The sequence below is a fragment of the Nicotiana tabacum genome, chromosome 11 (assembly GCF_000715075.1).
Source record: "Nicotiana tabacum cultivar K326 chromosome 11, ASM71507v2, whole genome shotgun sequence".
Classification (NCBI taxonomy): domain Eukaryota; kingdom Viridiplantae; phylum Streptophyta; class Magnoliopsida; order Solanales; family Solanaceae; genus Nicotiana; species Nicotiana tabacum.
This window is the reverse complement of record NC_134090.1, coordinates 150,582,160-150,654,248: the sequence shown is the minus strand read 5'-3', so window position 1 is coordinate 150,654,248 and position 72,089 is coordinate 150,582,160.

The following is a 72,089-nucleotide window of genomic DNA, read 5'->3' as shown; positions in this document are numbered from 1 at the left end:
GCAGGATGGTCATTTCATTTCAGGTTGCTTGTCCTAGACGGACCCAACCCGGTAACCAAAAGATCATCCGGTTTTGCAACTCCTCCGAATCCTCGTTCTATTTTGGGATATGACACTAACAGAAAGAAGTCACGACCAGCGTGCACTCCTCAGGAGAGAGAAGAGAGGGGTTACGTAGCAGTTTATATATACAGTTCAGATGATATCAAAGCGGTAAAAGCAACATTTAGCACATTAGGCCCAAACAAGTAATAAAATCAGATAATAAATAAAGCCAATTATAACAATTACTCTAAGCTTGAATTCTGGAACCCTGAACCAGAGATTATGGGTTCGATCCCCAGCAGAGTCGCCAGAGCTGTCACACCTCCTTTTTACCTGCGCCCGCAGGGCGTAAAGGAGTTTTTCCATTTAAAGGACAATCGAAACAGGATTGGTTTATTTAATTCAGAGTCGCCACTTGGGAGATTTATGGTGTCCCAAGTCACCGGTTGAATCCCGAATCGAGGAAAAGAAATGACTCTATATTAAAGTCCGCGAACCAGAAATCCGGATAAGGAATTCTGTTAACCCGGGAGAAGGTGTTGGGCATTCCTGAGTTCCGTTGTTTTAGCACGGTCGCTCAACTGTCATAGTCGGCCTATTTGTCTGATTTTAAACACTTTAAACCTATGTGCAAATTTTGACTTTAACCGCTTTTATTCATTTTTAAGAAGATTGCAACGTTATTAAAACACGCCTCGAACCACGTCACATAAATGCACCCATGGTCTTCGACATATTTTAAAATTGTAGAGATTTTGGATTTGGGTCACATAAATGCGCACCCGAGTTTAGGAAGGTAATCTTATTAAAAGACGCGCCTAAAGCAACTAATGCGTTGTTAACTTTGCGGGATGCCATGAAAATTCGCTGAAGGGCACGTCCCAATTTCTAAGGATTAAAATTAATTAAGTGAGAACCATGCGTTTTGAGATTTTATTTGTCATGACACTCCTCAAATTATTTCAAAGGATTTTATTCAACTAAAGCAAACTACAGTGTTTATAAGTTAATATTTTTTTTTAGAGAAAAGAACATATATTTATTTATTTATTTAGAGAAAAGAACAAGTAATGCGAAAATCAGCCACAGTTGACTCCTTACACAGCTCAGTACCAATCTTAAACCATTCCTTCACAAATAAGCTAAGCAATAACAATAACTTCATACCAAGAAATATCTGAGATCAATTTCTATACTTACACTCTTACTTAACATTGAAAGCTAGACTAATCAACGAATAAACTATACTAGGCTACTGAATGAACGACAGCCCTATTCAGATCCTTGGCCTCCTAGCAGTCCAAATTAACTTCAAAACAGTCCAAGTTATACAATCCAAAGTCTGTCCAATTTAATTACCAAGCAATTTCGAACTAGTTAATGAAATACAGAGACAAATTCGCGTAGTAATTAGCGATTCCCCCTCATTTTTGATTTCAAAGTTGTTCGCATACATTGAGTGGAACTTCAAATTATGAGAGACAACAGTGTACCTGGAAGTTGAAGTATAAACCAAAAAAAAAGAGGGGGTCAGTCAAACAGCAATAGCAACAACAAATGACCAATCCAGCAGGGTTCAACAACGACAATAGGAGAATTTTCAGAAAACAAATGACACCAGAGAATCCAAGAATCAACCCAGCAATCAATAAACCCAAGCAAATAACCAATCAACTCAGTCGAACAAACCAGATTCAACTTGAAATCATATTCTTGGACCTTTCAAGCTTCAGTTACTGAACAATACCAAGAAAACTTAAGCTATTTTAATCCTAGATGAACTAGAATCAGAAAACTTCTTCAATGGAACAATAATATATATTTTTTAGAATTTCTTGTCTGTTTCTCTTCCTCCATCTTTTACTCTCTCTTTTCAGATTGATTTTTCAATCCCCCTTAACTCTGTCCTAAGTCCCTCCACTTATACCCAAACACTGACCTTGCCAGCTCTCAAGAGCACTCAGGCAGAATTAAGAAACTAATTCTGCCCATGATCTTCTTTAGAACTCCACTAGAGTATGTTTTTTCCCCATTATCCCTTGTCTTTTCCTTATTTAATGTTCAAGCAGGTATGTGCAACATATTTTAATCAATCCCTTTTAAGCCTCCCCATACCATTATGTTTTGTTCCCCATTAGCACTAAACAAATGCATTGGTTTAATGTTACATTAGTACTTACTGGACAGAACACTTAAACCAAACCATTTCTCCAAATTTTGAATCCCAAATTACCCCTGAAATTACTGTGATTTACTGTCCTAGTCCAATCCCCTATACCTCATCAGCTATAACCAATTTCCTTAATCAAAATCAAACAGCAACTCAAACTACACAGATTAGATCAAATAGCAAACTGATATTAAATTGCTAAGATGCACATGTATATGGGAATAACTGACTACATTCACAATTCTAAACCAAACCTAAACAAAAATGAATGAAACATTGTAATATCACGAATTCATATGCAACAAACTGATTGGCAACGGAGAGGAAAGAATCAAACATAACATAATAAGACAATTTGAACCAACAGTAATATCAAACGATCACAGTTTTATACAATCACTCACTGAACTTGCCTAACTCGAAATACTCAACAATGTAAAGAAGAAACTAATCCAGAGTGAAACCAAACAGACATGGGTTCGAGCGATTTCAACTAAATCCAATTAACTATAAAATCCAATTAATACAGTGATGAAAATTTGGACCAGAAAAAGGCCCGAAGGAGGGGGAAGAAGTAATTGCCAAACATAGCAATGAAACCTAATTAGGCAAACAACAAACAACAATCAAAAAAGAAAAAGGAAAAGAGGAGAAATACTTCAAAATCAGAAACCAAATGAACTCCGTTCTCATTGACCTTCGTAATTCCGACTTGAACTTCTGAGGCCAAAAATGGACCTTAATCGAGTGTTCTCGACTGAGAACACTCGACTAAGGTCGATTAACAACCTCAAAACTCTCCTAATTTTGGACAGGTTCCAGTCTTGGTCTTTTTAGGGTTTGTTAGTCGATTTAAGATTCGACTAGTTCTAATGGGATTCGAACAAAAGTAGGGGTGATTTGGGAATAAGGGAGGTCAGGTGGCTTAGTGGTGTAAGTTTGGGGTTAATCGGAGAAGGTGAGGTTTTTTGGACGATCTTCGATTGAAGATTCGAAGAGTTCCGTTGAGATTCGAAGTAAACAGAACATGGATTCGTGGAGAGGGTGGCTAGAAGGTTCAGGGGTGTTATTTGGGTAGCCGGCGGCGTTGTTGCCACCGGGTTTCAGGTGAAGGGGCATGAGGGCGGCTAGGGTTTCAGGGGGTCGTTTGGTCTCTGGTTCTTGGAGACGAAGGGGAGGGGTTTGGCTTGGGGGGCGTTGGGTAAGGGATTAGATTTATATACCAGAGGGGGAAACGAATCCTGGCCGTTTGATCTGATGAGATCAACGGCCTGGGTCGATCATTTAAGTGGAACGACGCCGTTTAGGCACTCCTGAGACCGGATCCATCTCCGGTAAACGGGTCGGGTTGGGGGAATGGGTAAGGAAGAGATGATCTCGGTCGTTGGTTTGATTTAACCCAATGGCACTGATTGAAAATGACATAAACGACGTCGTTTGGGACGTCTGAGTGGGCTGATCAGTTGGACCGGGTTAGACACAAAATTTGGGCTGGATTTGGTCAAAATTAATATGGCCCAGTCCGATTTCTCTTCTATTTTCATTTTTGTTTTCTTTTATTTTTAAACTAATCTTCAAAATTAAAAACCTAAAAATCCTAATTTAAATTGTAAAACCAAAATTAACTTAAAATGCTAATTAACTCTTAAAAACAAATATCACACAAAATTGAATAAAAGAAAATCACACGATTTTGACATTAAATATTAAAATGCGAAGTACATTATTTTTTGTGAATTTTTCATTTTTTAGAACACACTTAACTACTCCTAATTACAGAATTAAATCCTAAATGTCAATGCAACCTATTTTTGTATTTTTCTTTAATTAAAACAAAGATGAACATGCACAGACAACACGAATAATTAACAAAAATGCCACGAAAATTCTCCAAATTGCGTACAAAGAAAAACTATTTTATTTTTTGATTTCTTTTGGAGTAGTTCCTGTGAGGCAAAAATCACGTGCTCACAATAGGGACTACAATTAATCCCATAAAATAAGCCCATATTGGTAGTACCTTTTAGATACTGCAATATATGTTTGATTCTATTTCAATGTCTCCTTGTAAGAGCAAAGCTATATCTTGGTAAGATATTAACCGAAAAAGTTATGTCAGGTCTTGCAGTATTAGCAAGATACATTAGTGCACCAATTGCACTAAGATATGGTACTTCAGGACCAAGAATCTCTTCATTCTTTCTTGAGGTCGGAACGGATCCTTATTCACATCAAGTGATCAAACAACTATCAGAGTACTTAACGAATATGCTCCATCCATGTAAAACCGTCTCAATACCCTTTTTATGTAGGCAGATTAATGAACAAAAAATCTGTTTGCCAAATGTTCAACCGAGACATAATTTTGTCATTCAGAGATCTTTCATCTCGAATACCTTCTTTAAATAATCAATTACCTTTTGGAATTCTATAGGAATTCCAATAAGGTTTATGTCATCAATATATACGACAAGAACAACAAACTCCGATGTTGTTTTCTTTATAAAAATATATGAACAAATGACATTATTTATATAATCTTCCTTTAATAAATACTCACTAAGACGGTTATACTACATTCGTCCTGATTGCTTTAGACCATACCAAGATATTTGCAATTTGATTGAAAATAATTTTCGGGACTTTAAATTATGTGCGTCGGGCATTTTAAATCTTTCTGGAATTTTCATGTATATCTCATTATCAAGTGAGCCATAAAGGTAGACTGTAACCACATCCATTAAATGCATGTCAAGCTTTTCATGGACAACATAACTAATAAAATAACGAAATGTTATTGCATCTAGTGATGTCAAATGGGTGGGTCGGATCAGATATGGGCGGGTCAAAACGGGTAATGTAGAAACCGACAAATTATTCGACCCGACTCATATTTAATACAAACAAAAAAAATAGATTAATCGGCGTATAATATGGATAGCCATATTATCCATGACTTCTTGAATATGATCACTTTTAGGAGAATTCCAGTTTTCCAAAGTTGAGGAACCCCCAATTTGAATCTTTACAAATGTAAAAGTTAAACCCATTAGTTATCCATTTTCTAAGTGGATAATATGGTTCTTATCCATAGTTGAACCATTTTTAAAAAGTTCATTATCCAACCCAATTTTTGTCACGACACAAAATCTATTAAAGGTCATCATAGCGCCGGACACTGTTGCCAGACAAGCCAACAATAAGTAATTAATTTGGTTCTCTTTTAGTATTTTTGAAACCCTGGTTTTCCTTCAATTAAATAGTAGAATATGGAAATTTTAGAGTAAATAATAATGTTTTCACAATCTCAATACTGAATAACCCATAATCATCTCAGAACTCGGCGTCACAACTGCATAAGCATCAACTAGGAAAAATAAAATAAAATACATCATCTGTCCAGAATACAACTTTGGACTGGAGAGAAAAATATAAATACTCTGAAGGAGACTTTGCTGGTTGCGGATCGTAACATAAGGTGCTGCTCACCTAAATCCCCGTATCAACCACGTCGTTGTACGAAAATAACGCGTACCCAGTAAGTATCCCGTCTAACCTCGAAGAAGTAGTGACGAGGGGTCGACTCTAACACTTACTATGGGCTATAATTAAAATGCCAATGATATGATTTAAACATAAGTTATATAATACAGCTGTAGGCTCAATATTTTGAAGTAAGTAAGCAATTATTTATAATTAAGAAATATCCAAATTCATTTCTCATCATTTAACAATTTATCTCAGGCCCAAGAGGCAATATTATTTATTATAAATTTCAAAGCAATTAATTCAATCAAGGGAAAATCATGCCGAGGTCGTATGGCCCGATCCGACATATAAATATAAACTGTCCACTGTCGAGGGTCGAACGACACGAACCATAGATGCATCTATTAACCTGCCGAGGCGAACGACCCGTTCCCATGAAAGTAGTGGAAATTTACCCCGCTCGCAAAATATAATTGCGACACGGTTGCACATAGATTTCTTAAATTATTATAATATTCCTCAATTCTTTTCGAAAATATGAAGTTCAAATGAAAACTTTTAAAATCTCAAATTCCTCAATTTCAACTCTTTTCAAGACAATTAATAAGCAACCTCAATCTCGCTTCTTCTCAAGGAAAACAATAACCATAAATTAAATAACAATATCAACAAGGCATGATGTAACCCTAAAACTACCCGGACCTAGGCATAGCTAGTAGCTACGTATGGACTCTCGTCACCTCGTGCATACGTGACCTCCACATATAGAAACACATTTTAATTTAGTTCACCTATGGGGTTAATTCCCTCTTACAAGGTTAGAAAGGAGACTTACCTCGCTCCGAAGTTCCGTAGCTGGCTCCCAAGCCTTTCAAACAACTCAAATCGATGCCTAACGCTCAAAAACTAATCAATAAATGAGCAACTCCATTAATATATACTCTAATACTCATTATAATCCTATTTAATATAATTTCCAACTCCGTTCGAAAAGTCGATAAAAAATCATTCTTGGGCCCACGTGCCCGGATTACAAAAAATTCAAAGATAAACTTTACCCATAACCCCACGAACTCAAATATATAATTTACTTTCAATTTCATACCCAAATTTGTGGTCAAAATAAAATATTAATTTCTAGGTTTTCTATCAAAACCCCACGATTTCTACAAATTTCTATGTTTAAATCCTTATACAAATCATTATTTAATTTATAATGAAGTGAAAATAATTTACTTTGACATAGATGATGAAAACCTCCACTTGAAGCTCAATATTTTGAAGTATGTAAGCAAATATTTATAATTAAGAAATATACAAATTCATTTCTCATCATTTAATAATTTATCTCAGGCCCAAGAGGCAATATTATTTATTATAAATTTCAAATCAATTAATTCAATCATGCGCAAATCATGCCGAGGTCGTATGACCCGATCTGACATATAAATATAAACTGTGCACTACCGAGGGTCGAACGACACGAACCATAGATGCATCTATTAACCTGCTGAGGTAAACGACCCGCTCCCTTGAGAGTTGTGGAAATTTACCCCGCTCGCAAAATGTAATTGCGACACGGTTACACATAGATTTCTTAAATTATTATAATATTCCTCAATTCTTTTCGAAAATACGAAGTTTAAATGAAAACTTTTAAAATCTCAAATTCCTCAATTTCAACTCTTTTCAAGACAATTAATAAGCAACCTCAATCTCGCTTCTTCTCAAGGAAAACAATAACCATAAATCAAATAACAATATCAACAAGGCATGATGTAATCCTAAAACTACCCGGACATAGGCACAACTAGTAGCTACGTACGGACTCTAGTCACCTTGTGCTTACGTGGCCCCCACATATAGAAACACATATTAATTTAGTTCACCTATGGGGTTAATTCCCTCTTACAAGGTTAGAAAGGAGACTTACCTTGCTCCAAAGTTCCGTAGCCGGCTCCCAAGCCTTTCAAACAACTCAAATTGATGGCCAACGCTCCAAAACTAATCAATAAATGAGCAATTCCATAAATATATACTCTAATACTCATTATAATCTTATTTACAACAATTTCCAGCTCCATCTGAAAAGTCGATAAAAACATCACCCTCGGGCCCACGTGCTCGAATTTCAAACATGTTCGAAGATAAACTTTATCCATAACCCCACGAACTCAAACATACAATTTATTTCCAATTCCATACCCAAATTCGTGGTCAAAATCCAAAAATTCCAATTTCTAGGGTTTCTACCAAAACTCCACAATTTCTACAAATTTCCGTGTTTAAATCTTATACAAACCATGTATTTAACTTATAATGAGGTGGGAATAACTTACCTTGACATAGATGATGAAAACCCACACTTGAAGCTCTCCAAAAATCGTCCAACTAAGAGAGAGTGGAAGAAAATGGGCCAAATCCCCGTTTTAAAGAAACTTCACTGCCCAATCGCACTTCTGCACCTGTGGAACAGTAACCGCACCTGCGGCCTCGCATGTACGAGCCCCCTTCCGCTCCTGCACCTTCCTCCCCTTCTGCGCCTGATCGGCTCCAACCCTGCACCACTATATAATGGCGAGGAGTGGTCGATGCAGCTTTTACCCGAAAGGTCGGAATCGATATCCACATGGAGTTAATATTGGTTGGGAGTTGGGTTTCTATATAATCTAGCTATGCGTGTTGCTTTTAATTGCACTTCTAACTATGCTTGGATTTGTTTCTATTCTACGTTTAATGCTATTGATTGCTAAAAATAATCTAAGTACAATGTTTTTGTAGGAGTTTCTCAATTGATAAAAAAATACTAGGGAAGTGACTTACACCTAGGCGAGTATCTAATGGGGTCTAGAATTTAGGACAAACTTGTTATATTTAGGGTCGTGATATAACCTTTACACATAATTACTCACTATATACCTCTCGGTAGTTTGAGTGACTTTGCCCTAATTGGGTGTTCAAACGATGCAAATAAAATTGGGTCAAGTTGGGTATTACTATCTCTAGGCTTAACCATTTAATTGGGGCTATCAATCTCTTGAATTCATCTCAATTTCTTGTTAACCTATTTTTCCTAGACTTGGGCTCTATTTCTCAGGAAGAGCCTAAGTCAAAAAGGCATGAATCAGTGTTTGCAACCACCAATTCAACAGTTAAAGCATGAAACAAGCTAAATATCACTAACCCATAAACAAATAAGCCCTAAAAATGAAGACCCATTAAATATCACACTACCCAACCCTAGCTAATGGGATTAACTACTCATAATCAAGGTATAAATCAAAGATGGAGATAAAATATAAGCCATAAAAGTTGATTACAAGAACAAAATCTAAGAATATAAACTAAAGCTACTCTAAAATTACTCTAAATGGTAAAGTACGGCTATTCACGAGCTCACTGATACCAAAGATAACCTAAAAATGTGAAAAAGATCTATTTATACACATCTTAAATTACTGGACAAAATACCCCTACGGAGGTTCCGCTGTCAGCGAAATACTGGGTGCCTCAACGCATGGACTTTCGCGGCCACACAAAAACAAACACGGACTACATTTCTTCAATTTTTGGACTTGGACTAAACTAGGTTTCGCGGATAGCATAAACTCCACCACGTTCGCGTTGGCTTATATCGTGACCGCGTAAAATGTTCGCGGACCGCGTTCCTCAATTAGGTTCCACTAGCCAAGTCTCTGAACCTCTTTCGAGCCCTCAGTGGAATTTGCACAGTGGCCGTGCCAATAGTTTTGCGGTGGCGCTTTTGTAACGCGGTCAGCGACAGTGTTAACACTTGGCTACAGCTTCTCTGAACATCACTTTCGCTACAACATATTTTTAATCGCCTCAGCGGAGGATCTTACGCGACCGCGTAATAATAACGCTGGCAGCGCTCCAGTTCCATTCTTTGGGCTTTTGCAAGTTTTACTCCTTTATGAGTTCATTTTGGCTCCTTTGCCTCGTTTTGACCAAAACCTGCAAGTAAGCACCTTAAGTTAGTTTTCGGGAATACTTTTACACATTTTGATCCAAAACCTAAGCAAAAGAGCGCATAAGATAAGCTAAAATCCATAGTTGTCAACTCCCCCAAACTTAAGCTTTTGTTTGTCCTCAAGCAAACAAAGTAATTCCCACCTCCACAAGACAAAAGAAAGGAAAATTTCAGTTGCCCTAAGGTGACTTCATCAAGAATCAATTTGGACTAACAATTACCCTCAACACAAATGCATTATCAACAACACACAACCTTTGTAGTACCATAGTTCTAGTGCGACACAAAAGTGCCAAGAGTTGACTGAATTCACCAAGGAAGCTCGCTCTATTACATAGGTCGTTGTGGAACCCAAACTCTTTATCATCTACTCTCCATAAACAAATATCACTTAAGAATTGAAGAACTCAAAACAAGGATTGTGAAGAAGCACACTCATCTCTCACAAGGGAATGTCACAAGTCCGGCTTCAAGTACCGTAAGCTTTCCCCTTATGTGAATCACCACTAATGTAAGCTCACTCAACTCGAGATCCTATAGGGCTTTTGCGGGAATATAATGAAGGCTTTTAGATCAAGGTATGATAAATTGGTATATGAAGGTTTCATCTTTCCTTAAGCACTTTATTTTCTCATTTCGACTTACACTTTCTTGATTCTTTGAGTCATTTTCTTCTTCCTTAGGGGAACTAGAGAGACACACTATCACTCTTTCTTGTTCATGACAATCATTTTTCTCTTTTTCTAATCATTCCAAGCCTTTCATCATTGTTTTCATTGATTCCCTTCATTTTTCATATTATTCACTTTCTTTTTGATTTTTTGGCTTTTCTTTCTTTTCTTTTGCCTTCCCTTTTCTTCATTTTGTACCTTTTATCACTTTCACATTCCTCATCTCTCCCCCCCCAAACTTATTCTTTTGTCAATTATGCTAAGGAAAGATCGGGTGCCAAGAGAGGGTCATTTTAGAACGGATAAAGGCTTGTATCATGGCTATTGAAAGAACAAGGGCTTAGGCTCAACGTGGTTGACTAGGGATATCATATTTGGTGGGCTATGGATGCTTTCAAGTTTTAGTTTAGATCAAGGAGAGCCTATATTCATTTCTCAAGTCGAGCTACACTTAGAATTTCGCCTAGACAAATATTCAGGGCAAGTTCTAGACTTATTGGCACGAGACTTGGATTTGAAAATCAATACCTCACCTCACAAGCTGTTGGATTGCTAAAGAGAACAGAGTCAATGTCCCACAATAACCCTAGCTAAGATTGAGCGACACAAATGGCTCCAAGAAACCACTCGGTGATTGATTAGTCAACACAAAAGTCTAAAGGTCACAACTAGAACTATTCTTTGTCAATCAACTTGTTTCTAACCATAAGGTCAAAGGTAAATGTGCTAGGCCCAAGTGAAGCTTGCTTGAGACTTTTTTATTTATTACTACTATTTACACAAAAACATAAAGAAAACTGACTCAAACCTTTAAGAAGGTTTTCATGCCATCCATCATCCGGAAGATCCACCCGGTTCACACAAATTCCACCTTTGGAAAGAACCGTGGCATTAAGAAAACCAAAGGCTTATTGATCACGAAAACTTGTAAAAGTAAGAAGCTACAAATTGAAAAAGAAACTACTAAATGAAATAAGAAGCTACGCTATTAAGGAAAATTTCAAAAGAAGTTATAAATAAAATACGGAAAGTAAACTGAATATGTACAATAGGGGATCGAGACGGATATATATAAAAGGGGAATGAATATATACATAGAAATGTAACTTTATATACATACCAAAAGTAAAAAAAATACGAAAATAAAGTACGATAAGTAGAAAATAAAGAAAAAAAATAGTATCAAGGTTATTACAGACCAATTATCCAAATCATCATAAAAAAGGCCACCCCCAAATAAAAATTAGCATTGTCCACAATGCTAACAACAAAAATAGAATAGGGTAAGGGTAGAGAGTAAAGAAAACTCCCTATGATACCTCTGTTTGCATGGGGTCACTGGCTGGGTCATATGGTTGGCCTGAGTCATCTCTCTCGGGGTCCTCCAGCTCAATCTCCAAACCTTCAGTCTGGGGGATCACCACTCTTCTCACTGATTCTCTATCAGCCTCGTGTTCTGGTCCCTGTGCTGGATGAACTGTCTATGCTGCAAGGGCAATCTCTCCCATAAGGAGATCCATAGGAATGTCACCGGCTGAAGCAAGCTTCGCCACCTCCTTCTTCAACTCTCCTTGACCCTTCTTCACTTTCCTCACTTGTTTACCCACCTTGATTGCCTTCCATGAGCATCCAGAGACTCCAGAATCTTTGTTTGGTTGGCGAGAATAATCTTCAATTATTCCTCCACTGATGGAGGCATCTGGAGCTGTTCAGGAGCTGCTTGAGATGCTACTGCACTGGATAAGGCAGATAGCTTTGATGTAGCTACCTGCATCCAATTATTGATGCCGACCAATGTCTAGTTGACCCTCAGAGCAGTTGTAGGGTATGCTGATGAAGAAGGAACTAAAGTAGGAATATAATCAAATGGTCCGGAGGGAGGATGTGACATGGCAGCAGACGAACCCTCGACAGTGGAAGGTTTGGAACCAATGGACACCACCCCTGGCTCTTCAACCTAGCCAGTGGAAGTGGTGGCTTTGCCCTTGGACTTGGGGTTGTCCGGACCCTGAAGGCTGTACCAGGAAAATGGCATCTTTGGCTTCACTGTGGTGTCAAAGTCCCTTCCTTCTACTTCCTGGTCCTCTAGTTACACGGTGAGGAAGTTTAGGAAGGGATATGAGCTCTTATCCTTGCCAATCGATCTGGTAATCACCTTGGCTATAATATTTCCGACGTTGATCGGGTACCCCGCCATGATAGCCCCCACAATAATAGCTTGAGAGACAGACATATCACTGTCATGCGTAATAGGGTCTAACCGGCTGGACACAAAAGTAGACCACCCCTTCGCTTAGAAGCTCAGAGTGTTCCTATAGATCGGGACCCCAGGTATCAGCCAAGCTGGAGTAGTCCCAGGAATAGGAATCATCGATGCAAGCCAAGGGCGGGCTAACTCATCCGTAGCAACCTTCTCCAGATAAAGAGACTCATCCTCGTCATTGAACCCAGCATAGTCATTTAAAGTCTTGCCATCAAACTTAATCTTCCTGTTGCAAACTTTAGTCAAATATGTGCCCTTATTGATGTGGGCGACATTTGCAAAGAATTCTTTGACCAAATGTTCATTGGCCTCCGGTAATTTGCTGGTGAAGAACTTCCACCCCACTCTCTCGTTGAAGTGCCTCTTGACATTAGGGTTATGGGGTAGCAGATCTCGCTCAATGAACACCCTCTCAAGTGTAAGTGACCTTTGAGGCCACCACTCCCAGAACTTGTGGTAGGCTTTCTCACCCACAAACCGGTCTTGCCATACCACAGGGTTCCTTGATCTCACCAACCCTCCTATCTAGGTGTCACCACCCCTCCCTTCGTTAGGGACATCATTATCACTATTAATGTTTACTGGGGCTAGTGTGGAGGCTGGAGCTGCAGCACTTGGACATGAGGTGTAGGGGTGTCACTATCTCCCGAGCCCTTAGAAGATCCGGACAATGAGGTAGATTCATTTATGAGGCAACAAGGCTGGGATTGTGCCTCTTGTTGAGTCTGGCCAGCTTCCCCCTCTAAAATCTCCCGAGAAGGGACATAGTCACTGGTCTCCAAAGTATCAGGAGTGGGCCTCCGGAGGGTTTGTTTTTTCCAATGAGCCTTTTAGGAGCTAGGGGTGCAGCTGGTTATTTTCCCCTCCCCCGGCCCCGGGAGGACTCTCCCCTCCCTTGTTGTTTATCTTGTGCACCTCGAGATATAACCATTTTTGCATACACAGTCAGTGAAAGCTCATTAGTATTGGTATTCAAGCGAGTATTAGATGAAACAAATAAATGATTACAGTATTTACAGCATAGTGGACCGCTGTCAGCGAAAAAAGGTACGCAGCCGTGGTAGACTGGGGTTCAGACTACCCAGTCTCTGAAGCTTGACCACTGCTCACAGCAAAATTTTTTGGTGATCGTGAAAGCTGCATTGCTATCCGCATAAAAACGAACACGGCCGCAGACCCAACTTATCAATTCTCTGAACCTTAGATCTGCGGTCCGTAAAAAAAGAAGTGCGGCCGCGTAAAGCAGGCCACTGACCGCGGAAATGCCACCACTGCCGCATAAAAGCAATCCATTTTTAACCTAGTAATTCATATGAACGCTGACCGCGAAATTAAGGCCGCAGAATTCAAAAAGAAACGGGCATTGACAAAAGAGATATCACCTTGGGTTTTCACTTAGCATACAACTTAGGCAATTAAGTGGTAAAATGAACAACCCCATCCCCATTAGGCATTAAAATCAATTACCCAATCAGTTTTATCTTCCATTAAGCATACTTTTCATTCTTGGCTTGTATTAACCCTAACTAAAATAAAATTGAAACTATCTAGAAAGAAAAAGCAAGAACTAAAATTAAGACAAAGAAATTGAGCATACCAATTATTTAATTTGTTGTAGAAATTACTCTTGCCTAATGAGATGAAATCTAGATGCAACAAGAAGCAGATGAACAGTGCAAATGGGCTTTGAGAAGTGAGGGCATGAAAAGTGTAAAAGGAGGAAGGCCCTCCTATTTATACTAAAACCCTGAGGGTCCACACTGACTTACTTGGCGCGGCCGCGGAATTCTACCGCGGTATGTGCTTTTGGCTGTTTTGAAAAGCAGCAGGTTCAATAACACCACTGAGAGTGGAAAAGTTGGCACGTCCGCGGAACAAGGTCCGCTCACCGTGAAAATTTCAACACAAACGTGGTTGAAACTTTAGAGAGGTTACATTTTGGATTTTTCAAGTTCGCGTCCGCTATAGAATCACACCCCCGCGAAAAAGCTTCCGCTGGCCGCGAAATTTTGAGCGCGGTCAGCGATCTAATTACACATACAGCCAAATTTTCTAGTACTAGTCCTACACTGCATCAATATTTCCTACACAAATCTCACAACCAGTTAGATTAAAAGAGCCTAGTCTAAGAAGGAAAATGAAAAAAAAAAATCACTTGGGTTGCCTCCCAAGAAGCGCCTGATTTAACGTCGTGGTACGATGTATGTTACCATCATCATTTGAAATTGATCAAGGCCACCACGTGGATGTCATCAAATTTTCTAAGATAGTGTTTGACTCGGTTCCTATTAACTCTGAAAACTTTACCATTTTTATTCTTCAAATCAAGAGCACCAAATGGAGTTATATGTACCACTATAAAAGGGCCACTCCATTTTGACTTGAGCTTTCCCGGAAACAGTCGTAACCAAGAGTTGAATAAAAGAACCAAGTCACCTTCCTTGAATTCCTTGCTATGGAAATACTTGTCATGTAAGTACTTCATCTTGTCCTTATACAAGGACGAGCTGGAATAGTCATGAAACCGGAACTCATCTAGTTTATTAAGTTGCTCTACCCGGAGATTTGCTGCAACATCCCACTCAAGATTTAACTTCTTCAGCACCCACATGGCCTTATGCTCTAACTCAACCGGCAAATGGCATGCTTTCCCAAACACTAACCTGTATGGAGTCATACCGATTGAAGTCTTGTACGCAGTTCTATAGGCCCACAAAGTATCGTCAAGTTTCCTTAACCAATCAGTCCTATTTGCATTGACAGCTTTTGACAATATGCTCTTTATCTCCCTGTTGGAGACCTCAACTTGTCCACTAGCCTGGGATGATAAGGGGTTGATACCTTGTGATTGACACCATACTTTGCAAGCAAAGTGTCAAATGCCCTATTGCAGAAATAAGAACCCCCATCACTGATGATTACCCGTGGAGTGCCAAATCGTGTGAAGATATTTTTCTTGAGAAATGCCACCACACTCCGGGCTTCATTGTTGGACAAAGCCACGGCCTCAACCCATTTGGAAACATAATAAACGGCCACCAAAATGTAAGTGTTACCACATGAACTCACAAAAGGCCCCATGAAGTCTATGCCCCCCACGTAAAAAATGTCAACCTTAAGAATAGTGGTGAGAGGCATTTCATCCTTCTTGGAAATTTCACCCATTCTCTGACACTCATCACATCTATTAACAAGCTCTCCAACATTTTTGTAGAGTGTTGGCCAGTAGAATCCACAGCTGAGAACTTTTGAAGCAGTTCTCGCCCCATCATGATGACCACCATAGGGCGAGGAATGGCAAGCATCTAGAATACTCCCTTGCTCCTCTTCAGGAACACATCTCTGGATCACACCATCGGTACAAATCTTGAAAAGATATGGCTCATCCCAATAATAATCCAAGCTGTCCCGTTTAAGCTTTTTTCTTTGGTTAGAAGAGAGCTCCCTTAGGACAATGCCGGTCACAAGAAAGTTAGCCACATCGGTGAACCAAGGCATGCTATTCAAAGACACAGAGAGGAGCTGTTCATCCGAAAATGCATCATTAATTTCGAGACCATCTTTGGGTCTCCCCTCCTCTTCCAAGCGGGACAAGTGGTCCGCCACTTGGTTTTCACTTCCTTTCTAATCAATAATCTCGAGGTCAAATTCTTGAAGAAGCAAAACCTATCTCATCAATCTAGCTTTAGAGTCATTTTTGGTCATCAAGTAACGGAGTGCCGCGTGATCAGTATGAACAATCACTTTGGCACCCATTAGATAAGTCCTAAACTTTTCCATGGCAAACATTATGGCTAACAACTCTTTTTCCATCACCGTATAATTAACCTGGGCATCATTCATAGTTTTGCTTGCATAGTACACCAGATGAAACATCTTGTTCACCCTTTACCCCAAGATCGCTCCTACCACAGCGTCACTTGCATCGCACATAAGCTCAAAGGGTAAGCTCCAATTGGGTGCGATAATGATGGGAGTGGTTGTTAGTTTGTACTTGAGAAGCTCAAAAGCTTGCATGCACTCTTCATTGAACACAAATTTTGCATCTTTTTCCAATAACTTGCACAAGGGGTTCACCACCTTTGAGAAATCCTTGATGAACCGACGGTAGAACCCCGCATGCCCAAGAAAGCTCCTAACCCCCTTGACGGAAGTAGGAGGAGGGAGTTTTGAAATCACTTCAATCTTCGCTTTGTCCACTTCGATAACATTCTTTGAGATCTTATGGCTGAGGACAATGCCCTCCTCGACCATAAAGTGGTACTTTTCCCAATTAAACACTAGATTGGTCTCTTTACATCAGGCCAACACTTTGTCAAGATTATTCAAGCATTCTTCAAAGGAGTCACCCACAACACTAAAGTCATCCATGAACACTTTCAATAAGTCCTCCACCATGTCTGTAAAGATAGCCATCATACACCGCTGAAAGGTAGCCGGTGCATTACTCAAAAATGGCATCCATGAAAATGCAAAGGTCCCATACGGACATGTGAAGGTGATTTTCTCTTGGTCCTCCGGTGCAATCAAAATCTTGTTGTAACCTGAGTACCCATCCAAAAAGTAGTAGTAGGCACACCTAGCAAGTCTATCCAACATTTGGTCAAGAAAGGGCAATGGAAAATGATCTTCGTGGGTCAATTTGTTCAGCTTTCGGTAATCCATGCATACCCTTCATCCAGTGACAGTCCTAGTGGGGATCAACTCATTTTGATCATTTGGGACCACATTCATACCCCCTTCTTTGGAACACATTGTACCGGCGAAGTCCATGAACTATCCGAAATGGGGTACACAACCCTTGCATCTAACCACTTGATAACTTCCTTCTTGACGACCTCTTGCATAGCCTCATTCAATCTCCTTTGATGTTCCACGGAGGGTTTGACATCATCCTCAAGTATAATTTTATGCATGTAAAAGGCGGGGCTTTGTTACACCCCATATTTTCGTACATGAAAATACGCCATAAATAAATTAATGAGAGCCGGAAAGTGAGATGTCACGTCCCGCAGTACTACATTATGACGATGTTGCACCCTGTAGTGTTGTACGTTGAATTTGTCGTAAGGTAATTGACATTAGTCCAAGGAAAAGATTATTTGGAGATTATAAAGATTATAAGTGATGAGTAAATTCGTGAAGGTAAGAGGGTAAGTAATATCGTAGAAAACGAATTTTGTCGAAGTTTGGCATGTTGGGGAACGACCCGAGCTAAAATACCCGGTATTTATGGACTAGTGCCATACAAGGTACTACGTGACCATAATATAAAGGTGTATAAGGTATGTGAAAAATGAGTAATATTTTAAGTAAGTGGGAATAATTCTCAATTTTTCGGGTAATTGATTAATTACCGAGTAACGGAACATTACCTAATTAACTAATAAGGGGATAACCATTAATAATTTCAACGTGGCAGCAAGAAAGCTTACCAAGCATATGACTAATTAAGTCATATAAGGTTAGGGGCCACCTAGCATCTAGGTGTAAAACACTAAATCACTAAAGGTGTATGTAAAGGTTTGGTTTCTTTTAAAAATTTCAATTCATCTTCACTTTAAAAGACTAACCTTGCAACAGAACATTGCTTTTGATATAAACATTAAATCCTATGAACTTTGAAACCAAGGAAACGTGGAAACCAAGCCCAAACAAATGAACCAAGAATAGTAGCTATTTTCAATAGAAATATTTTCATTTCTTGGTTCAAGAACAGCAGCTGTTTCAGTTCCTTTGATTTTAAGCTCAATCCAATGAGCAGCAACACGGTTCCAACGAGAATTTAGTAGAATCGTAGCAACGTAAAATTTGACGGTCCTAAAGGAATACGTGCAATATTCTCCAAGAGTATTATACAGAGTTTTCTCTACTCTAGGTATGTTAAGGCTATCCCTTCTTTCTTTTGGCATGATCCATACGATATGAACGGAACGTGCAAATGCACAAATTCCATAAGTGACTCTAGTCATAGAAGTAATAGAAATATCTATGTTCTTTAATTCCCATGTGTCATAATATTTTATCATCTGTTCATGGGTCTCAGAAAAATACGAAAGTTGAAAAGATGTTACTTTATGATATTGCTCAAGAGGCAAAGTGGTCTTATGACCTTCTGAATGATTTTATTGACGTAATTTTCATGCATTGCATTCATGTGCATTGACCCATGATCAGATGGCGTTATATACACGTGTCTATGTAAATATATGTATATGGGATATGAAAAAGGTTACGGCGTTATATATGCACTACCACCTGATCAGTTGGTATATGATGATGACGTTGCCCACAGTGGCTGAAATATGATTCAAACGACGTTATATACACGTATATGGGTATGTATTCAAACGGCGTTATATACGCATATATATGTATGTATTCAAACGATGTTATATACACGTATAAATGTATATATATATGTATGTATATATATGTATATGGGATACGGGAAAGGTTATGGCGTTATATACGCACCACCACCTGATCAGCTGGTATACGATGATGATTTTGTCCACAGTGCCTGATATGATATGATGGGATGCCCTCAGAGGCTGATGATGTTATGAAATATGTACCTATGCACGACATGACATTAATACGCATATGCATGGCGTTAAAAGTAATTTGTGATTTACAAAATTATTCAGACTTGCAGGAGGAGTCATGTACTCTATATTTCTTCCATGTCTCTTATGTACTTATTTATATGCCTTACATACTCGGTACATTATTTGTACTGACATCGCTTTTACCTGGGGATGCTGCGTTTCATGCCCGCAGGTCCCGATAGACAGGTCTAGAGCCCTCCAAGTAGGCTATCAGCTCAGCGGAAGATGTTGGTGCGCTCCATTTGCTTTGGAGTTGCTTGTTGGGTTAGTATGATTTAGATGTGTTTTTTGGTATGGAGGGACTCTATCCCGACCTTTATGACATTTGTGTATTCTTAGAGGCTTGTAGACATATGTCGTGCATGTGGAAGATTGTACGGCCTTGTCGGCCTATGTTTTGAGTTTATAAATGATTATGTTGGCCTATTAAGCTCGTATGTCACGTGTATATGATGATGTAATAAGAAAGATTGTTACATTGGTGCTCGGTTGAGTAAGGTACCAGGTGCCCGTCGCGGCCCATCGGTTTAAGTCGTGACAAAAGTGGTATCAGAGCAGTTCTATCCTAGGAAGTCTACAAGCCATGTCTAGTATAGTCTTGTTTATAGGTGTGTCGTGCACCACACTTATAAGCAAGAGGCTACAGGGCATTTAGGATTGTCACTCTTTCTTCTTACTCTAGATCGTGTGGTAGAGCTCACTTATATGAATCCAAGTTATGAAATTCTATTTTATTCGTAATAAGACGATGCCTACTTCCCGAAAGAAGGTTGGAAAGAGAGATTGTTGTGGAGAAGTTGAGTCAGAGGAATTGGACTTTGTATAATGCTTATGATAAGTAAATATGAGGTCTTTAACAGATCATGTGCGTATTAAAAGGTGTAAGCCTCTTGATAAGGAGCCTTAAGGCAAGAATGCCTATCCACCTTTATGGTGAAAGACAATGAGAGATTAAAAGGATAAATACAAGTTTCAACAAGCAAAAGAAGCAAGATGAAGAAGGGTACGAGGTGCCCAGTTAATGAAGGTTAACAACGTTTATGATTGAGGTAGAGGAACGTAAGTTTTTTGAGTTATATTCAACAATAACATAGGGTATGTATAATGGGCCACACCCATCTTAGTTATACTATATTGGGGGCTAACAGGTGTAGATTAAGAAAAGGATAGGATATAATGATCCGGATGGGGTTAGTGGCCCAAAATAGTGAATGGATTGTTTGCTTTAGTTGACATTTCTGAAGGATATTGCAAATGCGCTAATAGATCTCCTCGTGAGACACCTAGATGGTGCACCCTAAAATATTAAAGCTAGATATGAGCACTGGAAGCCGTAAAGGAATAAATATTACCTTAGTGTGGCTTCCGCCCCCAGCAAAGAAAGAATGTTAGGCAACTGGAAGAGCCAAGGGATGGAGCAAGTGGAGCCAAAAGCAAACGAATATTTTGTTTGAGTTTTCAGAATAAATAAGTGGACATAGATAAATAGCGAGAGATGAGAAGAAAGTTAATAAAGCATTATAAGTAAGATGTGATACACAGATGACAACGGTAGGTCAAAAAAAATGATGGCAGTATTACAGAGTTTACAATCAAGTGAAGGAAAAGACAAAAGATTACAAGCCTTGAGACAATAAAAGAATATAGGCCATAAAGTCATATCCTCATTTCGAGAAATAAGTTTGTAACTCCAACGCGACTACCAGAGGGGAGAGTTAATCCCTAGAGTAGCAGAAATCAGTATGAACTGGTAAACAAACTAAATATAAATTAAGGACTGAATGATTGGAAAGTACTCGGCATCATGGTAATTTCAGATTTTGTTCCGGCGGTAATAGAATGGACCAAAGAAGGAGATTCATGATGAATTCTGAGAATGGTCATTCAGGGAGACGTTTCCCTAGAGCAAACAATGTGAGCAAAGTTAAGCTTAAGAGACTGTATGTGCCAGTTATGCTAAGTATCACCCTCGCGAGTAAGGGTATTTGTCATCCTTAGTACAGAAGGATTGCCGCAAGGCGAGTAAGGATCATTGATGTTGAGAAACGACATCAAAGATGAAGAGGTAAAACATCTATAGGTAGATCCTCATGGCTTCAGCTTTTAGTACACCCCTAAAGAGGGGAATATGGAGTGATGTGGCATTAAGTCAGAGTTAAGTGATTCTAGTGACTATGGAGTGGTAAAGGAAGAATGCGATAAATGAAAGAGGAATGAGATGGCACTTATCCAAATCTTACAGATACACTAGGATTCAAGAATACTATGCAAGCACGACATCAAAAAAAAGGAAGTAAAAATTCCTGCCTGAGCTGTTATTAATAAATAAAGAGCCAGTGCAAGACATAAGTTAAGACAAAGTGATTAACCCAAGAAAGATTACGAGGAATATTGGTATGAGAATAGGCCCACGAGTAGTTAGTAATTGGTTAGTAAGATCCCAGTTATGGCAAAACAGGAGGTTACAGACGAGTCATCAGATCGTTTATGATAAGCATAGTAGAACCTAACATGGAGAATCCAGCTTCGAAGAATATCATTATAATACTTGAGATATATTCAAACAAAAGTCGGGATAGTTAAAGGTACCGTATGAGTGTTACGGGGATTAAAAAAAAGTGCCACTGGGAAGGCAGTCAAAATATCAGTTTAGAAGCAACCATACAAGCACAAGGGCATGGAAGTAATCAACTACGGATGATTATAGGCAAGTAAGGACATCAAAAAGGTCCGTAATAAGCCCACAGCTTTACGAGAGTCAAGGGTTCTCCCTAAGTACTACAACAAAAGACTACCTGAGGAGATAAGAAAGAAGGCTTCAACCTAAACACAACTGCCTAAAGAGGAAATGGTCATGTAACAACAATCTCGCAACAACATTGTAAGCATTCCAAAGGAAAGTGGCATCTACCATGGCTAATGAACGAGAAGTAAGAATTAAAAGTAATATTCGAGATCATATGAGTTGTATGAAAACTTTGGCAAGTGTGGGAATAAGGTGAGCTAAGTATGGGCGCAACAAAAGGGGTAGAAGGACCAGGAAAAGTAATAGCTTGCGTTGAGAGAAAGCTAAGATGGAACGAAAGAATTATTTGATCAATGATCTCGAGTTAGTACGTGATGGATACACTCAAGATTTTGGAGCATTGTCCAGGAAGCATATTTGTTGACAATCATACAGCCATAGAAGACTCTAGTATAAGTTAAAAGGAAGAATTGAGCCTAGAGCATAGACAAAGGATTGAATTAGAAGATTGTATCATGGATATTCCATAATGCCCATGAAAGGCTAAGGTAATAACTGATACCATGAGCCACGGATTGGAAGATAGCTTAAGCCTACGTAAAGGCTGATCAGAAGGAAGAAGAAACTAAAGAATTACGTCACCTAAGTAAATAAAGAGTCTGATTATTGGACCTAGAAATATTATAGAAGTTGTGCTTAAGAATATGACAAAATCACTCTTAATATCAGACGTTCAAAAGAAATAACACAACAACCATAATCTATAATGGCTTTACAAAGAAGCTAGTTAGAAGAAGTACCAGCCTCCTAAGAAGTCAGTATGAAGCTCCCACTGGATTGTGTATGTACTAGAGGTGCGAGTATTATAATAGAGCTTCAAGTTATGAACGTGAATTACACCTAAGTGGAAGGGAGGTCAGGAAAGAGATAGAAGATACGATGCGAGATTTTAAGGTAAGTAAGGTAAAGGTGAACAACGTACGAGATACTCAAAGGCAAAAGATCGTGAATAGTCCATACTTTAGATAGAAGGCTATCAACACGGGGATCCAGTAACCAGGAATGATAATGGCATCGTCAGCGGCATGTCTTCCAACCTATGGTTTCTAAGTACCGAGAGATCTAGTTAAGAGAATAGAGAAGAGTTGGAGACGGTGTGATGTATCGCTTGACATTCCAGAATAATATAAGGAAATATATGGTGTAAGCATGTTGAAGGAAAGTTGCGAGTATTATAAATGGATATTTATAGGTCGCAAGCTAAAGTATGGTAGAGCGATAAAGTTTTAAGAAAACATGAGTAAAAATGAGGAAAGACAAGTGAAAAGGCGACGAGAATGGATAAGTCCTCAGGATTAAGTCCATGAAAACAAGAGAGATAATGGTTTGTCTAAGTTATTGAAAATTCAGTATAGCCTGAATAAACTCAAAGGAATCTAAGATTTATAACATTTAGAAAAAAATGAAATCTACCCTGTTAATAGAATGAGGGGTAATTATTATAGACAAAAAAATGACGTTTGGGCCTTCAATTAAGTAATGATCTGACGGATAAAAGAAAGGGATCTCATGAATTGGACATGATTGAAATACCCACGCAAGGTGAATCACATTGAGATGTCGTGAGATACGGTTATGAAAGCAGGGTATCGCCCCAAGTGGGTCAATTTAATCATTTCAAATGTTCCCCGATAAAACGTGAATCCTAGCTGCAATATTACATAAAAAGTTAAGTTATCAAGGGTGGATTATGGATCAAAATTGAAGTGAATCAACAATGGATGGATAAAAGTTACAAAGTATGAGAGAAGATTAGGTCGTCATTCTTAAAGATGAACAGTAATGTGGAGGCAGTAGAGGACATATATTTATACGTACGAGATGAGCAATGAAAGTAACCTGAGATTTTGTAGCAGACCTCAATAACGAGAAATCGAGCTAAGTGTTATGGTATAATATGACCTATGCAGATGCAGTAAAGTCATACAAATGGATAACCAGGTCTATAAAATAAGATATAGCAGTATTCGTAAGTTCAACAAAATATCAAGCGAAGAACTTCAGGATTGTCTAAAAGCTGGAGGAAAAAGGAGAAGAGAGTCGCATAGGCACACTTACAAGGTCAGTGTCGTAGAAACTACATAATGGAAGGTAGCAGTAGTTACGAGATTGGAAGGAATTCAAACACAAGTCATGGCGTGGGAAAGAGGCCTAAAGGGGGGAATGCCCTGGCCTTTGAACTTATTCGCAGAACAGTTGCCTAGATGGCAAAAGGACTACTAAAGTATTCGCAAGAGCTATGGGATATGAGAATGATAAGCACATTAGTCAACATTCGAGGACGAATGTTCCAAAGGGGGAATGATGTTACACCCCATATTTTCGTACATGAAAATATGCCATAAATAAATTAATGAGAGCCGGAAAGTGAGATGTCACGTCCCACAGTACTACATTATGATGATGTTGCACCCTGTAGTGTTGTACGTTGAATTTGTCGTAAGGTAAATTGACATCAGTCCAAGGAAAAGATTATTTGGAGATTATAATGATTATAAGTTATGAGTAAATTCGTGAAGGTAAGAGGGTAAGTAATATCAAAGAAAACAAATTTTGTCGAAGTTTGGCATGTTGGGGAACGACCCGAGCTAAAATACCCGGTATTTATAGACTAGTGCCATACAAGGTACTACGTAACCATAATATAAAGGTGTATATGGTATGTGAAAAGTGAGTAATATTTTAAGTAAGTGGTAATAATTCTCAATTTTTCGGGTAATTGATTAATTACCGAGTAACAGAACATTACCTAATTAGCTAATAAGGGGATAACCATTAATAATTTCAATGTGGCAACAAGAAAGCTTACCAAACATATGACTAATTAAGTCATATAAGGTTAGGGGCCACCTAACATCTAGGTGTAAAACACTAAATCACTAAAGGTGTATGTAAAGGTTTGGTTTCTTTTAAAAATTTCAATTCATCTTCACTTTAAAGGACTAACCTTGCAACAGAACATTGCATTTGATTTAAACATTAAATCCTATGAACTTTGAAACAAGGAAACGCGGAAACCAAGCCCAAACAAATGAACCAAGAATAGTAGCTATTTTCAACAGAAATATTTTCATTTCTTGGTTCAAGAATAGCAGCTGTTTCAGTTCTTGTGATTTTAAGCTCAATCCAACGAGCAACAACACGGTTCCAATGAGAATTTGGTAGAATCGTAGCAACGTAAAATTTGACGGTCCTAAAGAAATACGTACAATCTTCTCCAAGAGTATTATACAGAGTTTTCTCTACTCTAGGTATGTTAAGGCTATCCCTTCTTTCTTTTGGCATGATCCATACGATATGAACGAAACGTGCAAAGGCACAAATTCCATAAGTGACTCTACTCATAGAAGTAATAGAAATATCTATGTTCTTTAATTCCCATGTGTCATAATATTTTATCATCTGTTCATGGATCTCAGAAAAATACGAAAGTTGAAAAGATATTACTTTATGATATTGCTCAAGAGGCAAAGTGGTCTTATGACCTTCTGAATGATTTTATTAACGTACTTTTCATGCATTGCATTCATGTGCATTGACCCATGACCAGATGGCGTTATATATGCGTATATATGTAAATATATGTATATGGTATATGAGAAAAGGTTACGACGTTATATATGCACTACCACCTGATCGGCTGGTATATGATGATGACGTTGCCCACAATGGCTGAAACATGATTCAAACGGCGTTATATATGCGTATATGGATATGTATTCAAATGGCGTTATATACGCATATATATATATGTATGTATTCAAATGGCGTTATATACACGTATATATATATATATATATATATATATATATATATATATATATATGTATGTATGTATGTATGTATGTATGTATATATATGTATATGGGGTATGGGAAAGGTTATGGCGTTATATACGCACCACCACCTGATCAGCTGGTATACGATGATGATTTTGCCCACAGTGCCCGATATGATATGATAGGATACCCTCAGAGGCTGATAATGTTATGAAACATGTACCTATGCACGACATGACATTCATACGCATATGCATGACGCTAAAAGTAATTTATGATTTACAAAGTTATTCAGACTTGCAGGATGAGTCATGTACTCTATATTTCTTCCATGTCTCTTATGTACTTATTTATATGCCTTACATACTCGGTACATTATTCGTACTGACGTCCCTTTTGCCTGGGGATGTTGCGTTTCATGCCCACAGGTCCCGATAGATAGGTCGAGAGCCCTCCAAGTAGGCTATCAGCTCAGCGGAAGATGTTGGTGCGCTCCATTTGCTTTGGAGTTGCTTGTTGGGTTAGTATGATTTAGATGTGTATTTTTTGGTATGGCGGGACTCTATCCTGACCTTTATGACATTTATGTATTCTTAGAGTCTTGTAGACATATGTCGTGTATGTGGAAGATTGAACGGCCTTGTCGGCCTATGTTTTGAGTTTATAAATGATTATGTTGGCCTATTAAGCTCGTATGTCACGTGTATATGATGATGTAATAAGAAAGATACGTTACATTGGTGCTCGGTTGAGTAAGGTACCGGGTGCCCGTCACGGCCCATCAGTTTGTGTCGTGATAGGCTTATCCCCCGAATATGAGCTAGAGTCCATCCAATTGCCTTCTTCCTTCTTTGGAGCACCTCAAGGGTGGCATCTACCTGCACGTTAGTTAAGCACAAAGAAAGAATAACAGGTAAAGTTGAACAAGGGCCCAAGAATTCATACCTGAGGTATGAAGGCAAAGGCTTCAACTCCAATATGGGAGGTCCTCGATTGAGGGCTTTGTTGGTGGAGTCTTTCAGTTCTCAAGATCCAAGGAAAGTTTCTGGGTTCATATGAGTAAGAACCCATTCCTTGCAAAGCATTGACATACTCTACCAAGCCTTCATCCTCAGTCACATCATGGTTTAACAACACAACTTCCAAAGGTTTCTCCATATTTATCATAGCACTGGTGTCTTCAACAATCACCTAGATCACAAGATCAACAAAGGAACATACTTCGTTGTTATTGGGATGCCTCATTGATTTGCAGACATAGAACCAACTTTTTCATCACCCACCCGGAAGGTGAGCTCCCCTGATTCCGCATCAACCAAAGCCTTCCCTGTAGCTAGGAAAGGTCTCCCTAATATGATCGGCACCTCATAGTCAACCTCACAGTCCAGAATCACAAAATCCGTGGGAAATATGAACTTGTCGACCCGCACAAGAACATTATAAATAATAACAAGCGACCTTTTCGTTGTTTGATCCGCCATTTACAATCTCATTGAAGTAGCTCTCGGTTGACCAATACCCAAAGTTTTGAATACAGAGTAAGGCATCAAATTTATACTTGTTCCCAAATAACACAAGGCCTTAGCAAATTTCGCACTCCCATTGGTACATGGAATGGTAAATGCGCCGGGATCTTCATGCTTTAGAGCCATCGAGTGCACAATGGCACTCACTTGATGAGTCATTTTGATGGTCTCACAATCCATAGATCACTTTTCAGTTACCAAGTCTTTCATAAACTTGGCATATCCCGGCATTTGCTCAAGAGCTTCCACCAAGGGCACATTGATTGACAAGATTTTCATCATCTCAATAAACTTCTTGAATTAGTTTTCATTCTTTTGTTTTGCAAATCTTGAGGGTAAGGCGGAGGAGGCCTTGGCAAAGGAGCCTTGACTTTAGGCATTACCATTTCCGGTATGTCTATCATGTGTTCCCTAGACGGGTTCACGTCATTTTGAGTCTCCTACTCATTGTCATGAATATCAATTCTGACCTCCCCATTCAAATTCTCTTTACTCACTTGCTCATAAACTATTGGATCATCGTCATTTTTCACTTCACCATCATCACTCATAACTTTATTTTGCTTGTAGGTACTTGCTTCACCACCTCTACCGCTCCTTGTGCTCACTGCCATTGCATGGCCGATATTGTTCCCAGCCTTCAGGTTTACTACTGTAAGCACGTGATTTTTGCCCTATATGAGAAATACTCCCAGAAAATGCAAAATAAAATGATTTTTCCTTGGTGTGCAATTTTGAGTATTTTGTGATATTTTTGGATAATTATTTGCATTTGTCTGTGTTTGCTTATTTGTTAAATTAATAAAAAATATAAAAATATGTCGCATTTTGCATGTAGGTTTTCATTCTACAATTGTTAGTAATTAAATTAGTTTTACAAAAATTAAAATTACAAAAAAATAGGCATCTTTTGCATTTTTAGCATTTAATGTCCAAATGAACAATTTTATGCTTAATTATTACTTAATTGTGCGTTAATTGTTATTGGGAGTTAATTTGCGATTTTATAACTTAATTTAGTTCTTAATAATAATTTAAGTATTTTTATAATTTAGTTTTAGAAAATAAAAGAAGAAAAGATAACAAAAATACAAAGAAAAATCGGATTGGGCCACTTCTTCAAAATTCAACCCCAGGCCCAAACATTTGTCCAACCTTCTCCATGACCCAGTCCATCTCAACATGGATCGACCCGGTCCTCCCTATTAACCCAATCCATAACCCAATACCCCTATCTTGTATTTCAAAGACACAAAAACAAAAGAAAAAAAAGAAAGAACAAAAAACCCTAAAAAAGGGACCTAAACCATCCGCCCCCATTTTGGCTTCTTCTTCTCCAAACTCCAAGAACACCCCATCCATGGCTGCCCAAACCAGCTCCCTTCTTCTGCGTCCACCACCCATCACCTTCCCACCGCGAACACCACCACCATGGACGCAGTCCGGACTCCCTCACGTCCAAACACCACCACCCGAGCTGCCATCCCGCCATTGAAGCTGCTTCAAGCTCGAGTTTTCTTCTTGCTGCGTCGACCACCTTCCTCCTCCTCGTCAACCAGCTGTTGCTTCATCTTCTCCGAGCTTCATCTGCTCCGAGCTGCTGCTCCGCTCCGTCGAGTTCGTCGTCGTTTGGTCGAGCTTCATCTTCTCCAAGCTGCTTCACCATGAACGACGAAAGCAGCTCACCATGACTGTTGCTGCTCGACGTCCAGTCCCCCCAGCTGCTGCTTCTTCACCTCCAAACAGACCTCGTCGACCGTTCGTTTCCATGGCCAAATGACTTCTGTTGCTGTTTCGTTCTCTTCGAGCTTGGGCATCACCATGGCCAAGCTGTCTTCACGCTACTGTTGCTGCCCTCATCTTCTTCGCGCGAACAAACCAAGCACACTTCCAGCTACTGTATCTTCAGACGAGCTGCTGCCACCTTTTCGTTCGGTCGAGTTTTAGTCGAGGTCGTCGAGCGTCGTTTTGAGTTCGTTCAAGTTTATAAGAAAGGTGAGTTCGTCGTTGAGTTCGCCGTTGAGTCCGGACAGATTTATTCCCATGTTTGAGGTTCATCGAAACAGTCCATACGATCGAATTCATCGTTGCTCATCTCCGGTTAGTAGATTTTTGAGTTTTATTTTGTCCGTATTTTGTTTTGATATTTTCGGATCTAAAATCGGCAAATGTTTGTTTTGTTTATCGTTTGAATTAATTTTTAGTTCATGTTCATGTGTTGTTTGTTAAATTAATTTTTTCAGATTCCAAATGAAAGATTAATTAATTGTTTTTCATGTTTATTTCATGTTCGTATTGTTGTTTAAATGAATGTTTGTTGTTGTTTAAATGAATATTTGTTAGTTTAATGCTTGTTAGATTCAAATTGAAATTTAATTAATTATTTCTCCAATTTGTTTCATGTTGTTATAAATTTTCCAGAAAATGTTAATGTTGTTTGAATCGTTAGAATCCGTCATGTTTGTCGCTTAAAAAACAGATTTAATTCATGTTCATCTTTGTTTGAAGTTCATGTTTAAATCCAGTGATTTAATGTGAGTTCATGTTTGTTTGTGATTTGTTGATTTAATTTGAATCATGCATATTGTTGTTGGTATTGTTGTATCTTTGTTCATCCATTGATGATCTAAATTAACCAGGATTGGTTCCCGATATGGTTGATTTATTTCCATTAATTTGGAGTTTATGTTGTTCATCATGTTCATATGATTTGTTGTTGAAGATTGTTGAGGAATTGGTCATCTTGACTATATTTTGGTCAAGTTATGATTTAATTGATTGTTTAGAGCAGAGGGGTAATTTGGTAAATTGCAGTGCATTCGGGGTAGATTTGTAATTGCAATAAGGTCGGAGGGGTAGTTTGGTAATTGAACATTATTTTGATTCTTTATGTTAAGCATGGGGGACAAATATAATGGGGTGAGGTTTTTGATGTACTTGTTTAATATAATGGGGGACAAGACAAAACATAATAGGGAGGAATCTTGTACTTGTTTAATGTAGGCATGGGGGACATATTGTAATGGGTTGGTAATGTGGCATTTGTTTAATGTAGGCATGGGGGACAAAGTTTTAAAGTAAAGAAGACATTTGATAGTGGGATAAAGCATGCCATTGGGGGAATAATTTGGGGTTGGGAATTGAAGACTTGTCTTGCTATATATAGAGTCATTCTTGACATTAAAAAGGGAGATTTTTGGGGGGGAGAGAAAAAGAGTTGAATATTATTGAGAGGATTTTTAGAGAGAGTTGACTGATTTCTTTTTACACTTGAGAGTTGACATACTTTTATACTGGGAGAGAGTTTGTGATAGTAAAAGAGAAAGACAATTTGAACTTTCACTCAAACAATTCTGTTTGCTTTTCTTCGAGTGTCATTCAAAAGTCAGAAACTACTGCATCTCATATCTTTTCTCTCTTCTGCTTTGACTGCGATTGTACTTTTGCACTGCTGAGTTTTCAATCTGTTACTGGGTTATTCTACTGGTTTTTACTGGTTTTGCGGTGTTGCTGAACCTGCTGTTGCCGCATTATTACTGTCGCTGACTCCTACTTCTTTTGTTCTTGTACTGCTGTTTCCAGGTACACATTTGTACAATCTCGGCTTGAAGCAAAAAAATGAAATATTAATCAGGCTTTGTTCCTGTTGAATCCGAACTATTTAGATTTGTTGTTTGAATATAATTTTCCTTTCTTTATATAAAAATGTAGTCGATTTATTAATAAGTAATGGATTGCATATGTATAACTTCTTCATCTAATAATGTTAGTTGAATTAATCTGTTTTTGATATTATTGTGTATCTATCTCATGCTCTAGTATTAGTAAATAATAGAATGTAGAATTAAAGCAGTTTTTCCTTGTACAAACGCGATCGCAATTTTCCGTTCACATTAGTCGTAACTTAATAAATAAGTTACGTTTTTCAGCATGTAAATAATTAAGAAATTTTCTTTTATTTTAGAGATGAACTTAATAAAAAATATAGTCACTGTAGGTTTATCCTTTTAAATAAAAATGAGACGAGCCTCGACAAACAAAAAATGCACAAGCTGCGGGGCCCTCTAAATGTATATATTAAAATACTTAGAATTCGGGACAGACCGTTTAGCGAATTTTACGGCCTTCCCAAAATAACAATACACTAGTTGCTTTAGGCGCACCTTTAATAATTTAACCTTCTTAAACACGGGTGCACATTGATGTGACCCAAATCCGAATCTCAACGGAGTCAAAATGTGTCGACGACCACGGGTGCATTGATTGTGACGTGGTTCGAGATGCATTTTAACGACGTTGCAATTCTATAAAAATAAATGATAATAATAAAAGCGGTTTAAACTTAATAAAAGCATGTAAGTCATAACATATATTTAAATCAGATATTTAGCCATTATAACAATTTAAGCGACCGTGCTAGAACCACGGGATTCGAGGGTGCCTAACACCTTCCCTCGGGTCAACAGAATTCCTTACTTAGAATTTCTGGTTCGCAGACTTCATTTGGAAAAGTCGAATATTTTCCTCAATTTGGGATTCAAGATAAACCGGTGACTTGGGACACCAAAAGCCAAACCTTTCCCAAGTGGCGACTCTGAATTAAATAAATAATCCCATTTCGAATATTGTCACTTAAATTGGAAAAAACTCCCTCGCGCATTTAAAAATGTTGGAGTCCTAATCTAGTCTACAGAACGCAACTCAGGGATTGGAGTCCTAAGGGTGAGTGTTTAAAGCTTGCAAAATCTGGCCAAGTTGGACCTCCAAGTTGCGGATAGAAGTATTATGGGACGCCAATTGGGCATCGAAGTCGGCATTTTTCTTCATCATTTGCTCAAACATTGAATCAATCCGTCCCGTCTCATTGTCTGACGAACTAGGACATTGAGACAGAAATGGAGGTGGGTTTTTTGGTTGTTGATACATCGGGGGCCTTCGAAAGCCCAACCCCTGATTTCCATTTCCACCCTAATTGTTGTTGCTACCATTCCAATTGTTATTGCTACCCCAATTCTAGTTGTTGTTCCCCCAATTGTTTGAGTTATTGTTGTTATTGTTCCAATTTCCTTGGCCTTGGTTGCCCCAATTCTGATTATTCCCTTGCGATCTCCATTGTTGATTTGGAGCATTACCCTGTTGTCCTTGATAGTTGTTGGCATACAAAACATGCTCACTTTGATCATCATAAGAGTCATCTTGGTTGTAGCCCCTTCCACTGTTCTCATATTGATCTTGATTGCTTTTCATTTATTGACCACGATGTCTCCTCTTTTTTACCAATAGATTAACCCTTTCCATTGCGTTTACTTGCTTTGGTCCCTGAATCTGCTGAAGCTATGCTTTGGCTAACTGGTTCATGGTTGTTGTCAACTCAGCTATGGCTTGTCCGTGGTTTTGAAGTTCCTTGTGAATATTTATGACATGAGGTTCCCCCTGAGGAACAATTGCCTGACTCTGCCAGGCTGAGGAAGTGTCAGCCATCTCATCAAGAATGTCACAGGCCTCAGCATAAGGCAACTTCATAAAATTACCCCCTGCTAGGTGGTTTACCACACATTGATTGGTCGTGTTTATACTCCGATAAAATGTTTGTTGGATCATTGCTTCAGTCATATCATTTGTGAGCATGTGATTTTTGCCCTATATGAATTACTCCCACAAACTCAAAAGAAAATAATTTTTTCCATTGTTTGCAATTTCGTGGATTTTCGTAGCATTTTTATTATTGTTTACATTTGTCTGTGCATGTTTAATTTTGTTTAAATTATGAAAAATACAAAAATATATTTCATTTGTATTTAGGATTTAATTTTACATTTTTAAATCAATTAGTAATTTAGTTGCTTTACAAAAATGGAAAAATCACAAAAAATGGTTTATTTTGCATTGTTCAATTTTTAGATTTGAATTTTGTTGGTTTTCCTTTAACTTGGTATTTAATTAGTTGTAATAATTATTAGGGTTAATTAATTTAATTTTCTAGGATAATTTGGTTTAGGAATTAAGTTGGGTTTTGTTTTATTTTCATTTTTAGAAAAACTAAAAGGAATTAAAAAGAAATTGAAAAGAGAAGGAAAGAATTGCGAGGATCAAATTTTGGGCCAAATTAATTAAATTCCCCAGCCCAAATCATTTTTCTCCAATACCCGTGCCAGTCCCAGCCCAAGCCCATCGCATACCCGGTCCAAGTGGTCAGTCAACAGACCGTTGAAACGACGTAGTATGGGGGCGTTACTACGTCGTTTCGAGTTCACTAATGTTAAAACGATCTGAGCCCTTCATCCCTCTTCATCCGACGGCTCAGAACTGGGTTCCCCTTGATATAAAACTATCCAAATGCCTTTCCCCCCTAGCTTACTCATCCCTCTCGAACCTCACCTCTCAGAGACTCACCATGAACCCTAACGCCGCCACCATTCCCCACTGCCTCGAGCCCGGCGATGCCGGTCCCAAATTACTCCAAATCAACACCACAGAAACCTTATACCCTCCTCTTCCCTAATCTCCAATTCTTTTCCTTCGAATCCCTGTGGAGCTTCTTGAATCTTAAATCAAAGATTCAAGCCCTAAAAAGCCCAAGGCCGAATTCATACATGCAAGGCTGTTCCTCCAAGTTTTCTAAGTTATTCACATTCGATTTTGTCACAAAATAACATTGTTCGCTTGTTCTTGACAAAGAACAAGCGATTGACATTATTTAAGGATTAAATCGGAATATCAGTCGCGAGTTCGAGCCTGGGTCGGTGAGTTCCTTCTTTCCTTTTGTTCATTCTTGTGTTCTTTCAGCCTTCTTTCCTCTTCTCTTTTTCTCTTTTTCTTTGGATAATTCAATTGAAAATTGGCCAAAGTTTCTGGCCGAGATGGAGTACTGTCCGTTTGTTCCTTGTTAGTTTTCTTTTCCAAGTCTTGTTCTCTGATGTTGCTTGGTCTGTTTAATTTTCCTGTTAATAGCATGACTAAATTTCTGATTTCACCATGTTTATTCAGCCTTTTAGGTTAACTTAATTAGGTTTATTTGATAATTTAGTTCAATTCCGCATTTTAGTTTAGGTTTTAGTCTTGTGAAATCGTTTAGTTGTTTTCTTATCGTTTGCCATAATTTGCTCAATCTGGTTCAATTCATTTTGCTGTTTGGGCTCTGAATCCATTTCAGAATTCACTCCAAGGGACTTGAATTGAGTTTTGAGTCCAGGCCTGGTTTAACTATTGGGTCATTTGACCCATGACCCATTTGATTTCCTGAGGTAAAAATAGAGTGCTTGAGGGGTAATTTAGGAACTCTAGGTAGAGGAATCTCTGAATAACTAATTGAGGAAGCTTCTAGGAAGCTGGGGTGGGGACTAAACTGAAGTTCTGAATTTTACATTAAGGATTTAAAAGCAAAAACCAAAATTTCAAAAGGGTCTAAATGCAAAATCTGATTTCTTTAGGCTGCCCTAGTACCTTGCCTATAAAGGGATCCTTTTCTTCAAGCTCAAAGGATATTTAAGGAAAAAGACTGAAAAATCAGAAACGACTGAAATGTTTAAGTGGTATTCTCTATACTTAAAGCACTGAAAAACACACACAGGGGTAGAACTTCAAAATCAGAAAATACCGAAAAAGGAAAGTTCTAGCACTATTTCTTTGGTTATTTGTTTTCATCTTTCTAGTTTTAAGTCTTGAACATCTGCTGAAATTTTGGAATTTGAGTATGGATTAAAAAGGGTCGTAGTTGCTGGTTGCTTGTTGCTTTACCCTCTATTGTTGGAATATTTTTTTTAAGATTGTGAAGCAGATTTCAGGCAGTAAGGTACACATCATGACCTTATGCCAAAACCCTTGTAATCATGTCTTTACATAAATGTTAAAGATGTTACGTGAACAATCAAATATATATCCATACTGATTCTTGTTTCATATGCTGGAAAAATGCTTCTCTTGTACTTCAAATACATTAGTGGATATCTGTTGGACTTGGGCTTTATGTGTACTGTTTAACTTACTCATGCTTGATATTTGCTTCATGTTTTGAGTTGTGTGTATTAACCAGGGATTAGCCTGTTGCAACAGGACTCTTGATGGATCTGATCTTGATATGATCAAATTCATGAGAGTTGAAAGCTAAATTGGTATCACTCTTGTATGGGGAAGAGCTTGCAGCATTATGAAGGATCACAATCTGATGTCTATCCGGTTTTCTCAGTAGTTTAGATTTATTATGTTTGTCGCTTCATAAGTTAAGGTTGGCTAATCTTCATTACCTAGCTGAGTACTTGTCAAATGAATCGAAATGTTGTTGAATTGAGTTTACATGGAATTAATGTAATGAATGAACGAGTCATAAGGATCAAGGGTGAATGCCTTAGCCAGTTTCGTCTTGAAGTTCAAACCTGCTGAAAACAAGCTGCATAATCAGTTATGTGATGTTGGGTTTTCTGATTTTTGACTCATGCTGTTTTGTCATGTTTAGGCTCAATGACAAGCCCAAGAGTATTTCCCACTCCCCCTTCATTTTATTGAACTCTCAGCCCGCTGTTCCTTCCATCTAACTGTAACAATTTGGGTTCTTAAGTCCACTGTATTAATGATCTAAATCTTGTGTGCGAGTTGGGTTGGTGCCTTAATGTCATAGCTTCTGAGTTTCGATGTGTGAATAAGTCAAAGTGTTAGTGAATGTCTGCCTTCCTATAACAGTGATCTAGATTTGCTTCATTTCGATCTAGCTTAAACTGTTTTCAGGTTTAGTTTGGTTCTCAGAATCCGAGCCTTGTATCACAATCTTTTATCACATTATCTTCTAGAATTCAAGTGAGGTATTTTTGTTCTTCAAGAACTATGATTCAAACAGTGAACTTATGGTTTGACAAGTTACAAATCTTGCTAATCTATGTAAGGTTTTCATTGTCGTTGGCAAGGTCACACTTGGGATTCGAACTTCACGTAATATGTTTATAATTTATCCTATTTGAAATTGAGACGTGAACTCTTATTCCTGTTCAGTGTTAAGATTTTTTTAGAAAAACAATGATCATTTGGGTGTGCTACTTTTATGGTTTCTATGTATACCAGTTTGTCATGTGCTGATCAGTGCTATTAGGCCCAACTAACTTTTGGGTCTGGTCCTTGAGCCCCTCTGGAAATAAGGAATAGTTAAGCTTTCTTCGTTTGTCTTGGGCCTGCTTTTGGGCCCAAAGTATCATTTAATTATTGTTACTGATGTTAACTAACAGGGGCGGTCCAACTCCTGAAATCCCAACGCCCTTCCTCCTTTCTCTAGTAGTCGCGTATCTCGGCCTTAAGTCACCTCAGTTCAATTAGTTGTTGTAATTAATTTGAGGTGTGCCATATTAGCCAAAAATACAATTTATGGCCCTCAAAAGCTTGATTTCAAATTTCCTTTAAGGATTGGGATTGAGGTGTGCCATGCCGAACAAAACCTCAAAATGCATGGCCTTCGCTTAATTACTATTTTAATCCTTAGAAATCGAGGCGAGCCATTTAGTAGAATTTTCCATGGCCCTCGCAAAGTTGCAAATGCGTAGTTGCTTTAGGCGCGTCATTTTAATAATTTACCTTCCTAAACTCGGGTGCACATTTATGTGACTCAAATCCGAATCTCAACAATGTTAGATAAAATATGTCGAGGATCGCGGGTGCATTTATGTACGTGGTTCAAGACGTATTTTAAATGACGTTGAAATCTTCCTAAAAAAATAATTAAATAAAAGCAGTGAAGTTAAAATAAAATCATAGGCTAAAACATGTATTAAAATTAGATAATAGGCCAATTATAACAGTTGAGCGGCCGTGCTAGAACCACGAAATCCGGGAATGCCTAACACCTTCTCCCGGGTTAATAGAATTCCTTACCCGGATTTCTGTGTTCGTGGACTGTAAAACAGAGTCAATCTTTTTCTCGATTCGGGATTGAACCGGTGACTTGGGACACCATAAAATTATCCCAAGTGGCGACTCTGAAATTTTAATAAAATAATCCTGTTTCGATTGTCATTTAAATTGGAAAAACTCCCTTACACCCTTTCGAGGTGTAGGTAAAAAGGAGGTGTGACAGCTCTGGCGACTCTGCTGGGGATCAAACCCAGAATCTCTGGTTCAGGGTTCAAGAATTCTAGCTTATTATAATTGTTATATTTGGATTTTATTTATTATCTGATTTTTATTACATGTTTGGGCCTAATATGATAAATGTTGCTTTTACCGTTTTGATATTATCTGAACTGTCTATAAATTGCTACGAAACCCTTCTCTTCTCATCTTCGGGGATGTGCACGCTGGTCGTGACTCCCTATTCTGTTAGTGTCATACCTTGAAATAAGAAAGAGGCTCGGACAAATTACTAAGCCGGATGGCCTTTAGGTTCCCGGTACATAACCCCCTCCTCGGCTCGAGTTGTTCGCTCGGGTACACAAGTCTAGAACAAATACCAGGTTTTGAACCTAGAATGACTCAGCCTCATGCCGGATCCCTAGTAGGAACGTTTTTTTGCATCATGTGCATTTGACTTTGGAGACTGAATACAGATGTTAGGTCTGTCTAGGATAGGTGTACCCGAAATGAAAAGACCACCCTGATGCATTCTAATTACTACTTGTGCATTCATTTGATTCGAATTTGCATGTTGACCGACTTATCGAATAATAGGGGAAACGTTGAGAGAAGGAAAGTCAATGTGAGGGCTAAGAGAGATAACTGTCTGTTTTTGAAATACCAATGTCCGAAATATACTGAAACTCTGCCGAAATTTTGAAAAAAAAGGTTTTTTTTTTCTGAAAATAGTTGTTTTTTGTCAAAATTGCCTGAACTACGCCAATTTGATTCTCACCCGATATGGGATACGTAGGCAACCCCCATCGAGTCCAACTTCCCTTTTGCAAACTAGCCCAAAAGGAACAAAAATTTTATTTTATTTTAAATAAGCAGGGTGATGCCATTTTTGTCTAAAATAGTCGAATGTCCCAAAAGGACGCCGGAAGGCTGTTTTAGCAAGAACAACCACCTTTGGTCTCTTTTTCGAATTTTTGGCCGGTTAGCAAGCATAGCCTTAAAATCTTCTCCCTGGAAGTGCTAAAAGGCCGTATTTGCAAAGTCGGGTTTTATTCTTGAAATGAAAATTTGAAATAATATTAACTTTTCTTGAATCAAATGAGTCATGATTTTGCTTAATCACCCTAATAAATGTGCTGAATGAGCATGAGTCAAAATTTGTCAATAACAGTCATGAACAAAATCCCTTTGGAGCTGTGTATGTGGTGGGAAGATCTGGGTAAATCAGGGCAAGATAAGGTCAATCTATACTTGGGAGGTCTCACCGGGTTGTTGATGATCAGGCCTAGAGGAGACATCATAAAGGCATTGGTTACATTCTAGGACCCGGCCCACAACGTGTTTCATTTTTCAGATTTTGAACTCACCCCAACTTTGGAAGAAATAGCCGGATATATTGGGAGCACTGAGGTTCCTATGAGACACAAATATCTGATTGCTCCAAGAGTCGTCGCTGTGCATAGGTTCCTAGATTCCTTAAAGATAAACAGGGGGTCCACAACCCAGATTTGGCAACTGGTTTTTCCACTCCGCAGTTTATATACCAGCGATATAGACACATAGGAGGGTTTAATAATCCAGAAAGCAAAATTTGTAGCAAAGGGAATCACCTCAAATGGGAAGAACACAGGTGCTTTGCTTTTATGGTGGTATTCTTGGGTCTTCTGGTGTTTCCTAGGAAAGATGGAAATATCGATATACAGATAGCTGGGGTCGTCAGCACTTTGCTTACTCAGGCCAAAAGCACCCTCGCACCCATGAGAGTGTTCGAAATCTTCCGTGCTCTCATAGCCTGCAAAGCCGGAGGAGACTTTTTTGAAGGGTGCAACTTGTTGCTACAGATGTGGATGATTGAACATCTATGTCATCGTCCTCAATACATGAGCTATGGGTCGACGAAAAAAAAATGCATAGAGGAATTTTATACAAGGGTCGATGGGTTTAGCCTGCCAGAAGGGGTCACAGAATGGATACCACATCTCCGTTCCATCACTGCAGACCAAATAGAATGGATGTTCGGGTGGCTTCCTATAGATGAAATCGTGTACATGGCAGCTACCGGACCTCACTTCCTCCTGATGGGTCTCAGAAGTATCCAGCCTTATGTCCCATACCAGGTTTTGAGACAATTGGGGAGATGTCAAATAGTTCCAAAAGATGAAGACCTTAGTGCTTAGGTAGTCGAGATTGGTCCTGATGGTCAGTTTCATGAAGCAGCAGTCTGCCAGATTTGGAGCGAGTGTCAGTACCTGATGGCAAATACCTGTGTGCGCGATCTATCCAAAGGTGAAGTTTCACCAGGTTACCTTGCTTGGTATAAAAGGGAAATTGAGTTTGGAAGGCCAGCCAAAAGACCCCATCTTCAAGAATTTGTCGAGGCATCACAAGCGCAATGGGATTTGTTGGCCAAAGAAAATGAATATAAGGCTACCATAAGCAAGATGAAAAGCAAGTCAAGAACCTTCAATTCAAGAATGGTTTGCAAGCCGCCACAGATGAGGGTGAGAAGAAAAGGCTAGCCAAGGAAAATGAAGCCCTTCAAGCCCAGATTCGGGAAATGAAAATAGCAGCTGAAAATCCCGCTAGAGGTGCAAAAGATGAAAAGCTTATAAAGAACCTTACGCAGAAGGTGTGTGAGTATGATTTTGATTTGAACAAGGCAGAGGGTGAATTAGCAAGGGCTCGAACAAAATTGGCTAATAATGCGGAAGAACGAGAGCGCTTGGTTAAACAGTTAAAAGGAAAATATGACAATGAGGTTGTGGGGTTGAAGAAAAGGGTCACCATCTTTAAGAACAAAATGATCAAGCAAGCAAAAGACTTTAAGGCAGAAAGAGAACATTGTTATGCAGCAATGGCATAGTTAGAAAGAGATCTGCAACACCTTCAAGAATAGAATCATATAGCTGACAAACTTTGGAAGCAAGGGTCCAACAGATTGGGCGTTTGTTGCAAGAAAAGGGCGTCATAAGAGAAAGGGTCAGAAGGATCGCCGACTACATCACAATGAAATGCAGTAAGTGTGAGGACCTGACTAGATCCATGTTCTTTGCCACTGTGATGACCTTTGTCCGCCAGATAATGGAAGATCTCTACCACCTCTAAAGGGATTTGGTGCATTGGCTCGTACCAAGACCGAATGATGTCCCGCGGGCCCCAGGAGCAGTTGAGGCATTGATGTATTCATGATTTTCATTGGAGTCTGCTAGTCTGTATTTTCATCTTGGAGTCTGTTAGTCTATTTTCGAGTCTGTATTTTCATCTTTCCATTAGAGTCTGTTAGTTTCTTCTTCGAGTCTGTTAGTTTTTGAGTTGTTGTAATCAAAACATTCATTTTATGAAAAATTTGAAAATCCCAAAATATTTTTATTATTTATTTTTACTCTTATCCCCCAGAACTATGCAAAGATCTGATTCTTACGGGGTCATATTACATAGGCAATCTCCATAGGATTTGATCATAACCAAGTGAAAAAAGAGAGAGAAAAGAAAAAAAAGAGAGAAAAAATAAGAAACTGTGAGAAGAAAATAATGGCAAAACAAGAAAAAGAAATGAGAGAATAAAGAGCAACGAGAAATAAAAAAAAGGGGCAGGAGTGAAAAAAGGAAAAAGATTGAAAAAAGAAGAAAAAAAGATTGAGAAAAAGAGAAGTTGCAAATAGAAATAAGAGAAAAGTCGGGATGACGCAAGCAACCGATCAAATGCATGATAGAAATGGTTAACTGCTTAGGTGCATTACATTCCCCCAAATGTGCGGTTGCCTATCTGTTAAGCTCTAACTGCTAACAAGTTTGTTGTTGATAATTAGTACAGGAATGTGGTTAGTTTGTTGGCATTCTGGAAACTCACCCATACAACACCCGGTCCAAAAACAAGTCAATCATGGCTAACCAGGAACTTGATGCGAGTGTTATCGATCCGTCGAAAGAGGGGGAAGAATCGGATGTTAATTTGAAAGAAGAGATGTATAAGCTGAAACAACAGATGGCCGAGATGTACCAAGCATGGGTAAAAGGACACCCGCCACCACTTTACCCCACCAACCCTGCCTTTGTCCTGCCATTGGCTCAGTCCCAGGAACCCCCCACGGCCGATTCATCCCCGGGCTTTCCCATTTACCACTACTATCAGGGCACTACTTCCCAAACACCACCAGCTCTGCCACCCAAACCAGTTCCATACCCTCCTCCACCAGCCACTCTTGTTTTCGTGGCACCCCCACCCTCTACACTCCACTGATCTTCTAGCGAGCCCTTATTCCAGGCCCATAATAACCAATATTACCCCCCGGAGCCCACTTTCAAAGCTCCAGAACCCTATTCCTACACTCCTCGTTTTTATCTCCTGAGAAACCATCTAAGAACCCCGAACATGAGGAGATGTTCAGGAAAGTTAAAAGCTTGGAACAGTCATTCAGAAACATGCAGGGGTTGGGAGGTCAGGTAAGCGTGGCTTACAAAGATCTAGGCGTATTCCCAGATGTTCAATTGCTGGCGGGGTTTAAGATGCCCAAGTTTGATTTGTATGATGGGCACAGAGACCCGGTGGCGCATTTGAGAGGTGTTTGTAGCAAAATGAGGGGAGCTGGCGGGAGAGACGAGTTACTAATGACATATTTCAGTCAGAGTTTGAGTGGTTCGGCGCTGGAGTGGTACACTCGGTAGGATCACAGAAAATGGTATACATGGGATGATCTAGCCCAAGCATTCGCTTGTCACTTCCAGTACAATCTCGAGATTATTCCAGATCGTCTGTCTTTGACAAAGATTGGGAAAAAGCACAATGAAAGCTTCAGGGAGTATGGTTTTCGGTGGAGAGAACATGCAGCAAGGGTTGACCCTCCAATGAAAGAAAGTGAAATGATGGATTATTTTCTGCAGGCCTTAGAACCTACTTCCGTCATCTGGTATCAACTATAGGCAAGTCCTTCAATGAAGTGGTGAAAATGGGCAATATGGTAGAAGAAGGACTTAAGTCAAACAAAATCATGAGTTATTCGGCTATTAAGGCAACCACTCAGGCCATTCAAAGCGGAACTGGGGGAGTAATTGGAAAGAAGAAGAAAGAGTATGTGGCAACGATTGATTCAGGAGCTTGGTTCAAACCTAGGGGCTCATCTCACCACTATAATTAGCCTCGACCCCACCACCAAACCTACCCCCATACCCCGTATAATCCACCCCAATACTACTACCCACCACAAGACCCCCATTTTTCTGTCCACCACGCCCAAACATACACTCAACCTCCTGCCCACGCACAATGGCGTGCGCCAGCCCCAAAAAACACCTACCCGCCCCCACGAGCCTACCATAACCCTCCTAGACCAGATTTCCGGCCCAATCAACATTTAAAAACGAGAGGTTGCAGAAGAAGAAAACCTTCACTCTAATGGGAGAGTCCTATACTAGGTTGTTCCACAGGCTGAGACAATTGGATTTGCTGAGGCCGATCGAGTCAAAATTCCCAAATCCTCCCCGAGAAATCTTGATTATTCTGTAAGTTGTGAATATTGTTCTGGTGCTCCAGGGCACGATACGGAGAAATGCTGGCAATTGAAAAATGCTATCCAATAGCTCATTGATACAAATCAGATTGAAGTCCAAGCTCCGGAGGTGCCCAACATCAACCAGAACCCGTTGCCAACCCATCAGGAGACAAATATGATTGAGACAGTGCATAAGGGAGGGGAGCCTAAGAAACCTTCACAGACCGTCATGATGATTCGGTCCAACGAGGTCAAACCGATTGAAAAATCAACAAGTGAGAGATTAGTGATCAAATTGAGCGGGACAAACAGTGAACCATCTACGGTAGTCAAGAAGGGGTTCTCAAGTAATGTTGCAGCGAAACAGGAAAGGGAAAAAGTGGTTGTGCCAGGAGTGGTGAACAAGCTTGTTGTAATTATGGAGGGTACTCGTACAAATCCGGTCATTATCAAGCCTGTAACCTAGTTACCAATAGTCAACAGCAAGGATATCCCTTGGAATTATGAACGGGTGACAATGACTTACAAAGGAAAAGAAGTTAAAGAAGAATTCTATGAGACCCATGGATTGACTTGGTCAGGGAGATGCTTTGCCCCTGAGGAGTTAAGAAAAGCTAAAACCTCCAAAGATAACCCAGTGCTAGTGAAGAAATCTGTGACCAAAGAAGAGGCAGAAGAGTTTTTGAGGAAGATGAAGGTGCAAGACTATTCCATTGTGGAGCAGTTGAGGAAGACGCCTGCTCAGATTTCACTGTTGTCATTATTAATCCATTCAGACAAGCATCGACGGGCCTTGATGAAAATCCTGAACGAGGCCCACGTTCCTGACAAAATCTCAGTAAACCATTTGAAAAAGATAGCTAACAACATATTTGAGGTAAACATAGTTACTTTTTCTAATGATGAGTTGCCCGTGGAGGGTACTAAGCACAATAAAGCCCTCTATATTACAGTGAAATGCGAAGATTCCATGGTTACCCGGGTATTGGTCGACAATGGTTCCAGTGCGAACATTTGCCCTCTCTCCACTCTGAACAAGTTGAAAGTGGATGATGAAAGGATTCACAAGAACAGTATCTACATGCGGGGATTTGACAGTGGAGGGAAAGATTCAGCCGGTGATATAGTCCTTGAGCTGACAATAGGACCAGTTGAATTTACCATGGAATTCTAGGTGCTGGATGTGGCTGTTTCCTACAATCTGATGTTAGGTCGACCCTAGATTCATGCTGCCAAAGCAGTCCCATCTACTCTGCATCAGATGGTCAAGTTTGAATGGGATAGACAGGAAATCGTTGTGCACAATGAAGATAATTTGTTTGTTCCCAGTGATTCCATTGTTCCATTTATTGAGGTTAAAGACGACAAGGGACCTTGGGTCTATCAGGTTTTTGACACAGTATCAGCCGAGAAAATTTCAGAAGGGAAATGCGTTCCAATGCCGAGGGTAACTACCACATCAGTCATGGTGGCTTTTAAAATGTTGAAAAATGGTTTTGTACCTGGTAAGGGTTTGGGGTGCATCTCTGCAAGGTATAGTACAGCCGGTGTCTCTCCTCAAAAACTTGGATACATTTGGTTTGGGATTTAAGCCCATAGCCGCAGACGTGAAAAAAGCCTGAAAATTGAAACAGAGGGCATGGGTCCTCCCAAAGCCGGCCCCACGTCTCTCCAGATCGTTTGTCAAGCCTGGCACCAAGAGGCACCCAGTAACAACAGTTCCCAGTTTTGTGGTTGGTCTTGATGAAGAGTTGATTGAAAGGTTCGAATGGTTGTTCGACGATGTAAACATGGTGGAAGTTGGAGAAGGTTCCAGCAAGGCGGATGTGCAATTTGTCGAGCCCAGTACAAAGATTAACAATTGGGAAGCTACTCCTCTCCCTACCCGGAAGGAGTTTTGGTAGTTTGCTTTGATTTTCTTTCAGTTTATCTGGATTATTCCAGGGTTGTAATTCAGATTCTATGTTCCGTCCGTATGGATGTATAAACCTTGTTATCTTTTGATTTCAATGAAATGCAATTTCCCCTTTTCATCATTCCTGATAGTTTTATTTTTGTTTTTCTTTTCTTCATTGTATAGTTCTTTTCATGCTGGTTTCAATGACATGACATGCATGAGGAATCTTCGTCCCAGTCTTAAAAGCCAATCTAATTCTGAAATAATAATTAAAGAAATAGAGTGTAATGATGAATCAGAATACAATGAGGATGAGGCCTTTGAAGAGATTAGAAAAGAATTAAGCCATTTTAAAGAAAAACCCAAACCCAACCTGAGTGATACCGAAACAATCAATTTAGGGGACCCGGATAATATCAGAGAAACTAAGATAAGTGTCCATCTTGAACCGCAACTCAGGGAAGAGATGATTAAAGCATTGTTTGAGTACAAAGATATTTTTGCATGGTCATATGACGACATACCGGGTCTAAGCACTGACTTGGTGGTTCACAAATTGCCCACTGATCCGGCATTTCCTCCCGTTAAACAGAAGTTGAGGAAGTTCAAAACCGATATGAGTGTGAAGATCAAAGAAGAGGTCACAAAGCAGTTCGATGCAAAAGTCATTCGAGTCACGCGGTATCCCACTTGGTTAGCCAATGTTGTGCCTGTGCCAAAGAAGGATGGTAAGACCAGAGTGTGTGTTGATTACGGTAGTCTCAATAGGGCAAGTCCAAAGGACAACTTCCCAGTGCCAAACATCCACATTTTGATTGATAATTGTGCCAAACATGAGATTGGGTCTTTTGTGGATTGCTATGCGGGCTATCATCAGATCCTAATGGATAAGGAGGATGCAGAAAAACGGCATTCATCACGCCATGGGGAACATACTACTATCGGGTCTTGCCTTTCACTTTGAAAAATGCTGGGGCAACTTACATGAGGGTAATGACGACCATATTCCACGACATGATACACAAGGAGATCGAGGTTTATGTGGATGATGTAATCATAAAGTCTTGAAAGCAGTCTGACCATGTCAGAGATTTGAGAAAGTTCTTCCAAAGGCTTTGTAGGTACAATCTTAAGCTCAATCCTGCAAAGTGCGCATTCGGGGTGCCGTCTGGAAAACTGTTAGGATTCATAGTCAGTCGTCGAGGTATTGAATTGGACCCGCCAAAGATCAAAGCTATCCAAAAATTGCCACCCCTAAGGAACAAGACTGAGGTGATGAGTTTATTAGGGAGGTTGAACTACATCAGCAGGTTTATTGCTCAGCTTACGACAACTTGTGAGCCTATCTTCAAACTGCTGAAGAAGGATGCTGCGGTCAAGTGGACAGATGAGTGTCAAGAAGCATTTGATAAGATAAAAGAGTACTTGTGAAACCCACCTATGTTGGTGCCACCAGAACCGGAGAGAACTTTGATTTTGTATTTGACGGTCCTGGACAATTCATTTGGTTGTGTGTTGGGTCAGCATGACATTACCGGCAGGAAGGAGCATGCCATCTATTATCTCAGCAAGAAGTTCACATCCTATGAGGTTAAGTACACTCACCTGGAAAGGACATGTTGAACCTTAACTTGGGTAGCACAGAAGTTGAAGCATTATTTGTCATCTTACACTAATTACCTCATCTCTCGTTTGGATCCGCTAAAGTATATCTTTCAGAAGCCTATGCCTACAGGGAGGCTCGCAAAGTGGCAGATCTTGCTAACAGAATTTGACATCGTCTATGTGACTTAGATTGCGATGAAAGCCCAGGCATTGGCCGACCATTTGGCCGAGAATCCAGTGGATGAAGAATATGAGCCTTTGAAAACTTACTTCCCTGATGAAGAGGTAATGCACATTGATAAGTTGCACCAAGTTGAAGAGCCAATTTGGAAACTTTGCTTTGATGGAGCTGCTAACATGAAAGGTGTTGGGATAAGAGCTATACTTATTTCTGAAATAGGGCACCACTACCCTGTTACGACCCAGCTTCGTTTCTATTGTACTAACAACATGGCTGAGTACGAGGCGTGCATTTTGGGTTTGAGGTTAGCTACAAATATGGGTGTCCAGGAAGTCTTGGTCTTGGGAGACTCAGACCTTCTGGTGCACCAAATTCAAGGGGAATGGGAAACACAGGATTTGAAACTCATACCGTATCGACAATGATTGTATGATCTTTGTCAGCGGTTTCAATCAGTAGAGTTCAGGCATATTCCAAGGATCCATAATAAGTTTGCCGATGCTTTGGCTACTCTGGCGTCAATGTTACATTACCCAGATAAGGCTTATGTTGACCCTTTGCATATTCAGGTCCATGATCAACATGCTTACTGTAACATGGTGAAAGAAGAACTTGATGGTGAGCTGTGGTTCCACAATATCAGGGAATACATCAGAATGAGAGTATATCCGGTACAAGCCACATGTGATCAAAAGAGAACAATTCATCGTTTGGCAAGTGGATTTTTCTTTAGTGGAGGAGTTTTGTACAAAAGAACTCCAGATCTTGGATTGTTAAGATACATAGATGCTAGACAGGCCACAACTATCATGACCGAAGTACATTCTGGAGTCTGTGGACCGCATATGAGTGGGTACGTTCTGGCAAAGAAGATTCTCCGAGCAGGTTATTATTGGCTCACCATGGAGCAGGATTGTATCAGTTTTGTGCATAAATGTCATCAATGCCAAGTACACGGAGATTTGATTCATTCTCCGCCATCTAAATTGCACACAATGTCTGCACCATGGCCTTTTGTTGCTTGGGGCATAGATGTCATTGGACCGATTGAGCCAACAGCATCCAATGGGCACAAGATCATTCTAGTAGCCATTGATTATTTCACCAAGTGGGTTGAAGCTAAAACTTTCAAGTCTGTGACCAAGAAAGCGGTGGTCGATTTTGTGCACTCAAATATCATCTGTCGGTTCGGGATCCCAAAGGTGATCATCACAGATAATGGTGCTAATCTCAACAGTCATCTAATGAAAGAGGTATGTCAGCAGTTTAAGATTATGCATCGTAATTCCACCCCATACCGCCCCAAGGTGAATGGAGCAGTCGAGGCAGCCAACAAAAACATAAAGAGGATACTTCAGAAAATGGTAGAGGGTTCCAGGCAGTGGCATGAAAAGTTACCCTTTGCATTGTTGGGTTATCGCACTACTGTTCTCACTTCAGTAGGGGCAACACCTTATTTGTTGGTATATGGCACTGAAGCAGTGATAATCGCAGAAGTTGAAATCCCATCTCTTCAGATTGTCATTGAAGCTGAAATTGATGATGATGAGTGGGTCAAAACCTGCCTGGAGCAATTGAGTTTGATCGATGAGAAAAGATTGGCAGCAATGTGTTATGGCCAGTTGTATCAACAGAGAATGGAAAGATCATATAACAAGAAGGTGCGTCCACAGAAGTTTGAAGTGGGTCAACAAGTATTGAAACGTATCCTTCCACATCAGGCTGAAGCAAAAGACAAGTTCGCCCCAAATTGGTAGGGGCCGTTCACCGTAACGAGAGTGTTGTCCAATGGTGCTTTGTATTTAACAGATATAGAAGGCAAATGTGTAGACATGGCTATCAATTCTGATACAGTCAAAAGATATTATGTATGATTTCTCTGGTTTAAATTGTATTTATTTGCACTTGGCATGTTCCGAAGATTGGAATGACGAAGGCATTTTGTTCTGCTATCTAAACACTTTATCTTTTGTTACCACTTTTGAGTCTTATTTATTTCCTTTCATACCCCTATTTGGAATCGGTATCAAAGTTCAGAAACGCAGTCGCAAAAGATAAGTAAAGGAAAAGAGAGAAAAAGAAAAGAGAAAGAAAAAAAAAGAATTAAAGAAAAGAAAAAGAGAGAACAACAAAATAACAAAAAGAGAAAAAGGAAGAAAGAAAAAAAAGAGAAAGAAAAGAAAGAGAAAAGAGAAAATCACAACAACAAAGCCATTTCTATATCATGAACTACATTCGACCTGATTCCTTTTAAGGATACGTAGGCAGCCTCATGGTTCGGTCCCATCAAAATAAAAATCCCAAAAGTCCCCAAGCAAAGACACCGGGGCAGAAGTTGCGGTTTTTGTAAGAAATCTGATTCCAAAAGTTGTAATTTTGAACCCAGTTGAGTTGTTTTGAGCCTTGTGATACCCCTTCTCTCTCTAACCCTATCCAAGAGCCCACGTTACGGTCCAAAGAAAGACCTTCCAATCAGTCTTCGAGAGATGCCAAGTCAAGCAAATAGAGGTGATTCATATCAGGGGCAACATTCCGGTCCAAACAAGGAAAATGAAAAATGAGAAAATCTTATTGGTGAAAACCCTCACGTGCACTGTAAGGCGATGAAAGCTGAGGGAAATAAAAATGAGAGAGTCTTATTGGTGAAAATCATCACGGGCACCTTAAGGCGAAAGTGAGTTGAGAGATGAACAAATGAGAGAGGTTTGTTGGTGAAAACCCTTCAGGGCACCGTAGGCCGAACAAGGTCAATGTTTTAGTGAAGAAATTTGATTTTGAAGATATTGGGGCGTAAAGTACAACAACTGAATGTTGATTGGTTGGACAGACTGGGCCAATTAATCTGAAATGCATGTCATGATCATTGGTGCCGGCTGCTCCACTCAGATAAGTTTCTTTTTTTCCCTTTCAGACAATCTTCTAGTTTTGGATTTTTATTATCCCTAACTCTCAAAGTCATTGCATTTCATTTCTTCTGGGTTTATTTTTCTAAGATGTTTCCAATGTCAGTTCTGTTTAAGTGAATAAGAAAGGATTTCAAACCTCTCTACCAACTTCCAAAATTGCACAAAAGCACAGTGCAGCCAAAGCATTGTTAGAGATAGTATGATGTGAAGTGGGATATAAAGGGTTAGAAAAAGTTCCATCGGTGAAATGGTTTAGTAATTTCGTGGGAGATGCAGAGGTGCAGATAGATGGGTCAGAGATGTAACACAATAGTTGGGTATAGAACAATCGGGTTATCCAAGGTCATGTGGGTGAAAGCCAGTCAAAAAGTCAAATGGTTCTTGGCCAGTTCGGGGAAACCATTCAAAGCAAAGCACGACAACAGAGAGGCCACTTTCAGCAAGAATGCCACAAACTAACCACCACATTTTAAACTAACAAGATTTTTCTTTGATTAAAAGAGGGGCAGAAAATTTCATTTGTTTCGGAGAAATCCTCTGTAGGGGAAAAGCAAGCACCGGACAGGTTTGACAGTAAATTCTCAGGACCCTCCTGGAAAATGGGACCTAGTTTAAAATTCAAAACAATCATGAGTAGCAAAATCTAGCATAAATGTACCCCAAAGGAATATAAATTGGCTTCAAAGTTTTCATGCTTTAGATAGGATTCAATTAAGAGCTTGTAGGACCCTCTTGAATAATGAGACTTAGCTTTAAGATTTCCATTAGATAACAAGATTTAGCGTAAGTTCTGCTGTAGGGTAGTATAATCCAGCCGTAAAAGTTGTCACTCTTAAGATAAGACTTGATTTTGATTTTCAGGACCCTTCTGGATAATGGGATGTAGTTTTAAGACCCTCTTAGATAAAAAGGTTTAGTGGGAGTCATACCTTTAGAAGATATAATTTAGATGTAAAGCTGTCATTTAACTAGGAGTTTTCAAGACCCTCCTAGATAATGGGATTTAACTTTCAAATTCATAGAGATATTTGGTGACATGATTCAATTAACACTCATAGATCCGCCCAACACCAAACTGGGGCAGGAAAATTTCTTTTATTTTGTTTGTTTTGTTGTAATCAGGTTCAAAGGCAGCATTTTCAGATGAGCAGTTGAAGATTTAGCAATCAAGCGCCCACCTGGAGAGCAAGGGAATACAGTTAAAGTTTTGGCAATCAGGCACCCACCTGGAGAACAAGGGAAGACAACACGAGTTTCAAGAATGAAGGACAACTCAGGTTCAAGCAATCAGGCACCGACCTGGAGAAACAAGGGAAGATAGTTCAAAGGAAAAGCAGTCGCAAGAGGGAGTAGTTCAAGTTCGGCAATCAGGAGCCCACCTGGAGAACAAAGGGAAAACAAATCAAGTTCTGAGGAAAAACAATTAAAGTTTTGGCAATCAGGCGCCCACCTGGAGAGCAAGGGAATACAGTTAAAGTGTTGGTAATCAGGAGCCCACTTGAAGAACAAAAGGAAAAACAATTCAAGTGTTGGTAATCAGGAGCCCACCTAAAGAACAAAGGGAAAAGCAATTCAAGTGTTGGTAATCAGGAGCCCACCTGGAGAACAAAGGGAAAAACAATTCAAGTGTTGGTAATCAGGAGACCACATGGAGAACAAAGGGAAAGCAATTCAAGTGTTGGTAACCATGAGCCCACCTGGAGAACAAAGGGAAAAGCAATTCAAGTGTTGGTAATCAGGAGCCCACCTAGAGAACAAAAGGAAAGCAACAATGTTTAAAGTAAGACGCTGCAAGTTCGGCAATCAGGCGCCCACCTGGAAAACAAAGGGAAAACAAGTCAAGTGTCGGAGGAAAGGAAGATAATTAAAATGTTGGTAATCAGGGGCCCACCTAGAAGAACAAAGGGAAAGCAACAATGTTCAAAGGAAGACAGTTCGAGTTGAGTAATCAGGCGCCCACCTGGAGAACAAAGGAAAAGCACCTCAGAATATAATTCAAGTCAGCGACAAAGGAATTTCACCTGGAGAGTACAAGTCAATAGAGCAACAGAAACCGCAAGATCAAGTTTGAAGATATAGATAGGATTATTGTAATTCATAGATCATAGTTTAGTGTAGCTTCTTTTATTTTGGATTGGTGTAATAAGGGATTCAGCAAGCAGTAGCAACAGCAGCAACAGTGAAATCACAGCTCCCAGCTACCGAAACTTCTCGAACTATACTAACCTGATTCCTTTATAGCCAAGGATATGTAGGCAACCTCGGAAGTAGGGTGCGGTCAAATTTTTTTCAAAATGCTTCCCACGGAGTATTCAAACGGGCAAAAATCGTTCGTATCCGCTCACTCTATCTTTGCACGAAAACTCTTCGTGTTTTCAAGCAAAGAGGGGCAGCTATGAGCAGGTGATTTTTACCCTATATGAATTACTCCCATAAACTCAAAACAAAATAATTTTTTTCATTATTTGCAATTTCGTGGATTTTTGTAGCATTTTTGTTATTGTTTGCATTTGTTTGCGCATGTTTAATTTTGTTTAAATTATGAAAAATACAAAAATATGTTGCATTTAGGATTTAATTTTGCATTTCTAAATCAATTAGTAATTTAGTTGCTTTACAAAAATGAAAAAATCACAAAAAATGATTTATTTTGCATTGTTCAATTTTTAGATTTGAATTTTGTTGGTTTTCCTCTAACTTGGTATTTAATTAGTTGTAATAATTATTAGGGTTAACTAATTTAATTTTCTAGGATAATTTGGTTTAGGAATTAAGTTGGGTTTTGTTTTATTTTCATTTTTAGAAAAAGAAAAGGAATTAAAAAGAAAATTGAAAAGAGAAGGAAAGAATTGAGAGGATCAAATTTTGGGCCAAATTAATTAAATTCCCCAGTCCAAATCATTTTTCTCCCATACCCGTGCCAGACCCAGCCCAAGTCCATCGCATACCCGGTCCAAGTGGTCAGTCCCCAGACCGTTGAAACGACATAGTATGGGGGCGTTACTACGTCGTTTCGAGTTCACTAATATTAAAACGATCTGAACCCTTCATCCCTCTTCATTTGACAGCTCAGAACTGGGTTCCCCTTGATATAAAACTATCCAAATGCCTTCCCCCCTCGTCCCTCTCGAACCTCACCTCTCAGAGACTCACCATGAACCCTAACGCCACCACCATTCTCCACCGCCTCGAGCCCGGGGACTGAATCCATTTTGCTATTTGGGCTCTGAATCCATTTCAGAATTCACTCCAAGGGACTTGAATTGAGTTTTGAGTCCAAGACTGGTTTAACTATTGGATCATTTGACCCATGACCCATTTGATTTCCTGAGGTAAAAACAGAGTACTTGAGGGGTAATTTAGGAACTCTAGGTAGAGGAATCTCTGAATAATTGTTTGAGGAAGCTTCTAGGAAGCTGAGGTGGGGACTAAACTGAAGTTTTGAATTTTACATTAAGGATTTCTAAGCAAAAACCAAAATTCCAAAAGGGTATAAATGCAAAATCTGATTTCTTTAGGCTGCCCTAGTACCTTGCCTATAAAGGGATCCTTTCTTCAAGCTCAAAAGAGATTGGAGGAAAAAGACTGAAAAACCAAAAACGGCTGAAAGGTTTAAGTGGCATTCTCTATACTTGAAGCACTGAAAAACACACATAGGGGTAGAACTTCAGAATAAAAAAACACAAAAGAAAAGGAAAGTTCTAGCACTGTTTCATTGGTTATTTGTTTTCATCTTTCCGGTTTTAAGTCTTGAACATCTGTTGAAATTTTGGGATTTGAGTATGGATTAAAAAGGTTCGTAGTTGCTGGTTGCTTGCTGCTTTACCCTCTGTTGTTGGAATATTTTTTTTAAGATTGTGAAGCAGATTTCAGGCAGTAAGGTACACATCATGACCTTATGCCAAAACCCTTGTAATCATGACTTTACATAAATGTTAAAGATGTTACGTGAACAATCAAATATATATCCATGCTGATTCTTGTTTCATATGCTGGAAAAATGCTTCTCTTGTACTTCAAATACATTAGTGGATATCTGTTGGGCTTGGGCTCTATGTGTACTGTTTAGCTTACTCGTACTTGATATTTTCTTCATGTTTTGAGTTGTGTGTATTAGCCAAGGATTAGCCTGTTGCAGCAGGACTCTTGATGGATCTGATCTTGATATGATCAGATTCATGAGAGTTGAAAGCTAAATTAGTATCACTCTTGTATGAGGAAGAGCTTGCAGCATTATGGAGGATCACAATCTGATGTCTATCTGGTTTTCTCAGTAGTTTAGATTTATTATGTTTGTCGCTTCATAAGTTAAGGTTGGTTAATCTTCATTACCTAACTGAGTACTTGTCAAATGACTCGAAATGTTGTTGAATAGTATTGAGTTTACATGGAATTAATGTAATGAATGAACGAGTCATAAGGATCAAGGGTGAATGCCTTAGCCAGTTTCGTCTTGAAGTTCAAACCTGCTGAAAACAAGCTGCATAATCAGTTATGTGATTTTGGGTTTTCTGATTTTTGACTCATGCTGTTTTGTCATGATTGGGCTCAATGACAAGCCCAAGAGTATTTCCCACTCCCCCTTCATTTTATTGAACTCTCAGCCCTCTGTTCCTTCCATCTAACTATAACAATTTGGGTTCTTAAGTCCACTGTATTACTGATCTAAATCTTGTATGTGAGTTGGGTTGGTGCCTCAATGTCATAACTTCTGAGTTTCGATGTGTGCATAAGTAAAAGTGTTAATGAATATCTGCCTTCCTATAACAGTGATCTAGATTTGCTTCATTATTTTTCTTTCGATCTAGCTTAAACTGGTTTCAGGTTTAGTTTGGTACTCAGAATCTGAGACTTGTATAACAATCTTTTATCACATTGTCTTCTAGAATTCAAGTGAGGCATTTGTGTTCTTGAAGAACTATGATTCAAACAATGAATTTATGGTTTGGCAAGTTACAAATCTTGCTAAAGTATGTAAGGTTTTCATTGTCGTTGGCAAGGTCACAATTGGGATTCGAACTTCACGTAATATGTTTATAATTTATCCTATTTGAAATTGAGATGTGAACTCTTATTCTTGTTAAGTGTTTAGTTTTTTTTTTAGAAAAACAATGATCATTTAGGTGTGCTTCATTTCTCGTTTCTATGAATACCAATTTGTCATGTGCTGATCAGGGCTATTAGGCCCAACTGACTTTTGGGCCTGGTCCTTAAGGCCCCCCTGGAAATAAGGAATAGTTAAGCTTTCTTCGTTTGTCCTGGGCCTGCTTTTGGGCCCAAAGTATCATTTAATTATTGTTACTAATGTTAACTAACAGGGGCAGTCCAACTCCTGAAATCCCAACGCCCCTCCTCCTTTCTCTAGTAGTCGCGTATCTCGGCCTTAAGTCACATCAATTCAATTAGTTGTTGTAATTAATTTGAGGTGTGCCATATTAGCCAAACATACAATTTATGGCCCTCAAAAGCTTGATTTCGAATTTCCTTTAAGGATTGGGATTGAGGTGTGCCATGCCGAACAAAACCTCAAAATGCGTGGCCTTAGCTTAATTACTATTTTAATCCTTAGAAATCGAGGCGAGCCATTTAGTAGAATTTTCCATGGCCCTTGCAAAGTTGCAAATGCGTAGTTGCTTTAGGCGCGTCATTTTAATAATTTACCTTCCTAAACTCGGGTGCGCATTTATGTGACCCCAATCCGAATCTCAACAATGTTAGATAAAATATGTCGAGAATCTCGGGTGCATTTATGTACGTGGTTCAAGACGTATTTTAAATGACGTTGAGATCTTCCTAAAAAAAAATAATTAAATGGAAGCAGTGAAGTTAAAATAAAACCATAGGCTAAAACATGTATTAAAATCAGATAATAGGCCAATTATAACAGTTGAGCGACCGTGCTAGAACCACAGAATCTGGAAATGTCTAACACCTTCTCCCGGGTTAACAGAATTCCTTACCCAGATTTCTGTGTTCGCGGACTGTAAAATAGAGTCAATCTTTTCCTCGATTCGGGATTTGAACCGGTGACTTGGGACACCATAAAATTATCCCAAGTGGCGACTCTGAAATTTTAATAAAATAATCCCATTTCAATTGTCACTTAAATTGAAAAAACTCCCTTATACCCTTTCGGGGTGTAGGTAAAAAGGAGGTGTGACATCATTGTTAGGGCATTTCTTGACCATAGTTCTCTATCTCTCCCAAATTTCATGAAGGGGTTCATTTGGCTCCTAATTAAAAGCTAAGATCTCATCCCTTAATGCAGCCATATGTCCCAGTGAGAAAACCTTGGCTATAAACTTGTCGGCCAACTCATCCCACGTGGTGATGGAATCTCCGTCTAGCTTTCCCTCTAAGTGAAAAAGGGAATAATCTCCGTCTCAATACATTGTGAGCACGTGATTTTTGCCCTATAGGAATTACTCCCATAGACTCTAAGAAAATAATGTTTTCCCATTGGTTGCGTTTGTCTGTGGTCTCTCTCTTGAGCCGAGGGTCTCCTGGAAACAGCCTCTCTGCCCCTCGGGGTAGGGGTAAGGTCTGCGTACATATTACCCTCCCCAAACCTCACTTGTGGGATTATACTGGGTTGTTGTTGTTGTTGTTGTTGTTGTCTGTACATGTTTATTTTATTTAAATCATGAAAAAAATATAAAAATACTCTGCATTGCATGTGGGGCTTATTCTTACATTTTTAGGTTAATTAGTAAATTAATTATTTTACAAAAAATAAGAAATCACAAAAAATGGCTCATTTTTTGCATTTTTTAGCCTTTTAATATTAAATTAGTAATTTCTTCTTTTAATTTAGGAGTAATTAACTTTCATAAATATTTTAGTAGGTAATTAACTTAATTTTACAGCTTAGTTTAATTTAAGAGTCTAATTTAGTTTTTTTAATTAATTGAAAAGAAAGGAAAACAATTATAAAAAGAATAATAAAATAAAAGAAGGGAAAAGGAATTTAAAACCCAATTTGGGCCAAGACCAAAAATCCCTAGCCCAACTCCCTCCTAACTCGCCCCAGCCCAGTCAGTGGCCCGGTCTAATTGCCCCTGTTAATTAAACGACGACGCTTCCCCACCTTGATCATCACCGTTGGATCACATTGATCCAACAGACCAGAACTGGATGCCCATTAGATATATAATTGTTCGAACCTAGGCCACCCCACATTTCACTTCCCTTCAGTCATCGTCTCTATATTCAGAGACTAAAAAACCCTAGCACCGCCCTATAACTCCTCACCATCTCCGGTGGCGGCATAACCCCAATCCTCCCTAAAATTACACCCTAGAATCCCCTTCATCCCCTCATTCCAAATCTCTAACCCGTTTCCTTTGAATCCCTCTCAAACTCCCTCAATTTTAGATCCAAACTCGGAATCCCAAAACCCTAATCCCTCCAAACATTCCCAAATCGATACATGGCGACTGTTGTCCTTTCCTCTCCCCACTTCTATCCTTAATTTCCCCGAAAGCACCACTAAAAAGGTTCAAATCTCGAAGCTGAATTGTTGAGCTCTGATTTCTGTTTTCCTTTTTCGTTTTTTGGGGTCGTGTGATGTTCGAGTGAACTCAAAACATCCGTTAGTCGACTGTTCTTGTTAAGAACAGTCGGTTAACGGTAGTTCGAGTTCACTTTATGGCTTGTGGTTTGAGCGAATAATTCTAGCATTAAAAGGAGAGTATAGGTAATTTCCTTTTCTTTTTCTTTGTTCAATTCTGTTCTCTGCATGTTATTGTTGATTTGGCCGCATGTTTAGTTATCAGCATGTTTAGATGTTATTTCTGGTGGTTCTTAGTTTTGATTCTGCTTAGTGGTTTGTTTATTAGGAAAATTGAAATTGCGACATGTTAGTATCCAAAATTGAGCATATTAGTTTCTTGTTGTTGTTTGGTTCCCGGACTAGGTCTAATTCTCTGAGGATGGCCCTTGGGTTAGGAATTCCGGATTCATACTAGATTCAAGTGTTCCTGTATGTGTCATGTTAATTTCAAGTTCATTAATAAATGGATTCGGATTTAGTTACAGGTTTAAAGTTAATCAGTATTTGGTTTCTTGATCTTCATTGTTTCTTTGATTCTGGATTTTGTTGTTAGTCCTAGCTTGTTAATTAGTAGGAACTCTTGGGGTCTTAATTGCACAAAAAAGGAAACTTGAGGGGTCTGTTTGAATGATTGGGTAAGTGCAACAAGATAAAGATCAGCTGGAAGGTTCTAGAATAGAGGGTAGCTGGCCTCCTTTGGTTAACTGAAGTGCTGAGACCAATGAGGAAAAGACAGCTATCCATTTTCTGTTAAGAAAAGATGCCATGTGAGGGGTATTTTGGGAAAATCCAATTTCCCTGCCTTGGAAGGCACACAACAGATTTCTGTTGTATAAATAAGGCCTTCCCTTCACTCTTTACACACACACTCACACCTTGAAAAGACAGAAAAAATTCTCTGCATCATTCTTAGTTAAAAACCGCTTGGAATTACACTTTGATTGGCACTATTAGTTTAATTTTAACACCTCAAAGGTTTCCTGGTTGGTCTGGGTCCAAAGTTTAAGGAGGTCGAATTTGCTGATTTGCACTGTTCTATTGCTGCTGATTTCCTCATCTTCTTTTGCTTTAATTTCTACCCTCAGGTACTTCATGGACCCTATGAACGTGTGAAATACAAGTTTGAAGCCATGTAATTGGTTTGGATATTTATGGATGAATGATTAGATGATTATAGATTAGTCTATGTTCTTCAAAGTTTATTTATGTTTTTTCTTATTAAATTAGCTTTATATGTAATTTTACTACATTCAATCATACTGTCAACAGTACATTCTTAGAGTTGTATTAGGACTTTAATTTTGTCATTATGATTTTTTTTGAGTGGATTGAACCCTTTCTGCCATATATTTGGGTTTTGGACTATTACAACAGGGGTTTAATTCATAAGTAGCACCTTTTGTTGGACTTTGATTAAATTGTTTCATGTTAGTAGTGATGTTAAGTTCATGGTCATCTCGCATCATGATTATGTTATTTTAATCTTTGGTTTTAAACATATGAATGAGCTTAGGAGCTATGCACCATTACAACACTTGATTCAAATGTGTAGATTACCCTTGTTGTTAGAATTGCTGTGTACGAATTCAATAGCAGCTAGTATTAGTTTTAACGTTCAAAAGCATGTGGCCAATTGCTGTATGCGTGTGCCTAAGGCAGAAAGTATCAGGAGGCATGTCTTGGGCCTGTTGGGTTAGTTTGTCCAATGCAAGGCCCAAATCTATCAGATCCAGTTCTCTTTGGATCTTGGGGCAAATCTCAGACCCTCTGCCAGTTTCATTTTGGGCTCAATTGGGCCCAATACTCATCTGACCATTGGTCAATCTCAATCTCCTTTGTCTTTGTTTGTTCTACTGTTCCCGTACGTGATTTGGATTTGTAGTTGGCCCAAATGCAATGCAAGGATCAACATGTATCTCTGGCTCTTTCACTGATGGTCCGTTTTTCCATAACAAACATTAATAATTTGTTTCAATCCAATATTGTCCTTTACCAATAATTGGGGTGTGCCATTTCAATCAAATAACCCATGGCCCCCAAAAAATATTATTATTAGTTATTAAATGAATATTCGTAGAAATGGCCCTTAGGCACGTTTAAAATAATATTGTGATTATGTATACGTTCGCGTAACATGATTACTATTCTACAACCAATTCGGGGTATGCGTTCGCGCAACCTCGTACAAACTTTCTTAATAATAAAATTATTTTAATAAGCCGTTAAATTAATTTTAGTTTATATAGTTTTGAGGTGTGCCATACACAATTTAATTATTCATGGCCCTCATATTAATAACCTAGATATAAAAATGACAAATGTTTATAGTTTGTTTTGGGCACGTTTAATATACTATCGCGGTTGTGGACACATTCGCATGACATGATTGCGATTTCTAAAAAATAAAATCGGAGTATGTGTTCGCGCAACTTCGACCAAATTTTCTTAATAATAATCAAGCGTTATTAATTGTGGACACGTTCGCGTGACATGATTTTTGACGCGCCAAACAAATGGGTACACGTACCCGTGACCCGTTTTAAGATAATTTCTTAATTAAAAGAGGCAAATGCACATTGGTTCTAAAATGAGTAATTAAACAATTTAATAAGCCAAGTATGATCAAAGCGACCGTGCTAGAACCACGGAACTCGGGAATGCCTAACATCTTCTCCCGGGTTAACAAAATTCCTTACCCAGATTTCTGTGTTCGCAGATCGTAAATAGAGTCAAACTTCCTCGATTCAGAATTTTAAATCTGTGACTTGGGACACCATAAATTATCCCAAGTGGTGACTCTGATTTTTTAATAAATAATTCCGTTTCGATTGTCACTTAAATTGAAAAAAACTCCTCTTATACCCTTGCGGGTGTAAGAAAATCGGAGGTGTGACAGCTCTGGCGACTTTGCTGGGGAAAAGAACCCAGAGCTTCTAGTTCAGGGTTCAGAATTCGAGCTTAGAATAACTGTTATAGTTGGTTTTATCTGATTTTTATATGTTTGACCCTAATGTGCTAAATGCTGCTTTTTATCGCTTTGATATTATTTGAATTGTATATGAATTGCTACGAAACCCTTCTCTTCTCATCTTCGGGGATGTGTACGCTGGTCGTGACTCCTCTTCTGTTAATGTCGTACCTTAAATTAGGAAGAGGCTTGGAAAAGTTACAAAACCGGATGGCCTTTTGGTTCCCGGTACGTAGCCCCCCCTCGGCTCAAGTTGTCTGCTCGGGTGCACAAGTCTAGAACAATATACCCAGGTTTTGAACCTAGAATAGCTCAGCCTCATGCCGGATCCCTAGTAGGAACGCTTGTTTGCATCATGTGCATTTGACTTTGGGGACTCAACACAGAGGTTGGGTCCGTCTAGGACAGGTGTACCCAAAAAAAATAAAAATAAAAGACCAATATGATGCATCTTATGTGCTACATGTTGCCATTTCCAAGGGTAAAAGAGGTCATTTGGCGGACCAATGAGGTTTGAGGATAAATGAGAAAAAGAGGGCGAAGTGTAAAAACTAAAGCAAGTAGGGCCCAGTTATGTTTTCCTTTACATTTTTTAAAGGAAAAGAAAAGAAAAAAAACATGAAAAATTCAAAAAGATTTTGCACTTTCCCATCATTTTCCAAAAAAAAAAAAAAAATCAAAAAAAAAGAGGAAAAAGAAAATCCAAAAAGAGGTTACATGTTTCATCATTTTTCAAAACAAAAGACAAAACATATATTTTCTCCAAATCAATTGTTTTTTTCAATTCTCACCCGTATCCAATTTGCCCGAAATACGCATACCTGATTCTCGTCTTTCGGGGCATGATACGTAGGCAACCCACATAGGGTCCAGTCTTCCTAGTGAATCTTAGGTTCTTGGCTTTGCGGGGTCTTAGCCAAAATTTGCACTTCTAGCTACCTTTTGGTCACATAAGCCATTTTGTAAAAATAACCTCAATCATGTCTTGCATGCGTCCAATAGGGAGTGTTATTGTCTCACCTAGTGTTGGTTTGAGTTTTTTTCATATATGTGTGGATCTACTTACCGGATTTTGAGCATGACAGACACCCCGTGACCATCCAGTCAGGATCGCTCATTTAGAAGTTTCTTAAGGAGATTTGTTTTTTTTTATGTTTTGAGTCTGTTCTCCATTTTATGTCGTCTTTTACTTTCTAGTTTTGGACAGTAATGTCGAGCCTTTTGTTATTGTACTTTCTACTTTATATTTGAAAAAGTGTGATGTGACTCAAAAATCCAAAAAAAGAAGAAGAGGTTTCGCGTTTTATATTTCTGTTAGAAGTTTTCTTTAGAATACTAATTCTTTTAAGGTGGTTTTCCTTTAGGAAATTAATATCTAGAACTCAAAATAGAAAATTACTTTTATATTTCCTTTAGTATGTTAAGACTAAAAATTCGCAAAAAAAGAATCTCCTTTTAGTACCTCTTTAAAGGTTTTCTTCAAGATATTAATTCCAAAAAACCAAAAAGATTTTCTTTTTAGGTTCTTCTTTGGGAAATTAATGAAAAATGAATAGAAAAAAAGTTCTTTTTACTATAACTTCAGGACAGTGTATATAGAAGAAAAAAAATAACATACTTTATATTTGGTTTATCTTCAGAGTTTCTCCCTTAGGTAATCAAAACTGAAATCCAAAAATATTTTTTTTTATCTTTTTCATTTCTTAGTTCGAAATCTTTCTTTCGGGATATCAAATAAAATTCAAAAATATTTTTCTTTAGTTCATCCTTTAGATTTCCTTCCTAAAAAAATCAATCAAAAAATATTTTTCTTTTCTAGAGGTTTTTCCTTAATAATTTCTCATCAGAGTATTCATTAAGGTAAAAAAAAGAAGAAAATGAGAACATTGGTTTGTTTACTTTATTCCTGATCTTCCCAAACTACGCAAAGATTTGATTCATGCGACGTCATGATACGTAGGCAATCTACATAGGGTTCGATTGAATCATTTTTTTTTATTAAAAGAAAAAAAAGAAAAAAAGAGAGGTGAAATCATGGGATGTGAGAAATGAGAGGAAAGAAAAGAGTGATAATTAAAAAAAAGAGGAAGGAAAATGAACAAGCAAATGCTAGAAAAGAAACGAAAAGAGAAGAATGAAATGAACAAATTGGGATGATGCCAAGTGACCTTGTGACCCTCGAAGTCATTCTAGAACCGTTAATTGTTGCTAGATGCATTGCACACAATGTGATATTTTTAGCTGTTAAATGCCCTAATGCTAACAGGATGACCCATTTCGTTCCTTTTGTTATCTTCATTGAGCAGAAGGGTGGTTGGTTTGTGGTTCTTAAACTGGTAACTCTTCCATACAACACAATGTCAAAGAGCAAGGTAGCCATGACTAGCAAAGGCTTGAACACGAGAGTTGCTGACCCGTCGAGGGAGTTCGTGGAGTCAGAGTCTGAATTTAAAGAGGGGGTCTAGAGGGTGAAACACCAGATGGCAGAAATGTATCAGTCTTGGATCAAGGGGCATCCTCCACCTTCATTCCCCACTAACTACACTGAAAACCCTGCAACTATCCCACCACTATCACAAGCCCAGGTTCCCACTGCTGTTAATATCTCCCCACAACCTTTTTAAACTCTACCCGCCAAAACTACCTCATATCCCACTCCTTTGGACACTCATGCTATTGTAGCTCCTCCTCCAGCTACTTTTCCTCGATCCTCTAATGAGACTGTGTTCAAAATCCCCGATGCCCAACACTATGCTCCAGAACCCACTTTCAAGGTCTCAGATCCGTACTCTCGTATTCCTCATTTTGAGCCTCCCGATGAAACTGAAAAGCCTGCTAAGACAGTGGAGCAAGATGAGATATCCAGGAAGGTGAAAATCTTAGAGCAGTCTTTAAGAAACATGCAAGGGATAGGGAGCCAGATGAGCGTGGCTTACAAAGACTTGTGCTTGTTTCCTGACATCCAACTGCCTGCTGGGTTTAAGATGCCGAAGTTTGATTTGTATGACGGAAATGGAGATCCCGTGGCCCATATGAGAGGCTACTGCAGTAATATGAGAGGCTCCGGTGGGGAGGACAAATTATTGATGACGTATTTCAGTCAGAGTCTGAGTAGGGCAGCTCTGGAATGGTAACCCGCCAAGACGCTAGCAGGTGGTACACATGGGATGATATGGCTCAGGCCTTTGCCCGGCACTTCCAGTACAATATAGAAATCATTCCTGATCGCATTTCCTTCACCAAGATGGAAAAGAAGCCTAATGAAAGCTTTAGGGAATACAGGCTCAGATGGAGAGAGCAAGCTGCCAGAGTCAATCCCCCGATGGAAGAAAAAGAGATGGTTGAGTACTTTCTTCAAGCTCAAGATCCAACTTACTTTGATCATTTGATCATGACTGTGGGTAGGCCTTTTAATAATGTGGTAAAAATAGGAAAAATGGTAGAAGATGGGTTGAAGTCGAGCAATATCATGAGCTATTCTACTTTAAAAGCCACAACACAAGCAATTCAGAACGGCACATGAAGCTTGCTAGGTCAAAAGGAACATGATGATGTTGCCATGATTGTTTTATAGTCACGACATGGTCCAAAGGGACCGCCTCACCAATATACCCAGCCTCAACCCAACCCCAAACCTATCCCCGAGCTCCACATAATCCACCTCAATATTGTCCTCCAAACAATGTCCGGTCATCTGTCCAACCACCGGGTCACTCCTTATGGAGAGCGCCAGCACTGCATAAATGCATTCTTGCCTTCACAACATTTTCGAGCACCCAACAACCCTAAAAAACAGGGGCAAGGAGTGGAACAAAGGCAAAGAAATAGTTTCACGCCAAACGGGGAGTCCTACACAAGCTTGTTTGAAAAGTTAAAGCATTCTGGCCTGATTGAGCCGCTCTTTGGCTATACTCCAGACCTATATGCAAAAGGTTTTGATCCTACTGTACGTTGCATGTACCACCCTAATGTCCAAGGGAATAGCATTGAAGATTGTCGTTCTTTGAAAAGAGAAATAGAAAGAATGATTCAATAAGGGGTAATTGTGATCAATGATAGTGACAAGGAGCATGCGAATCCTCTTGGGAACTTACTGACTGAGGTTAATGATATTGAAGTTGTTAATGGTCTTGGAAATATTGATGTGAAACCCAGTGGCTAAGATGCCGTGCTTGGTAATTGGAAAGGCGCTCCATCTCTTGGCAAGCCAAGGAGGAGTCTTGGTAGTTTATTTTGTTGTCATTTCTATTGTCCGAGTTATTTTCAGGGTTGTAATCCGGATATTGTCTTGTGACTCAAACCCTTCTATCTTTTTATTTTTCCTAGTTTGTTTAGTCGTAGTAGCTCGTTTAGTATTGTCTGGTTTTGTTCCAGGGTTGTAACCCTAGCTTATTTTACTTGTTTTGGGGTTCAAACCCTTTCACCATCTGTCAAATCTAATTTCCTGTTTTCTATTATTTCTAGTCAGTGTTTGTTTAATTCTCTTTCCCTTTTATAGTTCTTTTCCTACTGACTCTGGTGACATGACATGCACGCGTAATTCTCAGCCTGGTCTTAAAAGTTAGTTTAGTCATGAAGCAATGAAACAATTTTGAAGATGATAGGGACATTTGAGGGAAATAAGTAAAGACATTTTGAGATCACTTCAAGCCCGAATTGTGTGAAACTGGGGAAGATAGAACATAAAGAAATACTATTAAAACACATCCCGCCGCATCAGGTTGAAGTAAAAGGCAAGTTTGCCCCAAATTTGCAGGGTCCGTTCATGGTAACAAGAGTGCTGTTCAATGGTGCTTTGTATTTAATAGATGTAGAAGGTAAATATGTGGATATGGTTATCAATTCTGATGCAGTCAAAAGATATCATGTATGATTTCTTTGGTTTGTTTAATTGTGTTGTTTGTTTTGGCATGCTTTGAAGATTGGAATGACGAAGGCATTTTATTCTGCTATCTAAACACTTTATCCTTTGTTACCCCTTTTAGCCTTATTTATTTTCTTTCATATCCCTCTTTTGGAATCAGAACCAGAGTTCAGAAACGTCATACAGAATAAAAAAAAGGGGAGAGAAAAGAGGAACAAGAAGAGAAAAAGAGAAAGAAAAAATGGAAAAAGAGTAAAGAAAAGAAAAGAAAAGAAAAAAAGAGAAAAAGAAAAGAAGAAGAGAGAAAAGTCTAAAAACAAAGCAATTCCTATGTCATGAACTACGTTCGACCTGATTCCTTTTAAGGATACGTAAGCAGCCTTACAGTTCGGTCCCATCAAAATAAAAATTCAAAAGTCCCCAAGCAAAGAAACTAGGGCAGAAGTTGTGGTTGTTGTAAGAGATTTGATTCCAAAAGTTGTAATTTTGAGCCTTTTAAAGCTGTTTTTGAGCCTTTATGATACCCTTTCTTTCTAATCCTATCCAAAAGCCTATATTACGGTCCAAAGAAAGACCTTCAGATCAATCTTTGAGTAGTGCCAAGTCAAGCGAGTTAGAGGTATGATTCACATCAGGGGCAAAACTCCGTTCTACACAAGGAAAATAAAAATGAGAGAGTCTTATCGGTAAAAACCTTCACAGGCGCTATAAGGCGACGGTAAGTTGAGATAAAGAATAAAATGAGAGAGACTTGATGGTGAAAACCCTTCGGGCACTACAAGTCGAATAAGGATCATGAATCAGATAGGATAATCGGAGCATTGAAGCCCAGTTTCATGGAAAAAGAGGTACAATAAGAGTTGAACATTAGACTTGCTTGACAGATTAGGCCACTTAATCAAAAGGTGCATGTCATGATCATTAGAGTTGTTGTCCACATTTGATAGGTTTCTACTTTGTAATCTTCTTGTTAGGTATCATCTCTTTCCATTGTCCCTTACTCTGTTCCTTTTGTCTTGTTTACTTCATCTTCTTGAGTCTGTTTGGTTAAAACAAGTAAGAAATGACTTCAAAATTTCTACCAGATTTCCAATTGCACAAAACAGAATCTGTCTTGCACATCAAAGTGACATAAGTAAGGATAGAGCAGTATACACACTGAATGGATAACAATCGGCATACTTTGGGATTCATGAGAAATACAAAGGTTCGGTAAATGTAAATTCCTGAGCAAAATGCAACAGATAGAAGGTATCGAGTTTGAATGAATCAGAGGTATTTTCTGTGATAAGGGTGATATAGAAAGTGGTTAGTCAATAAACAAGCAATGTCTTTCAAGTTTAAAATCAAAGTTATCATGGCAAGTGAAGGAGCAATCGCCCTCAAAGTCAAGGCCACAAACCAACCACCATGTTTAAACTCACAAGTTTTCTTTGTCTGAAACGGGGATGAAAGCTATGTTCATGTCAAAGCTTGGAAGCTTGAACTTTGTAGGTGTAATGCCCCAGTTCTTCTTACTCAAAGGCTTTTGGAAAGATCATACATCACCCCTAGGATACGCACTTCCTAGTTTGGGTCATTTAAGTTCATTCCTAGGAGATGCACTTCCTAGTTTGGATCATATGAGTTTTAGTCATTGAAGTTTTCACCCACTAGGAGACGCACTTCCTAGTCTTGGTAATTTAAATTTATCTCTAGGAGACGCACGTCCTAGTTGGAATCATTAAAGTTTTACCCGTTAGGAGACACACGTCCTAGTCTGGGTCTTGCAGGATACACTTTCAGGAGACGCACTTCCTAAATTGACATTTCACCTTAGGAGACGCACTTCCCAGTTTAGGTCATTTAGGTTCAGCCCCAGGAGACGCACTTCCTAGTTTGGAGTCATTTAAGTTTTACCCGTTAGGAGACGCACTTCCTAGTCATGGTCATTCAAGTTATATTTGTGTTTTAGGAGACGCACTTCCTAAATTGAGATTTTACCACTAGGAGATGCAGTTCCTATTTGGTTCATTTAAGTTCATTCCTAGGAGACACACTTCCTAGTTTGAGTCATTGATGTTTCACCCCTAGGAGACGCACTTCCTAGTCTGGGTCTGTCAAGTTATATTTTGTTTTAGGAGACGCACTTCCTAAATTGAGATTTCACCTATAGGAGATGCACTTCCTAAATTTGGGTCTTTCAGGATACACCTGTAGGAGACGCACTTCCTAAATTGAGAGTTCATTCATAGGAGACGCACTTCCTAGTTTGAGTCATTGAAGTTTCACCCATAGGAGACGCACTTCCTAGTCTGGGTCTTTCAGGTTTTATTTTTGCTTTAGGAGACACACATCATAAATGGATAGTCATTCCTAGGAGACACACTTCCTACTTTGAGTCATTTAAGTTCGGCCCTAGGAGATGCACTTCCTAGTCTGGTTCATTGAAGTTTTACTTGTAGGAAACACACTTCCTAATAAAGGTCTTTCAAGTTATTCTTTTAGGAGACGCGCTTCCTAAATTGAGAGTTCATAGGAGACGCACTTCCTAGTTTGGTTTATTCAAGTTTCACCCCTAGGATACACATTTCCTAGTTTTGGTTCATTCAGGTTTTATTTTAGCAGGCGCATTCGCTAGTCGAAGTTTTTTGGTTTTATTCATAGGAGACGCACATCCTAGTCTAGTCTTTAGTTTACTCTCATCATTGTATCAATAGTATAAGTGGTTTACAATTTTGCTAACAACTCACAAATCTTCCTAGTGTAAACTGGGGTAGAAAATTTTATTTGTTTTGTTTGTTTTGATTGTATGCATCCACATGGAAAACAAGGGAACACAAAAAGTTTCAGCAATCAGGCACCCACCTAGAGAACAAGGGAAGACAGTTCAAAGGAAAAGCAGTCTCAAGAGAAAGCAGTTCAGGTTCAGGAATCAGGCGCCCACCTAGAGAACAAGGGAAGACGACATAAGTTCAAAGAAAAGCAGTTTCAAGAAGACGACAATTCGAGTTCGGCAATCAGGCACCCACCTGGAGAACAAAGGGAAAGTAGCAGTTTCATAGGAGTTAGTTCATGTCGAAAATCAGGCACCCACCTAAAGAACAAATGAAAGACAATTCGAGTTGAAAATCAGGCACCCACTTGGAGAACAAAGGGAAAGTAGCAGTTTCAGAATCAGTTCGAGTTCGGCAATAGGCACCCACCTGGAGAACAAATGGAAGACAGTTCAAGTTCCGAAAATCAGGCACCTACTTGGAGAACAAAGGGAAAGCAGTTCAAGTTTTGGAAATCAGGCACCCACCTGGAGAACAAAGGGAAAACAATTCAAGTGTTAGTAATCAGGTGCCTACCTGGAGAACAAAGGGAAAGCAGTTCGAGTGTTGAAAATCAGGCACCCACCTGGAGAACAAAGGGAAGACAGTTCAAGTTCCGGAAATCAGATGCCCACCTGGAGAACAAAGGGAAAATAGTTCAAGATTTGGAAATCAGACACCTACCTGGAGAACAAAGGGAAAGCAGTTCAAGTTTTGGAAATCAGGCACCCACCTGGAGAACAAAGGGAGAGCAGTTCAAGTGTTGAAATCATGAGCCCACCTAGAGAACAAAGGGAAACAGTTCAAGTCTCAAGGGAAAATAGTGCAAATATTGGTAATTAGGCACCCACCTGGAGAACAAAGGGAAAACAATTCAAGTTTCAAAGGAAAGGAATACAATTCAAGTTCAGCAATCAGGCGCCCACCTGGAAATCAAAGGGAAAACAAGTCGAGTTTCAGAAGGAAAAGAAGATAATTCAAATGTTGGTAATGAGGCGCCCACCTGGAGAACAAAGGAAAAGCAGCAATTTTCGAATGAAGGCGGTTCTAGTTCAGCAATCAGGCGCCCACCTGGAGAACAAAAGGAAAGCACCTCAGAATACAATTCAAGTCAGCAACAAAGGAAGTTCACCTAGAGAGTACAAGTCAATAGAGGAGCAGAAACTGCAAGATCAAGTTTGAAGAAGTATAGATAGGATTCCTGTAATTCATAGATCATAAGTTTAGTCTAGCTTCTTTTATTTTGTCCTGGTGTAATAAGGAGTTCAGCAAGCAGTAGCAGCAGCAACAACAGTGAAATCATAGCTTCCTAGTAGTCCCAGCTACCGAAACATTCCGAACTACCCTAACCCGATTCCTTTATAGCCAAGGACATGTAGGCAACCTCAGAAGTAGGGTGCAGTCAAATCTTTCAAAAATGCTTCCCACGGAGTATTCAAACGAGCAAAAATCGCTAATATCCGCTCACTTTATCTTTGCACGAAAACTCTTTGTGTTTCCAAGCAAAGAGGGGCAGCTGTGAGCACGTGATTTTTGCCCTATAGGAATTACTCCCATAGACTCTAAGAAAATAATGTTTTTCCATTGTTTGCAATTTTTGTAGATTTTTCATAGGATTTTTGTTAATTGTTTGCATTTGTCTGTGCATGTTTATTTTATTTAAATCATGAAAACAATAGAAAATACTATATTTTTAGGTTAATTAGTAAATTAGTTATTTTATAAAAATGAAAAATCACAAAAATGGCTCATTTTTGCATTTTTAGCCTTTTAATATTAAATTAGTAATTTCTTCTTTTAATTTTGGAGTAATTAACTTTCATAAATATCTTAGTAGGTAATTAACTTAATTTTACAGCTTAGTTTAATTTAAGAGTCTAATTTAATTTTTTTATTTAATTGAAAAGAAAGGAAAACAATTATAAAAAGAATAATAGAATAAAAGAAGGGAAAAGGAATTTAAAACCCAATTAAGGGCCAAGACCAAAATCCCTAGCCCAACTCCCTCCTAACCCGCCCCAGCCCAGTCAGTGGCTCGGTCCAATTGCCCCTGTTAATAAGCGACGACGCTTCCCTACCTTGATCATCACCGTTGGATCACATTGATCCAACGGACCAGAACTGGATGCCCATTAGATATATAATTGTCCGAACCTAGGCCAACCCCCATTTCACTTCCCTTCAGTAATCGTCTCTATATTTAGAGACTGAAAAACCCTAGCGCCGCCCTAAAACTCCTCACCATCTCCGGTGGCGGCACAACCCCAATCCGCCCCAAAATTACACCCTAGAATCCCCTTTATCCCCTCATCCCAAATCTCAAACCCGTTTCCCTCGAATCCCTCTCAAACTCCCCCGATTTTAGATTCAAACTCGGAATCCCAAAACCCTAATCCCTCCAAACTTCCCCAAATCGATACATGGCGATTGTTGTCCTTTCCTCTCCCCACTTCTATCCTCAATTTCCCCGAAAGCACCACTAAAATGTTTCAAATCTCGAAGCTAAATTGTTGAGCCCTGATTTATGTTTTCCTTTTTCATTGTTTGGGGTCGTGTGATGTTCGAGTGAACTCAAAACATCCGTTAGTCGACTGTTCTTGTTAAGAACAGTCGATTAACGGTAGTTCGAGTTCACTTTATGGCTTGTGGTTTGAGCTAATAATTCCAGCATTAAAAGGAGAGTATAGGTAACTTCCTTTTCATTTTCCTTGTTCAATTCTGTTCTCTGCATGTTATTGTTGATTTGACCGCATGTTTAGTTATCAGCATGTTTAGATGTTATTTTGGATGGTTCTTAGTTTTGATTCTGCTTAGTGGTTTGTTTATTAGGAAAATTGAAATTGCGGCATGCTAGTATCCAAAATTGAGCATATTAGTTTTTTGTTGTTGTTTGGTTCCCGGACTAGGTCTAATTCTCTGAGGATGGCCCTTGGGTTAGGAATTCCGAATTCATACTAGATTCAAGTGTTCTTGTGTGTGTCATGTTGATTTCAAGTTCATTAATAAATGGATTCAGATTTAGTTACAGGTTTAAAGTGAATCAATATTTGTTTTGTTGATCTTCATTATTTCTTTGATTCTGGATTTTGTTGTTAGTCCTAGCTTGTTATTTAGTAGGAACTCTTGGGGTCTTAATTGCACAAAAAAGGAAACTTGAGGGGTCTGTTTGGATGATTGGGTAAGTGCAATAGGATAAAGATCAGCTGGAAGGTTCTAGAATAGAAGGCAGTTGGCCTCATTTGGTTAGCTGAAGTGGTGATACCAATGAGGAAAAGACAGTTGTCCATTTTCTGTTAAGAAAAGATGACCTGTGAGGGGTATTTTGGAAAATCCCATTTCCTTGCCTTGGAAGGCACACAACAGATTTCTGTTGTATAAATAAGGCCCTCCCCTCACTCTTTACACACACACACTCACACCTTGAAAAGTCTGAAAATCCTCTGCATCGTTCTTAGTTAAAAACTGCTTGGAATTACACTTTGGTTGGCACTATTAGGGTAATTTTAACACCTCAAAGATTTCCTGGTTGATCTAGGTTCGAAAAATGGTTTAAGGAGGTTGAATTTGCTATTATTGATTTGCTAATTTGCACTGTTCTATTGTTACTGATTTTCTCATCTTCTTTTGCTTTAATATCTGCCCTCAGGTACTTCTTGGACCCTATGAACGTGTGAAATACAAGTTTGAAGCCATGTAATTGGTTTGAATATTTATGGATGAATGATTAGATGATTGTAGATTAGTCTATGTTCTTCAAAGTTTATTTATGTTTTTTCTTATTAAATTAGCTTTATATGTAATTTTACTGCATTCAATCATACTATCAACAGTACATTCTTGGGGTTATATTAGGACTTTAATTTTTCTCATTTTGGTTTTTTTTTTGACTGGATTGAACCCTTTCTGTCATGTATTTGGGTTTTGGACTGTTATAACAGGGGTTTAATTCAGATAAGTAGCACCTTTTGTTGGATTGGTTAAATTCTTGTTAGTAGTGATTTTAAGTTCATGGTAATCTCGCATCATGATTATGTTATTTTAATCTTTGGTTTTAAACATATGAATGAGCTTAGGAGCTATGCACCATTACAATACTTGATTCAAATGTGTAGATTACCCTTGTTGTTAGAATTGCTGTGTACGAATTCAATAGCAGCTAGTATTAGTTTTAACGTTCAAAAGCATATGGCCAGTGATTAGTTTCAGCAAATTGATTTCCACATTTAGCACTGTATGCGTGTGCCTAAGGCAGAAAGTATCCCAATTTCTTGTTAGCCTATTTTTCCTAGACTTGGGCTCTCTTTCTCAAGAAGAGCCTAAGTCAAAAAGGCATGAATCAGTTTTTGCAACCACCAATTCAACAGTTAAAGCATGAAACAAGCTAAATATCACTAACCCATAAACAAATAAGCCCTAAAATTAAAGACCCATTAA